Below are 61,761 nucleotides of genomic sequence, written 5' to 3' on the forward strand. Positions count from 1 at the left end.
CAGATGCACACTGACACTCACAGATACACACACATACACACTGACACTCACAGATACAGATACACACTGACACTCACAGATACACACTGACACACACATACACTCACAGATACAGATACACACTAACACTCACAGATACACACACATACACACTGACACTCACAGATACACACACATACACTGACACTCACAGATACACACTGCCACTCACAGATACAGATACACACTGACACTCACAGATACAGATACACACTGACACTCACAGATACAGATACACACTGACACTCACAGATACAGATACACACTGACACTCACAGATACACACACATACACACTGACACACTAACACTCACAGATACAGATACACACATACACTCACAGATACACACATACACACTGACACTCACAGATACAGATACACACATACACACTGACACTCACAGATACAGATACACACATACACACTGACACTCACAGATACAGATACACACATACACGCACAGATACACACAGATGTACACATACCTAAACATACACACTGGCACACACACACAATTAGCAGCTTCCATAATGTTAACCACCCACCCTGCCCCTTCCATACCTTTTGGTTGCAGGAAGGTGACTTTCTGGGGCTGGCTGACCCTGGTGGGAGTCTGAAGTTGCAGAGCTCTCTCTCCTCCCTCCTCCTTCTCTCCCAGCTCCCTCCTCCTTCTCTCTCAGCTGCCTGCATCCTGTGTCTTCTCAGCCCGTGCGGTCTGTAAGCTGGGAGGAAGTAACAGTCACTTCCTCCCAGCACTCCCTGCAACTTTAAAGGGGCCCGGTCTGCCAAAGAGCTGCAGCACCCGACCGAGCCCCTAGTGAGGTAGGTCCACAGATGGCAGATGCACTATTTTCAGGGGGGGTGGGGAGGGCAAGTTGCCGGCATTTGGGGGGGCCCAAGGGGGGGCCCAGCATGATGTAGGTGGGCCATGGCCCCCCCCCAGCGACGCCACTGGTCCTTTAAGGCAAGTTTTAACATAGAAAACTAAATTTAAAAAAAACATTACTTTCCAGGACCCCCAAAATACTCGGATTCAGAGGGTGTTTTTTTTTTTTTTTTTTTTGGAAAGCGCTTCGTAGTGAAAGGGTTAAAAATCGAATCCGTGTTCCCTGAGACCTGGAGTTGGGAACATTTGCTTTTATGAATATAAGACATTAAATTTAAGTTCTACAGATAAATACAGTCTAGCAGGGGTAAACAGTGATATATACACACTTTTGTAATTGCACAAAGTCACAAGAAAGCATGATGGTAGAAAGCATTTGCAACACTCATGGAAACACGAATCCGCTGATTGAATGCAATGAAAACAGCTACTATGGAGAACAAGTATTAAAAACACTGTTCCTTCATTGTAATAGTGACACATTGTAAAGCTTCACTTTGGTGCTTTAGACTACTTCCAGAGTAAAATAGAATTAGATTAGCATGCATCCTGCAAGACTGGTAGATGAGTCTGCCCCACTAAATCGGTTAGTTTAGGACTGAAACAGAATAGTTGACATGTTGGAAGGACAGTCTGTCACAATGGCAGGATAGGGAATCTGTCACATTCAATGTGAAGGAAGTTGTCAAATTCTTAGGTGATTTTTCCTAATCTGTTGTCAATCAACCAGGTTTTTAGAAGGAACTTCCATGTCAAAATAGAGGCAAACTGGCTAGAAAACCAAAAGGAAAAGAAACGTGTTACCAATATACAACTGTAAATAGCCCTTAGCCTACATACCACTGAAGGATTAGGAAAACAACTAAAAACCACTGGACTCCTGTGCACAAATTGCCTTCCCCCCCCCCCCCTCTCATGTGTCTCATCCTCCCAACCCGCTCCTCCATGTGTCTCATTCTCCCACCCCCAACTCCTCCATGAGTCTCATTTACCCCCCAACACCTCCATGAGTCTCATTTACCCCCCAACACCCCCATGAGTCTCATTTACTCCCCAACCCCTCCATGAATCTCATTCACCCCCAGCCCCTCCATGAATCTCATTAAACCCCAGCCCCTCCATGAGTCTCATTCACCCCCCCCCCCCCCCCCCCCGGCCCCGCCATGAGTATCATTCACCCCCCGGCCCCACCATGAGTCTCATTCACCCCCCGGCTCCACCATGAGTCTCATTCACCCCCAACCCCTCCATGAGTCTCATTCACCCCCCGGCCCCTCCATGAGTCTCATTCACCCCCCGGCCCCTCCATGAGTCTCACTCACCCCCCGGCCCCTCCATGAGTTTCATTCACCCCCCCCCCAGCCCCTCCATGAGTTTCATTCACCCCCCCCAGCCCCTCCATGTGTCTCATTCAGCCCCCCCGGCCCCTCCATGTGTCTCATTCACCCCCCCCCCCGGCCCCTCCATGTGTCTCATTCACCCCGGCCCCTCCATGTGTCTCATTCACCCCGGCCCCTCCATGTGTCTCATTCACCCCGGCCCCTCCATGTGTCTCATTCTCCCCGGCCCCTCCATGTGTCTCATTCTCCCCCCCCCCCGGCCCCTCCATGAGTCTAATTTATCCCCCAACTCCTCCATGAGTCTCACTTACCCCCCAACCCCTCCATGAGTCTCATTCAGCCCTAAAGTTATGCACACTGGTCGCAGGGGTCACGGGGCAGCCGGGCCGCTATAGTTACGCCACTGAATACAACCCATTATTTCTTACCTTGTGATCCCCCATACAGACATCTGTTCCAATTCTGTCATACCACACACATCTTTTTCCTTCTTTTTCCTTTAGAGGACAGAATACGAGAAATAGTTAGGTGTGAACAGATATAGCATGCAAAACAGACAGGGAAACATGTAATATTTATTGGATAAAGGGTGTTTAAGCATGGAGAGTAATGGAAACTGCACTTAAGAGAATCGGTTATGCAAGAAGGGCAAGAGATATGGCGATATCTGAGAAGAAAGTGCTATAGCTGAAAAGAGAAAGCAGAACAGAACAAGAAAGATCATATTAGCCCACCACAAGGATTTCATTAAGGATACCCGTGGGGTCACTGACAAACGGGAAATCTGCCATTTGAGGTAGCCTTGCTTGGGAGAAGAAGTACTCAGGACCAAGTAGAACCCAAACCCTGACAAGGAACAGGAGAAATTACTGTTTCTTTTTAAGCCAGCCATGCAGTCTAGAAAGGCCTGCCTCTTAATAGAGGGCTGTGAGAAAGGCAAGGCAGCAGAAATCAGTATGAAGGTGGGCACTGCTGACAGACAAGTTTTTAAATTTGAAGAAACTACACCCAAGATCCACTAGTCCAAGATGCACTATTGTCCATAAAGAACTGCAGACATATCTCCGTCAACTCAACGAGTTTGTGGATACTTTGTAGGTACAGCAACTTTATTGGTCTGCTTTGCTTTCTTCCAAAAGAAATGTTGGTTGACCAAGACTTGACCCAGAAGTCTGTCGACTTGGTTAAGGGGAACAACCTCAGCAAACTTTAGTAATCAACTATGATCCAAGGTATCTTCTGACTGACTATCTTCAGCCTCCATGCGGACTGAATCACACAACAAGAACATAGCCACTGAAAGGCTGGCAAGTCATGAGCTCCAAGGAAGAAAACAAAATAAGCTGAATGAGAGAAGACTAACACAGGTTGAAGCCAGATGGTCAAAAGCCAAGAAGGAAAATAGAAAAAAAAAAATCCAGATTTTAAAATGTTAAAAGGCAGATAAAAGCTGGGAGACAAGAAGACGTATGATGGAAATGGAGGATGAGATAAGCGAGTATGGAGTGCCCTTACCTTGTTAAGAAGATCTCTGGCAGAATGTGACATGAAGACACGATCACACCAGGCAGGGCAACGGGTCCCCATAAACTCAGAGGGTCTAGTAACCACCTCACTAAATGGGTAACTAAGACAAATAACATAGGTACAAAGTTTGAATTAATCAATTGAAATTGTTTTTCATAGTAGCAATCAGGGTGTGTAAGGTAAACAGGACACTAGCCTTCCATTGGTGTGTACGTACCTGGGAGGGAATGAGATTGGCATCTCAGTGAGGCCACTAAGGAAATGGAGAGGCTCAAAGTCATACATTAGCAACTAGAAGCAAAACAGACTAATTAAACTCTGCTAAATTATATTTACATTTTCTCTTTCTTGTTCAAAAAACACACTTTCTACATAGCGACGATTACCGCAGCACATGTAAATAGAATACTCACCGCCCGACCACTGTCCTCCTGTAAGATCTTCACATTGTGATACTCAAAACGCTTACTCTTCATGATTAACCGCACCTGGTACAAGATAATGTGAGAAAAGTGAGGACAGTAAGACAGAAACAGTCCAAGAAATGTAAGATGGAGAAAGAGTATATGAGCAAGAGAGAATGATGAGAGACACTGACATTGGGAGATTTGAGGAAGACAGAAAAAAAAGATAGATGGATAAGGTTTAAGATGGCAAAGTCAAAAGGTAAATTAGAAAAAAATAATAATAATTAGATAATGAGAGTAAAAGCAACATTAATAAACACCACAAACAAGGAAGAAGATGTTGAGAAAGATAAAGCATCAATGTATCTAGTACTTGGTTGGACAACCTATAGTCCATGGCTCCAATTTACTGGCCAATTAAACATAGCAGGATTTGTAGATGAAGAACCAGGAAACTAGAGTACAACATTGTCATTCCTAATCTCATGTGTGCAAGATAGATACAAGGGAAGCAGAAAGCAAAGGGAATGAACCTGGCTCTGAATATCACCTCTCCATCTTGTTCATACTCAATGGTCTTTCCATCTGAATCATTCCTGGTCTTCAGATCCCAACCCTGTTCCTATAAGCAGGGACAAAAGCTTCATCATCTAATGGTTGTGACGATCAATGGCATACAAATATATACACACACATAAAGACCACACAAATACATAAATCATACATAAGCACCCAAAGAAATCTCACCAAGATCATTTTATTCAAATCCAAACGAAAATTAAAATCCCCAAACAGGAAAAATGGGACATCTGAGTTTTCTTGTAATCTGGGGGGGAGAGATAGAAGGGAAGGGCAATGATGAGAAATAAGGAGAATGCAGCAATGAGTGGCCTAATGTTGTATAGCATGTAAAAAGCAAACAGGAGTTGGATCAAGGTGTAATCAGATCCTATGGAGAGAAAGTAATTATGCTTGAATCCTTTAACTGAACATCAATTAAAAGAAGTCTATGTTTACAGATAGTGAGAGATCAGGGTGCTTTCCTGGGTATCAAACTACTAGATTGTAACTGCAGGACAGAACCATAAAAATAGCAATCATTTTCAGGACAGCTTTAAACATATCTAAAGAGGTTTTTAATTAATTCTGAATGTTGACTGGCATTAATTTATTAGCAGACTACCTTGTACCTGGTTAAGACGTGATCCAAGGCTTTTTTCCGATTAGCACTATACACAGAAGGGGAGCAATGATATGACACAAGATTTGAGGCATCATGGAAGAGATGAAGGTTCACCAGGTCAAAGGTCCTGAATACCAAAAAATGTTTTATGACAAAACCTTTACTACATTTTGAAACATACAATGTGAAATACATGTAACATATTATAGCAGTAATCAATAGTTACAAATATTATGTATTTGTCCCTGTATCTGACACTCAAATAACTATTTATTTTTAGGTAAATTACATATTTCCAAAATATACAGTATTCCTAAATGTCAACATAGTTAATTGCTTCTCGTTACTTAACTGTTAATTTTCTGACACATTCGGTTGCTGTGTGGGCTATAGGTTTCATGTAGCTATTATATCTGAGAGTCAGGCGATTATTGAAATTGTACGCAGGTGATATAAGCTATATTACTGTAATGTAGATATGGTGTATGCTATATGAATTTGTATAAGCCTTGAATGTATTATGGATCTAATATGGGGAGTGATAGGTTAAAGGACCACACCACACCCATAAAGCACTTTGGCTTGCTTGAATGCTTTATGGGTATCAGTGTGTATTTGTCAGTGAATGCGTGTGTCTGCCAGTTTACATCTGTGAGTGTGTGTGTGTGTGTGTGTATGTGTGTCAGTTTATGTCTGGAGTGTGTGTTTGTGTGTGTCAGTGAGTGAGTATGTGTGTCTTTCAGTGAATCTGTGTTTGTATATCTGTTAGTGTGTGTCAGTATGTCTGTAAGTGTGTCTGTTAGTGAGTGTATGTCAGTGAGTGCATGTGTCTGAGTGATTGTGTACTTGTCAGTGTGTCAAAGTGTGCAGTTATGCCAGTGTACGTATATCTGAGAGTGTGTGCCTGTCACTGAGTAGTTGTGTCAATTTGTGTCTATCAGTGTGTGTTGGTCCTAAACAGGACGGGGTGGGTAAAATTTAGATTAGGGGGCTGCCCGAGTTTCCTCATGCCTAGGTCAGCACAAATCCAAAATACACCACTGGCTATGGAGTATCCAATTTTAATTCCAATTTCAAGTAAATTATGAAACACCTCCCTTGCTAACAACCAGATAGCCATGGAGGTTTACTTCCTCCTTCCATTAGCTCCCTTGAGTTAACGGAAGTGGCAGGCACGCTCTCCTTGATCTCCTGCCTTTGCCCCATTCCTTCTCACATGAGACTCGCGTTCTTCCTGAACGCTGGTGCAGTGTGTGCATGAATAGACACGTGTGCACAGAGGCTTCTTTTTAGATACACCCCCAATGACAACATGCAGGGGGAAAAAATGCATGCGTGTTTTCATTGGGGGCATATTTACTAAATGGTTATATATATTATTATTATTTTCCACACTTCCTATTTTTGGAATGGAGTGTTCCTTAAATCTGTGCTCCAAGCTGTTTGGCTGTTTGGCCAGCTCTAATTATCAGAGTTTATCCAGGTGTGAACAAAATGTTATATTCTACAAGCCACACTTTCTGGTTCCTGTCATTCCTAGTGCTTTGATTCACATAGGGTTTATTTATAAAGATCACTTCTGGGGCAAAGTTCTGAAAAAGAACAATCAATATGGAAACCAAAGGAAATTTCATATTAATTACTCCAATTGTAAGACCTTTGCAACAGAAGTGTTCTTTTTACATAACCGGTTTAAAAAAAAAATAATAATAATATAATATATATATATATATATATATATATATATAACTGCATATTAGTCAACGTAGTAAAGATATCAGGGACAGCAACAGGTGTCTGAGTCTGTAAAGTAGAACAATTTGGAGACTTAAAAAGAATGACAATGGGGGCGGGTGTGGGGCTATCACAAGGCTGCATATCACAAGGGCTCCCGAGGAATCTACGAAAATTAGGGTATATACCGAGGGTGGACGGCTGCTGCCTCGCTCTCCGCCCTGGCTACAGTGAACTATAATTTACCTGGCGCCTTCCTGGTCCCGTTCCCCCCCCCCCCCCCTTTGGGCCGGGGGGCTCATCCCGGCCCCCACGGGGCGGGCTACCGCTCTTGCATCTCACCTGGGCGGCCCAAGCCGTAGGAGAAAGGCTTCCACGCGGTCTCATCAAAATGGCCGATGGCTGCACAGTAACTCCACTGACTGAGACGGTGAGCCCTCTGAGACACGCACACAACCAGAGCTGCCATCACGGGAGGTCCTTGAGAGCCCTCGAGCCCCCACGCAACGACCCTGGAACACGCATGCTGACAGGCGAAAACCACCACAGCCAGCACTACCTCCACATGCCCATGTCAAAGCGGCAATACCTAAAGCGCACTCTGGGCCACCTTAGACCGAGCAGGCTCCATTAATGATCAGTGCTGGAAAAACAAATGGAAATCAGCCTCAGCCACTGACCGCACGGTGCTACAGCCCTCGACTGCACACCAAGGCTTACAAGGCAAGGCACTCAAATTTACCCAGCAACAGGGAAGCTATGGCAGGACTATAGGATCCAGGGACTCTCCCCACGCCTAGAGGGGGGGAGGGGGGGGAGGGGGGTGGCGGCTCCTCGGGAAGCCAGTTGTCGGGGTACGCTGGGTTGGTGAAGTTCCCTTACTGGGACTTCGCTTGGGCCACCAGCTCGTGTTTGTAGGTAACTGGGGTCTTAGTACTAACCATTTTCCCCTAGTAAGTCTGGGAGTCTATCTCCAGTCATCGTCAGAATCCAGTGTGTCCATGTGTCTAGGTACCTCTGGGCTCTGTCCGTCGCCGTCAGGTGTAGGTCCTCCATCACCCTGAGGTCCTCCATTTTCGCAAACCATTCCCTGAGGGTAGGGGCCACCGTGTCCTTCCAGTGTAGGGGGATGAGAAGTTTGGCAACGTTTAATATCCGTATAGTCAATGAGCGTTTGTATCTGTTGTCGGGCACCTTGGTGTGGTGTAGGAGCATTGCTGCCGGTTCGTAGGGAGGGGGGCTGTCCGAGAATTTCTGTATTAGTTTGTATATCCCCCGCCAGAAAGGTTGTATCTTCTCGCAGGACCACCAGATGTGTAGGTGTGTCCCGGTTTCAGTCCCGCATCGCCAACATTTTGCGTCATGGTCTGGGTGCATGTTGTGTAGTATGTCTGGTGTGCGGTACCATTGTGTGAGCAGTTTGTATGCGGCCTCCTGGTGTCTGCTGAAGATCGCACAGTGGTGTGTCAGTGTGCATATTTTGTCCCATTCCCCTTCGCTTAATTGCAGGTTCAGGGCCGTTTCCCATTTACCCTTAAATCTAGGGGCTTCAACGGGGATCTGGGTTTGTAACATGCCGTAGAGCTTTGATATCCCGTGTGAGAGTGGTTCCGGATCTAGGCACAGTCGCTCGAACTCTGTCGGAGTACGGCGTAGGGCCCTGCCCTGTGGCAGGGTCCGGAGATAGCTCGTCGTTTGTGCGTGTGTGAGTGTCTGTGAGAAGGTCGGGGGCCGGTCGCCTATGAGGTCTGAGAGGGTCTTCCGGCCTGTTGGTGCGATTAGGTGGAGAAGTCTAGGTAGTTGGGTAGGTATCATGCTCCTGAAGATTAGCGGGTCTAGTCCCGGGGGGAAATCCTTGTTGTGTGTCAGGGGTAGTAAGGGTGACGGGTACGGGGTTAAGCTCGCTCTGTCAGCTATGCTGTACCATACCTGTAAAGTGTGCCTCACATATATAGGTGCCTCCATTTTCCCCCTTCTGGGTAACCATGGGGCCAACTCTATGGGGATCCCCAGGTCTGCCTCCTCCACTGTCTTCCATTGCTTGTGGACGGCGCCTTTGGACCATTCCACTATTCTGAGGAGATGGCACGCTAGGTAGTAGAGGTGGAAGTCTGGCAATGCCATGCCCCCCCTCTCCCTCGGCTGAGTGAGTTGAGAGAATTTTAGCCTAGGTTTTTTCCCATTCCATACGTATTCCCTTAAGGTCCTGTGTAGGGTCGCGAAGTATGTCTTGGGGATACGTATAGGTATCGTCTGCATCAGGTACAGTAGGCGTGGGAGGAAATTCATTTTGACGACTTGGACCCGTCCAAACCAGGAGATGTGGGGGTATGACCATTCCCCCGTATCTCTCTTAAACAAGGCCAGCATCTGGGCGAAGTTTTCCTTAAAAAGGTCCATGGTGTTGCGGGTGAGCCATATACCCAGGTACCTGATTTTAGAGTCTGCCCATTGGAATGAGAAGCTCTGACGGAGGGGTGTTTCCCGTTGTTTGGGTATGGAGATGTTGAGGATGTATGATTTGGCGAAATTAATTTTCATGTTAGAGATCTCTCCGTACTCTTTAAAGGCTCTAACAATGTTAGGGAGTGAGATTTCGGGTTTAGAAACAAAGAAGATAAGGTCATCGGCGTACGCCGCGACCTTGTGTTGTGCCCCGCCTCTGGTTACCCCTGTGATGTCCGGGTTGGTCCGGATTGCCTGTAGGAATGGTTCTAATGCTAAAACGAAAAGGATCGGCGACAGGGGGCATCCCTGTCGAGTGCCGTTCTGTATTGTGAAGTCCTCTGTGAGAGCCCCGTTCACGAGTATCTGGGCTTTGGGCTGTTTGTAGAGCGCCTCTATCCAACCTCTCATGTGCGTTCCCATGCCCAGGTGCGAAAGGGCCTGGAACAGGAATCCGATCCTGTCGAAGGCCTTCTCCGCGTCTGTGGATAGCAGGAGAAGGCCTCCGACTCCCCCCTGCTCCCCGTGGGCTATTGATAGGGCTCTGATCGTGTTGTCCCTGGCTTCCCGTCCCCTCACGAACCCCACCTGGTCCGGGTGTACCAGGGCAGGGACGTGCGGTTGCAGGCGGGTCGCCAGGATTTTTGCTAGGAGTTTCGTATCGCTATTTATAAGGGAGATGGGTCTATAGTTGCGGCAACAGTCGCCATCTTTCCCTTCTTTTGGAATGAGTGTGATGTGTGCCCTGAGGGATTGTGGAGGTAGGTGGTGCCCGTCCCTAATCGCGTTGAAGGAGGACAGCATCGGCGCATATAGGATCTTTGCAAAGCATTTGTAGTAGCGCAGTGGGAGGCCATCCGGCCCCGGGCATTTGCCCAGTTTGGATGTTTTGACAGCCCCTGCTATCTCCTCCACCGTGATGGGCTCCTCCAGCGCCTCCGCTACCTCTGGTTCCAAGTGTGTGTGTGTGTTAGTTTGGAGGAAGTTAGTTATCCGGGTCATGAGGTTGGCTCGTGATTGTGTGTTTTGTGGGGTCGGTAGGGAGTAAAGGTCTGTGTAGTAGGAGCGTACGATTTTGTGTATTTCGGCAGGAAGGCGAAGCACTCTCCCTTGACCGTCCTTCATTCTGTCAATATACGTCAGCTGTCTGCGTTTGGTCAGCATTCTCGCTAGCAATGTTCCGCTTTTATTGCTGTTGGTCTCAAAGAACGTCTTTTGTCTGGCCGCCTCTCTATGGTGTCTAGCGTTTAATAGTGTGGATAGTTCCCTTCTTAGCTGAAGTAGCTTGGCCTGTAGTGAGGGGAGGTTGTCTCTTTTGTTCGAGTCATCTGTCGTCTGTATGTCATGTATGAGTGACGTGATGCGAGCTTCTCTTTGTCGCTTTAACCACGACCCCTTTTGTATAAGGTGTCCTCTTATTACGCATTTGTGTGCCTCCCATATGTATGTGGGTGAGGTTTGGTCTGGTGTGTTGGATGTGAAGTAGTCCGTCAGTATCTTTTCTGTTTCGGTCCGGACGTCAGGCATGGACAGCAAGTAGTCATTCAGCCTCCACTTGGTCGCCCTTGGCCTATATAGTGGTGAGGAGATAGTGAGCGTCACCGGTGCATGGTCAGACCACGTTGCTGTTCCCAGCTCCGTTGTCTTCACCAGGGTCAGGTGGTGGTGTGTCGTGAAAAGGTAGTCAAGTCGTGAGTATGTGTTGTGTGGGTGGGACAGGAACGTATAGTCCCTTTCGTCCGGGTGGTGCGCTCTCCAGCAGTCTATCAGTTGCGATCGTCGAAGTAGGGCCCTGATGTGTGTCAGGTGCTGGGTCGGGACCCGGAGGACGAATCCCATTTAGGGTCCAGCGTCAAGTTGAGATCCCCTCCCATAATTAGTATGCCCTCTGTGAAGGTTAGCAGTTTGCGCAAGGTGCGTTTGAGGAAGCTGTAGTGCCTTTGGTTAGGGGCATAGATGTTTGCAAAGGTATATGTAGTTTCGGATATGGTGCCCTTTAGGAATAGGTATTGTCCTTCCGGGTCCGATTCGGCTCCCGTTTCGTGGAATGGTACCCTCTTGTGGAGTAATATGGCGACCCCTCTTGATTTGCTTGTCTTAAAGTCGCTATAGTACCCTCTAGTGTATCTGTGGTCCGTCAGTTTGGGCCGGAGCCCTTCTTTGAAGTGTGTTTCCTGGATATAGACCACGTCTATTCCGGATTTATAGAAGTCCCTCAGTGCGCTTGAGCGTTTCTCGGGTTTGTTCAACCCTCTTGCGTTGATAGTGGTGATTGTGAGGTCCGCTTGTCGAAGCGCCATGGTAGGCCTCCTGGGGGACCTCAGGGTGACGGTCTAGGGGAGATAGTCCGTTGGCGGGGGTATGTATGGGAAAAGAAGGGGGAAAAAGAAAAAAAAAAAAAAAAAAAGAGAGAAAGGGAAAAGAAAAGGAAAGGGGGGGGGTTGGGGAGAGAAAGAGAGGGGGGGTGGGGGGAAACAGGGGTGAGTAGTCAGTCTGTGGTGAACCAGCGTCCGTCGAGGCGCTGTCTAGGATGTGGGTTGCCCGGGACGGGTTAGTCACCTTCCCACCAGGGGTGTGAGGCGACCCCCTACCCGGGGTCTATTACCCCTTCCTCAGAGGGGTCGAGGGAGGTCGCGAGTGTCGTGGCAGCACTCGTGAGTGTGCGGGTTGTTGTGTTACCGGTCCCCTAAGTCCTGGGGTTCGTTATCCATGTCGGCCCCTAACGGCTCGTAGTGTGTCTAGGTAGTCTATGTGTTCCTCGCTTTCTAATGCGTGGCCCTGGGCCATGTAGCCTACATCCGTGTCGGATCTCTCGTAAGTCATAAGGTAGCGTGTGTGGGGGAGGTCTGTGATGACCATATAACCTTCAAACATTGAAACAATGTAAACATTTTAAACATTTGGTTAGTAGCAATAAACAAAATTAGAGAAAAAGAAAACCTGCTGCGTCTTGGGCCTTGTCACAGCCCGGTAGCATGTGCCCAGTGCCCCCGCGGGGCCCACCTCCCCCCCCATCCCTATTAGCTTCACTATCCGGCAGTGTTAGCCGGTGCCAGTCGGCCGTGGAGGCCCTCGTTTCCCCTCCCGGGAGCCCGGGCCCCCCGGCCCGGCCGAGGGCGCCCCCCCCCCCCCGCGCGCTCGCCCCCTCGGGTCGTCACGCAGCGGGGCGAGGAGCCCCCAACCCAGCCCAGCCAGGGGCACAGGCCCCCGCCCTCTTTACCTAGGGCATGTCCTCTGGCCTGGTAGCCTTCGTGCCTGTCAGTACTCTCGTGGGTCAGGGGATAGTGTGTGTGGGGGTGGGGGTTCCGTAGTAACCCTTCAACATCCTAACATATATCGGTTAAGCATTTGGTCATATACATGCAACATAAATGAGGGGAAAGGGTAATCTGCAGTGTCTTGGGCCTTGTCCCAGCCCGGCATTATGTGTCCATTGCCCCCGTGGGGCCTACCCCCTCCCCCCATTCCTGTCAGCTTCAACACCTAGGCAGTATTATCTTGTGTTAGTCGGCCGCGATGGCCCGCTTTACCCTTTCCCGGGGGCCCGGGCCCCCCCCAGGCCAGCCGGGGGCGCCCCCCCCGCGCGCGCTCTCCTGCACGGGTCGTCACGCAGCGGAGTGGGGAGCCCCCGACACGGCCCAGCCGGGGGCACAGACACCCACCCCCCCCCCCCCCCGGGGCGGCCTTACGGCCCTCACCAGTCCATGCAACAGATACAATACTTTGGCTGCTGTTGTGGGGCCTCTCTGGTCTCCCGGCTGGGAGGCCCGCTTTAGTGTCCAAGGTGCTATGGAAAGTCTCTGGTAATCTACCAGCTGTATGCGTCTCAGTTGAAGGGTTGGTGGGTCAAATAGTCCTGTCCCTCCGCCCTGCACCCGGTCGGTCTCTGGGGTGCTTGATGGTTGCCTGGGTAGATTGGCACGAGGTGGCTAAGTGCCTGTGGAGAGTGTTACCTTAGCTCTGGTGAGCAGGGCGTGGGTGGGCTCTGGACCCCAGCGGGGCCCGGGCGTCGCACCGGGCTTTCTACATAGTGGCCCCGGACGGGCGTGTCGCCTGTTGTCGGCCTCTTCTTTGTCTCTGTGGTCTCTGTTGAGGCAAATGGGCCGTTGTGGCAGGTATATAGAATGCCAGCGGGTCCGGCCATGGCATCTGGATCGGGGGGAGCTGCAGTTCCCGGATCAGTTCTGGTAGGTCCTCTGCTTCTCGCACCAGGATATTGCCCGTGGGTGTGAAAATCTGTAATCCGGTTGGGAATGTCCAGCGGTAACGATATTTGTTGGTTTGTAGGGCCCTCGTAAGCGGGCGCATGGCCCTGCGATAGGCCAGTGTCGCTGGGGAGAGGTCTGGGAAGAGTTGTATCGCGGCTCCATTCAGTGGTATACGGTCCATCTCCCTGGCCCTGTGGAGGATCTCTTCTTTGAGTGGGAAGCTGGCCAGGCAGCAGATAATGTCTCTGGGGGGGTCTTCTGGGTTCCCCTTGGGGCGAAGCGCCCTGTGAGCTCTTATGAACTCTATGTGTGAAGCCTCCGGCCTGTCGAGGATGTTGTTAAAGAGGCCTGTTAAGATCTCCTTCACCGGTTCTGGGGCGGTCGAGCTTTCGGGGACACCCCTGACTCTGATATTTTGCCTTCTGCCTCTGTTATCGAGGTCTTCAATATGGTGGGCCATCTATTTGAGTTGGGCTGTTTGTTTATGTATGGCGTCCGAGTTCGCCGTTTGCACCGATTGTGCGTGGTCAGAGTCTGCCTCCAGTTGCGAGACTCTGTGAGTGAGGCCTTGCAGGTCCTCCCGCATGGCGTGTAGTTCCTCCGTGATGGAGCGTTGCAGGGCCTTGTTAGCCTCCCTCAGGTCTGCTTTGGTCGGGAGGTTGCTTAGCATCACCATCCAGTCCGGGGGCATCGATGGTGTCCCATGCGGGGCAGGGTCCCCTCCCCAGGTAGGTGTTGGAGCGGGATCCGCGGCCTCGGAGTCGTTAGAGGCCTGTGAGGTAAGGTCGGCCGGTGTGGTGAGGTATTGCCTGATCGACGGGGCCGGGGACCCTCTCGGGGTGTCGGCAGATTTGGTAGCCTGTGATGCTCTCTGAGATCTCCCCATCTTGGGGTCCGACACGTTGTTTAGCGAGGATTTAAGCGGAGCCAGCGGGGAGCTCACAGATTATGCTGCCATTTCTCTCGGCGTCCAGGCCACGCCCCCTATTTTTTTAAGCTTAATACGTATTGAGGAAGAGTGGAATGTGTGATGCTCTGCCTGGTGGCACCCTGCTTTAATGAAAATCTTAGCTAAGCCGGGAACCTTAAATAGAACTACATATTTCTCATTGGTCAGCACTGCATAATCTATCATAACCTGAAATGCAAACTTACTGTCTTATCTACTGCATGTCATGACTACTTAGACCAGCTGTTACTGAACAAAATGTATGTCCCTCACTTAAGCATAGTCAAGCATAACCATGTCAATTTCTAGATACTAAAGCGATGACACTCAACATAAATATTTACCCTAAGCTACTGTTACTAATCGACAAAATAATTCACTATGACAGACGCAGTTACCCAGCTTGTACTTAGCTTGTATTAATAACCTAAAAATTAAGCGTTTCCTCTGGATGCTGCACAGCAGTTAACGAATAAGTGTTTGTAAATTGTATGTGAATGCTGTTGTGGCATTGCTGATATGCGATTGTTAATTCATGCACAGCAAAAATAAAGAATAAAAAAAAGAATGACAATGGCTTTTTTAGAGCACTACAACATGTTATAGAGGAGAGGATTCGATTTGCGTGTGTGTATTGGGTGAAGTGAAGTGATGTACTACTAAGGAGGAGGAAGAGGTAGTAATGCCAAGTGTGTACATGGGAGGGGATTGAGGTAATGACTGGAATTAAGGGTAACTCATTACTAGAGATATGAGCTGAATACAAACACATTTATCATACTGATTGCCATATAGTGCCAAAGCAATTACCCTGACAACAGTGAAGGTTTGTGTGTTTTATTAAAGTGTGTGTTGCTTGTTTTCTTGGTTGTGACAATATTTGAAAGTAAAAGCATGTGGGTGTGTATACCGGTTGTCTATTTGCCAGGTTGTCCTCATAAATCCTTTGCGTGTCCAAGGAAACTAGAAGTAAAAAAAATTTTAAACAAATTAAAACTTGGCATTTAACGTTTTATGTCTACACACCTTCATGGTTCAGTGTAGACATAAAATGGAAAAATAAATTACTACAGTGAAGCTGGATACATCAGGAAGCTTTACTTCAATCTCTGGATATATTAAAATCTTCATCTTGTGTTGATCTATCTATGGCACTCATTCACTGTTTAGTAGTTTTGTTAAATTAAGCTTTTAATGTGAAGAGTGTTTATTAGCTTTTATTAATTTTATATTTTCAGAACTGCATTTTGACCCAAAATACTCAAAGACACAGGAAATGTGAGAAAGCAGGTAGCCAGATAGACATGACAACTGTCCCAGTTCTCCAGGTACAGCCCTTAATTTTTTTTTTTTTTTACAAACTATCAATATAATGCCAACCTATACGTAAACAATCATTTGTAAAAGGGGTTAAAAGTGCTCCTCATGGGGCAGGCCCTGGCTAGCATGGTGAATGGCTGTGTTCTTAGTGAGCTCCTCACATACAGCTTGAAATTTAAGATGGTCGTCATGTCCATCATCCATCCACAACCCTGTGGGACTGCTTGCAGAGTGCGGGTCTCGCAGGACATCAGCCTGTCCTCTGAAGATGGGGAATAAGTGGTGAAAAGGCACCGGCTCATGTGCTGGCCTGGGCATTGCAGAAGCAGAAATATGGCCATATCACCTATGGCGATCCAAGCGACCCCCAGGTGAGGCAGGGAGGTACGGAGAGAGCCATGCAGCAATCTGTAACTGGAAGCCGATCCAGACCCAAGTTGAAGCATGTTTGTGGAATTGGCTGAGATAAGGACACTGACATTCCTGAAGTCTATTATGGGCACCTTTAGCACACTAGTTTGATGTCAGCTAAAAAGTTTTGCTTTAATTTTCTTCTGGTTTACTTATTAGTCAGCTACTTATTATTTTACTTATTCATGAGATGCATTACCTAACGTTGTACTACTCCTCTGACACCTCTTAGCAAATAATGCTCTGCTGGTGGTGCAGCTTTGACAAGTACTTGGTGGTCTCTATATATCTAATTTTGTTGTCTACATGTCTAGAAAGCCTATCTGTATGCAAGCTACTACTCTAACATACACCTAGACATGCTTCTATAGCTTGTATTTAACACTTTAAAAATGTGCAGATCCAGCAATTGCCATACCCGCATTGTATCTTGTCTGTGACCATGATTGCTTACCTACGCTGTTGTGGCTTGGTCAGCTGCTTTAACTACTTTTTGTAAATGTGCTCTTATTTCTTTTGCCCTACCTATGTTTCTAAATGTTATTAATGTGCCTATTCCTGCTGTTGTGACATAGTAGGCGTTTGTTCTTCCTGCACAGCAAAAACAAATAATTTTTTAAAAAGTGTTCCTCATAACATGTTCATAGATTAAAAGGCCCTTTTCACCTCTTGTTTTTGTTATATTCTGAATGTTAATTAATTGTTACATTTCAACATTCTATAATTGTGTGAGGGGCAAATAAGGCCGTATAGAAGTAAAAGGGAAATAAGTCGGTTGAGGTGTGCCGGAACCGACGACGTGGTAGGCCTGTTATAAAAGAGGGCCCACCCATGAGGTGTAATGAAAGTATAGATGGAGGGAGTGGAGGGTGGGGACATGCGAGTCGCTAAGAAAACGTACGGAACGGAGGAGGGTGAGTAGGGGGGTTTATATAGGTACTATGCCCCTCCCACAACTGCAGGCCAAGCCCTTTACATTTGTGTGAGGGGCAAATAAGGCTGTATAGAAGTAAAAGGGAAATAAGTCGGTTGAGGTGTGCCGGAACCGACGACGTGGTAGGCCTGTTATAAAAGAGGGCAAAAAAAGGGCCAGAAATTAAGAGCAATCAACAAAACCGAATTGCGTGATAAATGCCGAGCGAGGAAATAGTTGCCCAGCACTTTAACCGGCACTCTTAATTGTGCCAGGGGAAGCAAGGTATATTAAAAACGTGTTGTCCCCCTAGGGTAGACTAAATGTGGGGGAGAGAAGGTGGTCAATAGATTGCATGAATAGGTGAGACTTCCTAAGATAATGCTGCAAGGAGGACGTGGTGGCTGGGGGAAAGTATGTGAGACCCAAGAAACTTTAGTAAGTTGGAATAGCGGCTCAACAACTAGATTACAAATTTAAAGTGACTAGTGCCCATCAAATACAGCCTACCTCACAGTTGTGTTTAAACGATTGATCCAAAAGAAGGCGAAAAACCCAATTTGAAGCGCTGCCAATTTGCAACAAGTTGGGAAAAAATTCCTTCTTGACCCCAAAATGGCAGTCAGATTTTCCTTGGATCAAGCGGTTATTGCCCTACATTAAAGGTGGATGCCCGGTTCGTAGTGACAGGCATATAAGTCTGATAGTGAAAGAGATACTTGGATGACTATGTGAAATCTGTAAATTTGAAATTCCTTGGAACCTGAAACGCCTTGAGTATGCTAAATAGTCTGGCATGAGGACATGAACCTGCGTATGAAAGGTAAACCAGTACAACATGTGGAGTTGTGTACCGGATATGTAGAGTTGATGCAAGTAGAGGTGGCAAAAAGGAACCAAAAATGCAGACAACATAGCTACAGAAACAGTATCGGCATATGCGAAGAAGGAGCCTCAAAGGGGAAGAAGGACCGAACACATGAACCGCGAGCAGTGGAAAAAGAAAGACGTGGAAGATGATGACCACGAGCTAACCCAGCTGCCCGCCCCTGGTTGGCCCCCGAAAGGTGCAGGAAGTCTGGATCTGCACCAGCCAAAGTGGCAGATGCCAGTTACCCCAAACTGCCATCCGGCACGTCCCATAGACGACAGCGGCGAAGACAGAACAGAGTAGCCGCAAACACCACAGCGTGATGGGAACCAGACCAAACCAGAGAGCCCGGATGGACAATACGCCGCCAACGCCTAGCAGTGGAGACCTGCTAGAAAAGAGACGAATAACAGCGCCCAAGCGACCCAAAGTGCGCATGAGTGTTAAAGTGTGTGAGTGTGCGTGCTGGCATACTAGCTAATGCCCAAAAGGCGAAGCAATTACATCTAGGTTAGGTGACAGGTGAGGCCCTGCTAAATGCCAAGCGGAGTGAGAGGCTCTATCTATGCGTTGGCGCGAGGGGATAACGTGGCCACTGAACGTTGTGGCGGGGTGTTGGCCTCTCGGTGACAGTTAATCATAAGATAGAATGGGAGTGACAGGTGAGGCCCTCTCTATGCCACATGCGAGGCGACTAACTATGATTTGGCCCAAGGGGCGTAGTACCTCCGAGTATGAGGATGGGTGTTGGCCTCGCGGGACCACTAACCTAAGGCGAAGAAGCCAGGGGGGAATTACCACTAATGGACACCTAGGACCCTGACAGCCAGCCACAGCTAACTAAGAGGGGAGAGTAGGGAGTGAGAGAAGGAAAACGTACTGAGGAAATGTGTATCGAAAGGTGGGGGAGTACAAGGAAGTACCGTAGGGCCGACCATAACTGGAGTGCAGAGTAAGCACGTCAGAGTCCAGGCGGGCGTCCGTTAGGTGGAAAAAGGAAATGAGTGTCCAGTGTATAGGAGCCCCAATGTGTGCGTGTGTGTGTGTGTGCTGGCTCACTAGCTAATGCCAATAAGGCGAAACAATTAAAAACTAGGTTTGGTGACAGGTGAGGCCCTGCTAGATGCCAAGTGGCGTGAGAGGCTCTATCTATGCGTTGGCGCGAGGGGATAACGTGGCCACTGAACGTTGTGGCGGGGTGTCGGCCTCTCGGTGACAGTTAATCATAAGATAGAATGGGAGTGACAGGTGAGGCCCTCTCTATGCCACATGCGAGGCGACTAACTATGATTTGGCCCGAGGGGCATAGTACCTCCGAGTATGAGGATGGGTGTTGGCCTCGCGGGACCACTAACCTAAGGCAAAGAAGCCAGGGGGAAATTATCACTATTGGACACCTAGGACCCTGACAGCCAGCAACATCTAACTAAGAGGGGAGGGGAATGAGAGAGAGAGAGGGGACGTACTGTGTGAAATTAAAAAAGAAAAAAATAAATAAAAAGGGGGCTGGGTACGAGGGAGAATCGTAGGGGCCGACCGTAACTGGAGGGCAGAGTGAGCCCGTCGGAGTCCAGGCGGTCAGGCTGTAGGAGTACACAGGGGAAAATAGGATCAGAAAGCGCATGCGCGTGCATAGCCCACAGGTCTCGCAAGGGCCAGAACAACACATAACGCCCCTTCTGGAAAATAACTCGGCATGGTTATGGCAGGCAGACGCGGCCCTGCCAAGCAAAGAAACTAAAACCTGAAGTGAAACCCCGTGACCGAAAACAGCTTGTTAGTAGCTTAAGACCGCATATTGAAACGGTAGGGAAGGAGATTCGAATGACAAGTTTTTTTGACAAGTCTAGAAAAATTTATCAACAAGTTTGTAATGTCGTATACATTACACGTCAATATAATTATATCAATAGCACCGAGACACCTGGAACCGGTTGAGATATGAGATTTGATGCAAGTGAGACAAGTTCAGGAGACAAGTACTGCAATTTTAATATTTGGATGCATTACTCATTGAAATAATACAACCAGGTGTTAACTGAGAAATAATTAGAGGTACCAATGTTAATTTAATCTCAGCAATAATAGAATCTAGTACATACTAAAAATACTAAAAACATACTGCCAAAATATGGAAATTGAAACATGTATACACATGTAGGGTATCATGAAAATGCTGGCATGTGATTGGTCATGAAAGCGTTAAAAAGTGACACGGCAAAAAAAAAAAGGTTGTGGGAAGCTTGCCACTATTCCCAGTAGATTAATATTTAAATATGAGTGATAGTAGGTTTATGTGTAATCACCGCACAAAGATTGACAGATATACAAGCGGTACTGTCACTAAAATTGTCTTGACACAAAACAGTTTCAAATGAGCTAACATTTGGAAGTAATGGTACATTCAGAAAGCTTACTGAAAGCTCTTGGTTTTGACCCGGAACGAGAATGCGCAGCAAGCTGAGAAAAAACGCGGAGCCCCTCCCCCCCCCCTCCTCCTTCACAGAGTCACGGCGAGACATCCCTACCAGCCCACCAGAAACACCGCAAGCAGGATGCCTGCGGAGGCCCTTACAACCGCGCCGTACGGCAAGAGAGGGAGCAGAGCCTCAGGAGGACAGCGGGCGAAATGAGCAGCCGGAAAAACCGCAGGCCAGGCGAGGAGCCACGAGGACCAGGTAAGAGGGAGTAAGGAGCCGGAAACAGCGACATGCGAGTCGCTAAGAAAACGTACGGAACGGAGGAGGGTGAGTAGGGGGGTTTATATAGGTACTATGCCCCTCCCACAACTGCAGGCCAAGCCCTTTACATTTATAAAGTGCTGGAGAGTGTGTTGCTGCATATAGTATATACCTCTGACCAGAAATCCTGTGGGAAACGCTCCTTGTGCACAATGGGACAGTCTTCAAGAGATCCTGATGTTACACTATGGCCAGCAGGGACAGAGACAAATGTCCCCTCTGAAAAATACATAAATAGAAGCACACGTTGATGGATGCACATATTGTCTGAGACTAAAACTACAAACAAGCATTTACAAAGTGCTGAAAGCAGTAATGCCAGCGTCCGGCAATAAACAGTGCAAACAGCAGCCATCTTAGACAGAGCTTGCAAAGCCAATGTTAATCACCCTTTAACAACAAGTGGAAATGGCAACAATACAAAATCCCATCTAACATCCAATATAAACCGAAATGCTATACTTACTCTAGGACACACAGCTTACAGGAAGAATGTGAGCCTCTACCATACACACAGCAAAAAAAATCACGCCAGCCTTGATATAATAAAGAATACAGGACTGCCAGCACCATCGTCCACATAACAAGGAGTATAACTCTCAGCACCATCGTCCACATAACAAGGAGTATAACTCTCAGCACCATCGTCCACATAACAAGGAGTATAACTCTCAGCACCATCGCACATAAAACAAAGAGTAGAACTGTCAGCACCATCTCACACAAAAAGAGTAGGACAGTCAGCACCATCTCCCACAAAACAGAGTAGGACTGTCAGCACCATCTCCCACAAAACAAAGAGTAGGACTGTCAGCACCATCTCACACAAAACAAAGAGTAGGACTGTCAGCACCATCTCACATAAAACAAAGACTAGGACTGTCAGCACCATCTCACACAAAAAGAGTAGGACAGTCAGCACCATCTCCCACAAAACAAAGAGTAGGACTGTCAGCACCATCTCCCACAAAACAAAGAGTAGGACTGTCAGCACCATCTCACACAAAACAAAGAGTAGGACTGTCAGCACCATCTCACACAAAACAAAGAGTAGGACTGTCAGCACCATCTCACACAAAACAAAGAGTAGGACTGTCAGCACCATCTCACACAAAACAAAGAGTAGAACTGTCAGCACCGTCTCACACAAAACAAAGAGTAGGACTGTCAGCACCATCTCACACAAAACAAAGAGTAGGACTGTCAGCACCATCTCACACAAAATAAAGAGTAGAACTGTCAGCACCATCTAACATAAAACAAAGAGTAGGACTGTCAGCACCATCTCACACAAAACAAAGAGTAGGACTGTCAGCACCATCTCACACAAAACAAAGACTAGGACTGTCAGCACCATCTCACACAAAACAAAGAGTAGGACTGTCAGCACCATCTCACACAAAACAAAGAGTAGGACTGTCAGCACCATCTCACATAAAACAAAGAGTAGGACTGTCAGCACCATCTCACACAAAACAAAGAGTAGAACTGTCAGCACCATCTCACATAAAACTGAGAGTAGGACTGTCAGCACCATCTCACACAAAACAGAGTAGGACTGTCAGCACCATCTCACATAAAACAAAGAGTAGGACTGTCAGCACCATCTCACATAAAACAAAGAGTAGGACTGTCAGCACCATCTCACATAAAACAAAGACTAGGACTGTCAGCACCATCTCACACAAAACAAAGAGTAGGACTGTCAGCACCATCTCACACAAAACAAAGAGTAGGACTGTCAGCACCATCTCACACAAAACAAAGAGTAGGACTGTCAGCACCATCTCACACAAAACAAAGAGTAGGACTGTCAGCACCATCTCACACAAAACAAAGAGTAGGACTGTCAGCACCATCTCACACAAAACGTTTGGTCCTCAAACAGTGAGTAACAGCATGACAACCTTTACCCCTCACACACAGTGTGTAACAGCATAATCTTTTCCCTTCACACAATATGTAACAGCATGACAAACTGTATCCTCACACACAGTGTGTAACAGCATGACAACCTTTACCCCTCACACACAGTGTGTAACAGCATGACAAACTATCTTTACACACAGTGTGTACAGCGTAACAAACTTCATACCTCACACAGTGTGATTTTCATCTTCCATCGATTTGACTCAAGCAAACACTGGCTGGGACGACAAACACATAATGCGATCTTTTCAGTAATGATACCATGATGTCCAGCAGACTAAAGACGATACTCAACAGCCTTTCCCTCATCTAAATGCATAATTGTGTCTCTCCCTCTCAGACAATGAGATAAACAACAATTTTCACACACACTGCTGGCTCTGTCAGACACAATTGCACATACACTGGCAACCACACTCTCACACACTTAGAGTCAATGTCAGTATTGCTAACACACACAGGGGCACTATCATGCTCAAAGTCACACACAGTGACCACCCCTCTCATGCAATAGCGCTTCAGGCCTTTTTCTGTAGTAAAACCACGACACTGCCGCCCACACTCACTATGGCAGTGCCAGCCTCACTCATATTTAAACAGAGGAAGTGTCAGTCTAATGCTCAGGCAAACAGCTGCACTCTAAGTCTTAATCTGCTCAAAAGCTATGTCACTGCCAGCATCTTACCTTGAAAATCATAGATATGGATCTTGCAAACAGAGTGATGTATAAAATAAACAGAGCCAAGAGCCTGCAGAGAAAAATGAAAGAATGGGTTAAAAGTCAAACATTTAGCAATTTTCTAGAACTGCAGGGGAGAGGAGAGGGTGAGGGGTAATACCTATAAACAATTCTGTGAAAAGGGGGTTAATAAGACATGCACCAGTGGATGCTATCAGTCTTTTTGGTAGATGAGTGCAGAGATGGTAGTCTCTCCCCCCCCCCCCCTTCCCAAGTTGGTCCTAGGGGCATGTTGGGCCCTCCCCCCTAACAGCTCCACTCGGGCTGATTAATTGGGAGACGGCGATCAATAAGAGGCAGAAAATTAAAACTATTTTTAAGAGATTAAGTCGTTTAACAGCTGTCTGGAGCTATGTCAGAGAGTGATACCACAGAGACAGGAAGGGAGGGAATGAGGGAAAGAAACAAAATGAGAATTTAAGGAAAGAACTGCTTGTCCCAAAGAGTCAAATCTTTTCAGGGCAAAAATATAAATTTTACTTGATCCAGTACTTTTTGTTTTATACACAATATGGCACAGATTGAATTATTTTCATTAAGAACCAATGAGCATTCCTGAGAGGCTAGCCTAAAATTCTACAACGTTTCATATGTTTATTGTAATTTTATTAATATATTATTAATATTATAAGCACTTAGAAAAAGGATCGACATAGACACAAAAAAAATCTGTTCCATAAAAAAAAAAAAAAAAACACCTTTGGGATAAAGAGCCAACTTAACCTCATACTGATAAGATGAGACTAAATAATGTATAACAGAACTGTCAAAAAGGTAGATGAAGGAAGAGAAACATTTGGAAAAGATTGTAGGCGAAATAGAAATCTGATATGGATAAGAATTAAACATCAGTAAACTAGTATTACATATAGTTACATAGATGAAAAGAGACTTGCGTCCATCAAGTTCAGCCTTCCTCACATATGCTTTTGCTGTTGATCCAAAAGAAGGCAAATAACCTAGTCTGAAGCGTTTCCAATTTTGTAACAAACTAGGAAAAAATTCCTTCTTGACCCCAAAATAGCAGTCAGATATCTCCTTGGATCAAGCAGCTATTACCCCACTAAAATTCCTTCTTGACCCCAAAATAGCAGTCAGATATCTCCTTGGATCAAGCAGCTATTACCCCACTAATTAGAAATTATATCCCTGTATGTTATGTTTTTGCAAGTATTTATCCAATTGCAGTTTAAACATCTGTATAGACTCTGACAAAACCACCTCTTCAGGCAAAGAATTCCATATCCTTATTGCCCTTACTGTAAAAAAACCTTTTCGTGTTCCTTTGCCTTAGATGAAATCTCCTTTCTTCAAGCCTAAATGTGTGACCTCGTGTCCTATGTATAGCCCTGTTTATGAATAGATTTCCAGATAAAGGTTTGTACTGGCCCCGAGTATATTTGTATGATGTTATCATATCCCCTCTCAGGCGCCGTTTTCCCAAACTAAACAGATTAAAATTTTGTAACCTTTCTTCATAACTAAAATGCTCCATTCCTTTTATCAATTTTGTAGCTCGTCTCTGCACTTTTTCTACTGCCATGATATCTTTCTTAAGAACAGGTGCCCAAAATTGCACAGCATATTCAAGGTGTGGTCTTACCATCGTTTTATAAAGAGGCAAAATTATATTTTCATCCCGAGAATTTATGCCCCTATTTATACATGACAAAACCTTACTGGCCTTAGCAACTTCAGATTGACATTGCACATTGCTGTTTAATTTGTTGTCTATAACAATTCCCAAATCCTTTTCGTGTGTGGTTATCCCTAATTCACTACCATTTAGGGTGTAAATTGCTTGTGCATTCTTAACCCCGACTTTGCATTTCTCTACATTAAATTTAATTTGCCATTTTAGTGCCCAGTCCCCTAGTCTATCCAAACCCCTCGGCAGCAAAGCAATATCCTGCTCACATTTTATTACTTTACAAAGTTTTGTGTCATCTGCAAACACTGATACATGGCTTTCAATGCCTATTTCAAGATCATTTATAAATATGTTAAATAAAAGCGATCCCAAAACAGAACCCTGAGGGACACCACATACCACTTTTGTCCAGCCTGAAAATGTACCATTAATGACAACTCATTGTACTCTATCCTTAAGCCAATGTTCTACCCAACAACAAGAATATTCATCTAGACCAATTTATTTTAGTTTGAAGACTAACCTATTGTGAGGAACCATATCAAATGCCTTGGCAAAGTCCAAGTAGATCAAATCCACTGCAACGCCCTGATCTATACTTCTAATTACTTCTTCGTAGAATGCAATTACCGGTAGGTTAGTTTGACATGACCTATGTTTAATAAAACCATGCTGATTATTGCTAATAAAGTTCTTCCCAATGAATTCCTGAATAGTATCCCTTAATAGCCGTTCAAATATATTCCCAGTCACAGAAGTTAAGCTCACAGGTCTATAATTTCCAGGCAAGGATTTTGAACCATTTTTAAATATAGGAACAACATCTGCCTTCCTCCAATCCTCCGGTATAATACCTGAAACAAAAGAATCTTGAAAAATTAAATACAGAGGTTTACTTATTTCCCCACTTAGCTCCTTAAGTACTCGTGGGTGAATACCATCAGGCCCCAGAGCTTCATTTACATTCATTTTCTTTAATAGCTGTAGCACCTTGTCTCGAGTTATCCAATCACAAGTTATCTGCAGGGTTTTTGCAGCAATCATTTGCATATATCTTGCCATAGGATCCTTATTAATATATACTGAAGAAAATAGTTATTTAAAATTTCTGCTTTTTGGTGGTCTTTATTAACGAACAGACCTATCTCTGTTTCCGCTGTACCTGCACTTTCATTTTTTTTTTTTTTTAGAATTGATGTACTTTAAAAAAAGAAATTGGGGTTGGTTTTGCTTTCTTTGGTTATCAATTTCTCATTTTCTAGTTTAGCAACTTTAATTGCCTTTTTGCAAGCATTATTGGCTTCCTTATATCTTATATAGGATGCCTTTGATTTGTCCGATTTAAATGCTTTAAATGCCCTTTTCTTATTTTTAATCTCTTGTTTTACTTCTCTACTAAGCCACATAGGTTTTAATTTGTTTCTTTTATATTTATTACCCTGTGGTACATACTGAGAAATGTACCTTTCTAATATTTGTTTGAATAGTTTCCATTTAGCCTCGGTGTTTTTATCACTAAGGAGTTTATGCCAGTCGATATGTTGTAGAGCTTCCCTATTAATAAAGATATTTCCATAAAATGGCCTTAAAAGCGTTTAAAAGAAGATATCATATGCTCTGGAAGAACTGACGGTTTTAATAAAGTGAAAAATTGTTAGTTAATAATAAAACAAAAAAGTAAACAAAACTATAATTCCCTTTGAGTGTGGTGCAATATAAACCTAGTAATACTCAAAGTTCGGTCAAACTGTACGGGAATATTGATGTTCTGGCATACAATGGGTAAATAAACACTGCGGGTCTATAAGCACTGGACAGGTTAAAGGAGTGATGTGCTACAGAAGGGAGATTTCAGACACACAGACATGTTAATAAATCAGAGTCGCGCACGAGAGCATCGCAGAAATATAGAGTACCAAATAATTACCTATCAAAATAGCGTTAATAACCAGGCGTTCGTGAGAGAAAGACAGAGGAGCCTGGGGAGAGCGCAGCCTGGTGAAGGAAAGAGGAAAAAACAGTTGCATGGTAAGAGAGAGAGCAGACTGGACAAAGAGACAGAATATAGGGTGGGGGGGGGGGGAGGGGGGGAGATAGAGACAGCTGACGTACCTGAACAAACTTGGGAAAGTAAAATAGAGCTAATACAAGAGAGCAAAGACACAGAGACACACAAATGGAGATGCAGAAAGCATGCTAGGAAAAGAGGTTCGGTGTGAGTAGGAACAGCCAAAGCAGAGATCTAAAAAAAAAAAGCATGGGATACGAGAGTGACCAGTGTAGTAAGAGATTGCGAGATTCAAAGGATTTCAAGAGAAAGAGAGCTGAATGCTGATAGATGGGAAAAAAGTGTAAATCACTGAAATATATACAGACTAAGCTCTAAAAGAAGAAAGGTGGCTAGATTAAGAATGAATGCTGAAAGATATATAGAAGTGCTGAATTATGAACTATTGCAAGAGGGTGGCCTCAACAGTTAAAGAAGTCAAGAGTGAAAGTATAACAATGGAAAGAATGAAGCACAGCAAGATGGGTGACAAACAATCACAAAATTATAAAGGGTAAGAGTGCTGGATGGCTTATTAATATTAGCATTTTTATAATGTCAACATCTCCTGCAGCACTTTAGAATTATACAATGGGATTATTTAACACGTAACTGACAGACAAGAGGCAAAAAAGGTCCTGCTTAACCCCTTAAGGACCAAACTTCTGGAATAAAAGGGAATCATGACATGTCACACATGTCATGTGTCCTTAAGGGGTTAAGTGAGCTTACAATCGAAGACAAATAGGAGGGTAACAGCACAGAAAAAGAGGGAGAGTAACATGTCAAGTTAGAGAGCAGAAGAAAAACTACCACAACAAGAGGACATAGTCCTAAATTAGAGGGGCAAAGGTTTAAAAATAATATCAGGAAGTATTATTTTACTGAGAGGGTAGTGGATGCATGGAATAGCCTTCCCGCTGAAGTGGTAGAGGTTAACACAGTGAAGGAGTTTAAGCATGCATGGGTAGGCATCAGGCTATCCTAGACTTAAGATAAGGCCAGGGACTAATGAAAGTATTTAGAAAATTATGCAGACTAGATGGGCCGAATGGTTCTTATCTGCCGTCACATTCTATGTTACTGTGTATGTAGGACAGTGCAGAGCATGAACAGAAATAGGGAGGGAATAGAATGGTTAAAGTTTACCAAAGGCATAGATGGGCAAATGATGGTTAAAGAAAACAGCAGAGTGGAAAACGACAGAATGGTAAAAATGTCAAGAGATCAATGTGCCAAAATATGGCAAAATGGAGATTGTAGGATGGTGAAAGATGGTCAGATAAATAACACTGTATTGCAAATATTGTCAAGTGGTGGGGTGCAGCATGGGGAAAATTATAAGAATTAAAAAAAAGTAGAGTGCAGCATTGTGATAGATTGCAAAAGGTGAAATTCAATGTGAATGGTGGTACATGGCACGAGTGACAGGATTATTCACCAAAGTGAAAATTCTAAATTAGGTTTAAGGCCAAAATAGACATCCTGGAAACATTCTCAGTCAGCTATGCTTTCAGTTCAGCTACTTGGCCATTAAATTTGAAATTTACTTTGATCTATCACTATAGTAAATACCGGTAACTATGTGAGAGTGCATCACAATGAAAGATGCCGAGGTGAACACCTAAATAAATGTTGTATTATTTAGAAGACCAACATTTTTCGCAACAAATAAAAATATTACAAAACATATCCGTTACTATAAATGTTGAAATACAATCCTTTAAGCTTTAAAATAGCAAGTAAAGCATTAAAAAAATATTTGAAATTATCATTAAACGCCTAGGTATATTGTTCTTAACTCCTGCAATTGATGCAAACAAAAATATCCACACAAACCACTGCATCATACACCGACATTTCTGATAATGTACCTACGACGGGTTAACACTGTGCATACATCATTGGCATAACATACATAAAATATCCATACATTTCCCTCGCACACCTCATCTCCCTGATAGACACACACAATATACATTTTACACACACCCTCCATGCTCACTCACAACCCCTCTGTTCCCCTCCCTCCCTGTATTTATCACCTCACTGACAGAATCAATACTTTTAATCTAGAGCTAAATTTATTAACTTTCCTGAGAGAGGAGGGAGAGATAAATGTGACCCCCGCTTTTTTCACACACTGCATAGCTTTTCTAACTTAAGGGCCTCACAAAGTTTCAATGCGCAATGCTACTGTTGGTGAATGTCAGTGTGTGCAGTACCAGTGTGTGTATTTGAATGAACATATACAGCAGCATCAACTGTACCAGTGTGTGCATTTCAGCATGTCCATTTCTTTTGTGTCTACTATACAAAACAGGGCCTGGTGAGTGTATACGTGTTCTTGTCGATATGTTAAAGAGTGTACAAACTTAGTGCGTCAGTGTGTGTACACCCTGGATTGTATTGTACTGTGTACAGTCTGGGAAGTTTGTAAGTAAATGTGCATAAGGCCACTGAGTGTTAATGTCTGTGTACGTAGGACTGGTTGGTTTTGTCTATCAGTGTGCATGTGGCCCAGTCTGTGTCCCGAACTGCTTTCACAGTTTTGTGTCTGTTGGTTTGTAGAACCCTGTCAGTGTGTATGTGTGCATGTGAACCAGCGCGTGTGTCTGTCAGAGTTCATGTATCACTAATGTTGTGTTTTTCTTTGTAGTTATGCCTTATCTGTATCTGCCAGTTTATATACAACCCTACAACGGTATATAACCCTATATTATAATGCTCTATGGGCATCTCTACGTGTGGACATTGCATTGTGGGTGAGACTGTCAGTACCTAGTCTAGCAGGTGTAACTAGCTATTTAAGATTTAATCCTGTAGCTAAGGCTATGTATGGGCACAGGTCACTGTTCTTGGGTCTTTGTGTGCATTTCCATTCATGTATATGCACTTACAAAGGTCAACCAATATAGTAATAGCACTTTCCAGTAAGCCGGGCTGTGTGGCTTCTATTGGTTTATGAGATAAGAATGAACCCTATACACCAGAATGAGCTGGTTGAAAATTCTCTTCCTGGAAAGGCAGTAGTGAGTATTTATTAAAATTTTTATTTATTTTCACATTATTTTTAAAGCATTATCTACAATCCAGTAAAATAAAGCCTTGTTTTTACCCCATAGTATACGTTTCAATTCAGTAATTCAGTTATCTGAAGAATACATTTTTGTTGTATTTTTTTTTACTTCTTACCTGATTGTTTAAATATTTCCAGTGTTTCCCTGCTTATTCAAGTGTTCCTTTCTTCTGTCCTATCCTTCCTGTATTTCTTACCTCTGTCCTCTAGACTTTGTATTCTGAGTCTCCCTTGCTGTATTTCTTATTTTAGTTTAATAATGCAATCTGTTACTTCACACTCAAACAAGGTTATCCACTAACGAAAAAATTCAAAGTGAATTTTAAATTTAAATTCAAGGCAAAAACAGCCCAACTGGAAACATTCTCTATGACAGCTATGTTTCCAGGTGGGAGTCTTTGACCTTAAATTTGAAATTCTCACTTTAGTAAAGAACCTTGAAAGAGTAGAAGACGTGGGAATTACATAGTAAACCCTGCAAAATCACATGCCCTCTGTGAGCATCAAAATCATGATTTTAACGTAAAGTCACGCTATTAACTGTTTAATGAAACAATATCTATGAGGTGTAGTGACTGCCTGCCATAGAACGACATGTCAAGTCTTCAATGCAATCTTAGTTAGTTCACGTATAGAACAGAAAATACAACTGCAAATTAAAACTGCATTTTCCGAACTAAGGAATTTGTTCAAAAAAGTTTTCCAAAAATTGGGATTGAAGGGTGGGATATATGAGGAGCCAATCAAGATATGGTTACTGGTTAGAGGTCGAGAGTACTTTAAATAGCCAAAAATGGTCCATCCCACAACTCCAGGCTCCCACCTTAATATTTGTGGTCGGGACACAAAAGGTTGTAAGCTGTAAGAGATAAACGGAACATAGGGAATATACGCAAGTCAGTTGAGGCGTGCCAAAACAGAAATACTGGTAGGCCTGTAAAATAAAGAGGGTGAAAATTGAATACAAAATACGTCATTTATTAAAATCAGCCAGATACAACAAAGGACCGTGTCTGAATATAGGTACAGTATGCTGAAGATTTCCAAAACCACAATTTCTTAATAACATGGACTGTTATGTTTTTACTAAGAGCAGTGGATGCTGTCCCTATCAGGAATGAGTGTCTTGAATACAGCATAGGATTCAGGCCTAATCTAATCAGCAATATTCTTTATATACCGCGTTAATTTTCCCATCATTAGATTAGAGTGGTGAAGTGAAAACAATGGTTAGTTAGGGGAAGAGTAAATTGCAGACAAAAGGTCTCAAAACCTATTAAGTGTAGGGTAAACTGGTATTTCAGTAATTTGACCCATTTGGCTGGTTTTCTTATGGAGCAGTCAAATTTTATAATGGTCTGAATGTTTTATTAAATGGCCAACTTTTAAATACTGCTCTGTTTTAGTTGAGCTTTCTCTAGTAAATTCTCTGGGTCTCATAAATCCATAGAATGCCAAGTATATGTCACTCTTAATTACTAGGTTAGTATAGTATAAGACTCAAACAGAGAGGAGTCAAGTAAATCAGATAACGATCTTAATATATCACTGTTTATAGGAAGTCACTTACGTGTTTGAAGTTAACTAGTTTTCTGAATACCTTTTAATATGTTTTTAATTAGATATGATGACATGAAAGCATGTTTATTAGGGAGTCAACGTGTGATGTTGTATCCCAGTAAGGTATATTTTTATTATGTTGTGTGAAAGTTTTAACCTAAGGTTACCAAAAATTCCATTGAGCATATGGCATGGATATATAAAACGTAACTGAAAAATGTTTAAAAAATGTTCTGCCCTGTTATATGACCGAATAGTATTTGCTGTAAGTGCTGCTTGTGCTAGATATTTGCTATGATTAAATAGGCTATTTAATCCATGATTAATTGGTGAAAGTTCGGGGTTTCTGTTGCATGTCGTGAGGCTGGTTGGTGTGCTTGAATAAAGGCCTGAAAGAGACGATGCACACAAATTAAAAAATGGTACTTTGCTGCTAATTTCCTATTAAATTTCATAATGGTCAAGAATTGTGACCGCCTTTTATTTACAATAAAACATATAGCTTGATTGTCAGACAAGTATTTAACAGTCTGACCAGACCCCACGTTCACGCTGTGGCTACTATAGGGTATATCTCGAAAAGAGCTAATGTGTCTGTAAAGGCATCGAGATCTTTAGCCTCTGTTGGCCAAGTGCTGCATAACCAGTCAATATTGTAGATTGCTGCAAAGCCAGTGAGTACGTAGCTGAATTATCTGCATGCACTTCCCATTCACTCGCATAGAAACTCCTGCAACATAGTAAGGTCTGCCGTAGGTTATCTATGACAACTAGACTATCTTTGTTGGGTAGCTCAATTAATAAACAGAGCAGCCAGGAAATAAAGGCCCGGCCTTGAGTGATTATCCTCATGGCAAAGTTAAGTAAACCTATCAGAGATTGGAGTTTTTTACGATTACCGGAACCTCATTGGATACAAATGTACGATGTAATCAAGGGTGCGACAAATGCTCTCTTTAGGGAGGCTGGCTTTCATGGCTACTGAGTTCAGGTGAATCCCTAGAAAAATTACTTTAGAGCCAGGACCTTCCGTTTTATCGTTGGAGATTGGAACACCTAGGTTTTTGAATAATTAAATGGCGTCTTTTAAACTACTTGGGGGTTTAGAATTGTTCCCTACTGTAAGAAAGTCATTCAAATAACGAATGACTGTAGAACATCTACATGAATTAAGTAGCAACCAGCAAAGTGTCTCAGCGAACATATAAAAAAAACCTGGGACTACTGATCCGGAAGTGACCCTGGTAATGAAATAGCAGTGGTTTTCCCACTTGACACCATGTAGATGCCTTAGTGTTGGGTAAATAGGGAGGAGTTTGAATGTATGTGCAATATTGTCTGGCTTAACCATGCACCATTTTCTGCTGAAATTATAGCGTGTATGGCATTGTCTATTGCAGTGTACTGTAGTAATAATTTTTCAAACGGGATTAATGAATTTAGGCTACGCATGGCTGTAGAGTGGGGGGCTGATAAGTCAATTACTAATCGTATTTTATTTGAGGTTTTTTCCATAGCCATCCATATTGGGTTAGTACACCACAGAGAATGGGGGAACTATAAATCGTCCTATTAACAATCTTTGTGCTTATTCTATTTTTATGAGGGAGTTGCCTGCAACAGGATCTCTCAAAGCAGACTGCCAATTATTACATTCCAATATGCCTGTGGATAAGGAAAGTACACCTGTGCGAAAAACAAATGAAAAACCCTGAGATTAGGAACTCTTAAGTGTGAGGATGGGCTGTTAGACAGTAGTTGCGTCAAAGCATCAATTTTAACCGAAGATAAATACTGTGAGGGTACATTTTATTGGGGCAGATGGTCTTGTCAGGTGCTCTGAAACACACAGAACAAACACGTAACAGTCTGCAAGAACTAAAACCACAAGAACCAGCATTGAAATTATTCCAAACGAAAACAATAGGCCAATTGTCCTTCGTTTCTCTTTGTTCTACTTGTGTTGCATTATAGCCTATAACAAAGTAAAGATCGTAACCTTGACTAATTATAACGTAGGGAGTCGGGATGAATTGATCTCCGTCTTAATAGAATAAATAATATATATAACTAAAGTTATTTTATTGGACATAGGGAAATGTTTATATAGTAGGAGAATTCACATACCTTAATATGCCAGACTTAGAGAATAAATCAGCTGGCCACCATTGGCTATATACACTACCTGAATAGCAAAGCTTGTTAATTTGCATATTCAGGTAGATTTGCATATTGCTAATTGTGCAGACAGGAGTGTTATTTTGTGTTAAAAACAGTCTTCACCAACCATTTATAAATAAGTAATTATACTATTATAAGTTCCTGTATGTGGTCTAATGTATTTAATTGTTTGTAATTTGTATTAAGTTGTCACCATAAGTTACATGTAATGAGCATATGAGCTAGTGCCAAGTAAAAAATAAAGCGGTGTATGTTAGTTCTTTTTGGAAGTATATGTTCTGTGTGGATTTTTAGGGATCCCAGTAATGGAGTTGTTGTACGTATTGGCTGGCTGCATAATCCCCCTAGCCTGCAACAAATCAAAGACAGCTAGGCCTGAGAAACACAAGTGTCTTTATAAACACAAGAGCTATCACATTGCAGGGCAGAGGTGAATACCTGCCTGAAAGGAAAGCTGCAGATGAATAGAAAGAGGGAACAATACCTGCCTGGAAGAAGGGCTGCAGAGGAATAGGCAGAGGGTACAATACCTGCCTGGAAGAAGGGCTGCAGAGGAATAGGCAGAGAAGACGATATATGTCTGGAATGAGAGCTGCAGCCTGGTTGGGTCGAAAAGCTCAAGAGAGGCCCAAGTAAAGCCTTGGCGACTAAGGTTGAAGTGCTCCAGGTCCTGGCAAGTGACTAGGAAGCAAACTGGACAGAGGTACTCGGTCAGAGTACAGGAGCTCCGTCACACTGTGCTGCTAGGGGTAATGCCTCAGTGCTGTCTTTCAGTCCTGCCTTTTCCAACCACTGGTAGGATTTTGTCATGTGGGCCACATCCATTACCTGCTGGTAGTACACACCATGGAGAAGTTTGTCTCTCAGATACTGTACACCAGCTGGAAGGAAGAAGGTTGGAGACTGATGAGTGCCAAGGACACAGTCCTGGATGAAACACAGAGCATCCACAAGTACATCACGAATGTGGCAACCAAAGATGAATGGCTAAGGGAATGCCTGAGACTTCACCAGATAGAGAATGCAGAAAAGGCAGAGGTTCTATGGCAAGACTGGATATTTATCAGAACAAATAATAGATAACTACAATATATATCAGCATAGATCAACACATAAGCCAACAAATACAGATAGAATGACATATGGAAGTACCTAAGACCAAAGCTGTTCTGCTAGATTCACAGATATTCGTCTTGCATTACCTGCAACCAGAGCAGGATGCAAATATCAGTAATGACAGTAAAGAATATATCTTGTTCTTAACATGTGCAAAAACAAGATCCAAGCCATCAACACATATGTTCCTACCACTCATCAGGTACCTAGCTGGAAAAATATAACCTGGCCAAGAGAAAAGCTGGTCACTATGAATGTCAGGATCCGTAAACTTAAATAGCCTTGTTTTACTGACCAAAGATACTATAAATAATGCAATAGCACTACTGTCTAAGTGTACAGCCACAACATTAAAACCACCTGCCTAAATTTGTATAGATCCTTTTAGTTCTGCAAGTTGCGAGGTGGGGCCACTATGGATCAGAATTGTTGTTCCACACATCCCACAGATGCAAAAGCAGGTTGACGCAGCCCCATGCACAGCAAACTGGGATGCACTGTCTGCATGGCCAGCATTAGGTTTTTCAGCAATGTGTGCTACAGTAGCTCTTCTGTGTGATCGGACAAGACAGGCTAGCCTTTGCTCTCTGTGTGCATCAGTAAGAACTGGGCGTCCATGACCCTGATGACGATTCACCGGTTGTCCTTCCTTGCACCACTTTTGTTAAGTAATAACCACTGCATACCGGGAACACTTCACACGACTTGCTGTTTTGGAGATGTTCTAACCCAGTCATCTAGCCATCAGATCTATTTGGCCCTTGTCAACGTATCTCGATGTTTTGGCTTGCCCATTTCTCCTGCTTTCAACACATGAAATTCAAGAGCTGACTGTTTAGTTGCTGTACAATATATCCCACCCCTGGACAGGTGCAATTGTAATAATATAATCACTGTTATTCACTTCACCTGTCAGCGGTTTTAATGTTGTGGCCGATCAGATGTGGAACGCACTGCTCTAGTCTAGTATTCATAGTTCTTGAGACCAGCAGCATGATTAAGGCAAATCATTACATAAGTTGCACTATTACCACTGCAGGGAAAAAAAGGTCAGCATTTTATTTTTATTTAATCTTTCCTAGATTACATATCTCAATTTATAGCTTACTGGACTACTCATGATTTACATGGACTTGCTCTATTAGTTTTTGTTCTTCTGAAAGCACTGAAAGAAAATACAGAAAAAAACAAAACTGTGTTAAAATAGTTCACTATTCCAAGAATCTAAAGAAATTATTTTATACGAAAAGAGAGTTGCTCAAAAAAAATAAAAAAAAATAATATACAGCCCTGCATGTAAGTATAAGGTATAAAAATTAAAAAGGAAAGTCTGCCCTCTTCTGGTCAAACAGAGTTGTTACTAGATTACTCCAGTCACTGCAGTCTAACCACTGTGACTATACCTGTGGCATCGTGATATGTATAGAACATGCAGTTTGGTACTAGGGAGATAAAGAGATGGTATGATCCTATAAAAAGCCCACAGTCATCTGATGGTCCATGGTCCTATAATACAAAGTACCACTACAAGCAACAGCAGCACACTAACAGGGATAGACAAGGGAAAATATTTTCCATACATAAGGTTCTGCTGAGGGGTAGCAATAACTCGAAGGTGATAGATGGCTATGCATTCATGGGGGATATAAACTGAAAAAATAGCTATAATCTCCCACATGAAAGTGGAATATCATTTAGTAATAGAGCTTTTCTTGAACTGCAGCTTGCATTATGCTCCGGAAGCTGGCTTTCCAGTTTAGCTATCCTGAAATTTGTATAAACATATCAAGGCTCAACACGGTTTAGTTTCTGTAATATATGCAAACAGTATTCAATACTGGGAAATGCAGCATTTTAGAAGTATATTTATTTGCATACCGATTACTACAAATATGCTTATCACTATGATACAATAATATTAAACAAACCCAAATGAGCTGTGAGATACAAGAAGCACTGAATATCTGCAGGGGGAGAGACCTCAGGAGAGGGATGGAAGTAAATGTTATATTACTATAACACCAATGAAGGTGGCATGCTGGCTATATAGCATTGGAGTGGATCGATTAGTTGTTTAATAATTCAGAAAAAATGTATATACATAATCTATCACTATAGTAAATAATAAATTAATTGCGTATGGGTCATTAGCAGTTTAAGAGAACCAGTCACGATAGATTCACTTTAACCAAATACATGGTCAAACAGTAAACTTACACACAGATCACAAACCTTATTGCTAAATGAGGCTCCATTATCTGTTGCTAAGACTTCAGGATGTTCAAGTGATGCCCTCAGTGAGGCTTACTGACAAACATCTGTCTTATTAAATGAGTTGATAAAATCAATACAGACATTCACAGATATAGACAATGCAATACAAATAATGAAAGAAGGTATATTACAGTGATGGTTTCGAACTGACAAGGGATAACAAAAAAGGGCTCACATCTTCATTTATAATTACAGAAAAATGTATGGTGTGAGCACCAAGAGTGTGTCTACTGGCCTGGATTAAGTAAGATGTGAAGAACTTTTTATAGAAAAATGTCAGTCTAGTAAAGGCAATCAAGCCGCTCCCCAGGCTGACCTGGACATGGAAACCTCGAAAGGGTCACCTCCTACACCCCCCCCCCCCCACCTCCCCCCTCTGGACCGATGGGGGTCATCTCGGTCCACACTAAGCAACTAGAATGGCAATCATAAGCCAACCATACAAATCGAAGAACCGCAACATCAGGGCAGCCGAGCACATGGCGTACCCAAAATGTCGGCGGCGAGTACACCTTACGAGCTGAAACACCTACAAGAGATGGAGGATCACAGCGACATACAGCAGCGTTTAGATGCAGATTTTGCCCGATTCTGGCACAAGCTGGTAACAAGGCTGCAAGCACCAACGGCAAATTAGCCACCCCACCCAGATAAGAACGGACCGAACCGAGCCCACGGAGTACAGAGGAAGGTACCACCGAAAGGGCAGCCAGACCGCAAAAAAGCAGCGGGAACAGGGGGAAGAGGCGCCCCACTCCGGGCACAGCGACTATCCCCAAGCTAACCACGCAAGCACGCAGCCCGCCCAGGCTGGGGGCCAGGAGGAAACTGCCTCCGCAGCATCGACTACCCTGCAGAAGGAATGCCCGCCGCTGGCGGCGACAGGTCACCGGCTCCATCTGCACCCGATATGGGAATGCCTCGAACTCATGGAGTCATCGAGTCAGTGGTCAGACGATGCCACCCTATATCTGGGGCTGGAGGGGGTCCTCGCTCCGCATCTGCCGCTCTAACACCTTTTGCCCTCTCACTCCTGATGACAACAAACTGCGAACTGGCAAGGGCTGAGCGGGACTGTTTTGCGGACACGCCGCACTGTTTAACTTTCTCCTCTCACCTTCCTTATCTCTTTAGGTCCCCTCTATACAGGACGCAACGCTAAGTTTAAATGGTTACCTTTGTCGCAGCCCACCATCTATGCAACCAGTTGTGTTTTTTTTTTTTTTAATCACTGACCCAGTTAAACCCAATTGCATAGCTTAAGCACTGTGTATCTCCCATTTCGGTTTTGTTATACAGTTAGTTCTGCATTGAACCAATGATACCCATTCAGCAAAGCAACTGTTTTAGTATATCTAGACACGAGTTTGTACGCCTCTCATTTCCTATGTATGTAGGATACTGTTTAAGTCCAGCATGTTAATATACTGTGCCCTCTGGTATAGTATATGGTTTAATTCTATTAACACACTCAGAAGGCATGCATCTAATCAACCAGCCTGCACAACTCTGGGTAATGTTACCTCTGCTAGATTAAAAATCAGTTTATCCACTTATTGTGCCTTTAATCAACAGGACCTTATGATCCAAAGCTTGTATCTTCAACATATAGTTTAACGACAAAAATGTAAAAAAATGAGGCATCGCTAATCTGGAAATGTAACTCAAAATTGTTAAATGATGTACCTAAGCTGTAAAATCACTCGTACAATTTCCCTGCTTTTCTTTTGTACCCCATCTTATATGCCTTCAATAAAAGAAAGATTTACAAAAAAAAAATGAAACATGAAATTTTTAACTGCAAAAGTGAGAATGTAAAAAAAGAAATAAAAATAAATAAATAAAAATGTATTTATAATCCGGAAAGCTCCCATCGCCCCGGCAGATGCACCAAGGGATGTCTTGGCGGTCACATGAAATATCTCCGTTAAGACAGCTATCCTGGTGCGCTCCAGAAAGCACCCCAATGTCATAGTGGAGGATAGCCACGTTAAAATCTTCCATGACCTGCCTTTTGCGGTGTTGATGGAGCAGCGCAGATTCATGCCAACCACCAGGATGCTCAGACAGAATGGTGTTTGATACCGGTGGGAAGCATCAGGGACCTTGGTGGTACCTTAAGCAGAATTGGTGCTGAAGTTATCTGCCGACAAAGATCCAGCTGAATTTCTGAGCCTCCTAAAGCTGCCTTTACTGGAGTGACGGGAAACAACAGCCGACCTGACCGCTAAAGTCTCCGGCCCGAGATTAACTGCCCAGGAGAGAACCCAAGACCCCCCATAAATGGTCCTGCCCTGCAAAGAGATCCTTAAGCCACACTGTGAACTGCACTTGGGTTGTTCCATACCAGTGACTTGAAACAGGCTGTCTTTTTGTGCTTTACTCTTCCTCCCCTTTTATTTTATTTTCTTCTCTGATTAACATGGTGTTTATTTTATTTTCTTCTCTGTCTATTATGTGGTCATACTGTGTGCCTCCCTTAAAGTAAACTGCCTGCCAATTTTCTTGCCTCCCTAAGGAATGCGTGGAGGGGCAGGGGCATATATGGAGCCAGGGAGAAGCGGGAGCATGGGAACCTAGAGAGCATAACACAAAGATGGCCTAATTCGGCACCATGATAAGTCTCCAAGCCCAGGTTGAATCCGTGCCCGAGGGGACGCCCAAAGGTGGGATGACTGGGTTGGGAGTGGGAGACCCGGATGGCAACGGGGTAAGCAGCGGTCTCAATTTACCCTTTTAGCAAAAATTGGCTGTATCCACTTCAGAGAGGGAGTCCACATGTTGGGACCCTGTAGTATGATACGGTGAGGAGGGCTGGAGGAACTAGGAGCAAGTGAGAAAGTTATACATTCTAGTTCGCCCTGCATTTCCCTTGTTAGTTTACTTTTCTGTTTGTTTGTTTTCCCCTCATATCTACAATATGTCTGATTTATATGATTACCTACTAAACAGAAATGTGTGGTGTATCTGACATTGCATGTCTGCTTTGTATGATATCACCATGAAAAATAAAGTTGTTGGTTTTTTGTTTTTTTTAAATACTGAGTGATTTATATAAAGAACTGAAAAAATAAACAACAGGCTGGAAAAACCAGACTAGTTGAATATGTTACTGGAAATAATGATAATCGCTATACAAACTGAAACAGTAGTAACGTAGAAAACAAATAGAGTAGATAGAATCACATCTAATTCAAAGTGCAGTCTTGCCTTAGTGGCTCACCTCCAAATGTGTCTCTCTAATGGATACCGCTATCCCACTAGACCCAACGCTAGCTACTGTCTAATGACTTTATTGAAAGCTAAGTGCAGTGTCAAGACTAGTGGCTTGTGGGTCTATTAGTAGGTCAAACGTCATGCAACTGACGTGGGTATTTAGCATAAGGTTACACTCGGTCCTATAAAACTTACTCCGAGCTATAGCTGGTTAGAGTATTGAATAATCTGTAAAAATTGCAGATTGAACCGTCCTAAGTTCAAGCTAGCGACTAAGTGGAACGGCATATACAGGATAGCTAGGATAAATGCATATATCCCTCTCAATTTGTCGCTGTGGAGGTTAATGATATGCTTATCAGAGCTAAAGCCAGACAGTTATAACTTAAGGCATAGAAATTGTGCCCATTTAGCGAGGGCAAAAAAGATATGCAAGTACGCTGGGTATCTTTATATACCCCCTAACAGATAAGTTGGGGATAATATATAGGTAATATCCAGAGTGAGGTATTTAGCCACTATAGAGGGCAAACAGGTACCTCTGGAAATATACCTCTCTCTATACTTGGACTTCCACAAAATATAGGGAATAAACTGCGAGTTAGCAGCTAATTTACATATATACAAAGTTATTCAAATAGGCATATCAAGTGTAACCAACAAGAGAGAAGGTGGAGGTGAAAAAATAAATAAATAAAGTTTAGAGTGCCTCTATGTGCAGAACCATACTTAGAATGTTGGTTGCCTGCACATAGTGATAGATAACCTAGTGAGGAAAGCACACAGTGAAAAGAAAAATGAGCCCAAAAGAGCCCGACGCGCGTTTCGGTGCTGGGATGCACCTTCGTCAGGGGCTAACTGGAGACTGCGTCTCGATCTCCTTTTAAGAGGGTTTAGGTCCCAGTGTCTCAAATTCTGTCCAATCAGAGGGTTGCTGTCATGCGCACTACGGGTCCCGGCCATCACGTGGTTATTATGCAAATAATGGTATTGAATGGGCTTGTATGAGCCGTTTTAACCGGCTCGGCGCTGGCAAACTTCGAGCACGTCCTTAAACCTCCGTAAACTAAGGGGGTAAGGACTGTTTGCGTACCGCCAGGGTACAAAGTATCGTGAGGATACGCCGTGGTAACGGCTTTAGTTAACTCATTACGTGCTGGGAAGAAGACTGAGCGGCTAATGTACACATTTTGGGGCTTAGCGTAGGTAGCGATCATGCCCTGTATTTGGCTCATGTCTATCCACAAATTGGGATATCCCTAGTTTGGTAGTAAGTTTAGGTATCCTGACCACGGAGAATTGGTAATTTAGGATAGTAGTAGGTTTGGGTATCCTGACCACGGAGAATTAATATTAGGGATGGAATCGAACATGGATGTTGGATAATAGGACAGAGGATCCATATACCCATAGAGACTTAATGTAGGAAAAAGGATCAATAAATAAATCGAAAAGGGAAAAAGAGAACTAAAAAAAGATACAGATTCTATATATACATATTAACATATTTACAAAAATGTACAGTTTGCATATAATGCTTAATGCAAAAATGAGGTAACGCTTGCTCGAATGTGTATGGCATTAATCAATTGTATTCTTGAGGGGAAAACCATCCCCAAATCATAATAATTGTGACTAGAGGGATGTGGTACACGCTATAAATCATAGAGACAGGTTATAGCTCTTTAATGAATAAAGAAACTAATGTTGTTTAGGTTGGTTTATATGAACGAAGTATAGGAGAATCCTTCATTAAGGCCAGAAGGGGAAAGGGTTTTTAATGTAAAAATCCAATAACTCTCTCTTTGGAGTAGTTTAGTATCTATATCACCCTTCCTCGGGCCTAATTTCATTTTTTCGATCCCATTAAACCTTATACCCTGGGCTGTGCCTCCATGTTTAAGTTTAAGATGTCTCGAAATGACAGTGTCTAAGTGTCTAGAGGGATTTACCGAATTTACGTGTTCAAGAATTCTTTTCTTGAACGGCCTAAAGGTCTTACCCACATACATGAGGCCACAGCTGCAGGTTAGGAGATAAATAAGACCTGTTGTTTGGCAATTAAAGAAGGTATTGACTTCATGTGTCTGTGTATTGGTGGAATTTGAAAATATTTTGGATTTCCTCCGAATATACCTGCATGCCTTACAGCGGCCACATTGAAATGTGCCTACTGCTGGTGTTCTTAGCCACGTGTTGTCTACTTTGGGTGATGAAAGATGACTAGGTACCAGTAGATCTTTTAGATTACGGCCTCTCCTGGCTGTGAGTGATACGCTTGGTGACAGGACTTCCCTAAGGTGCTGATCTTGGTAGATCAGTGGCCAGTATCTATTCAGAATGCCCTTGACTGGGTCCCAGCCTGCATCGAACGTGCCAATGCATCTAATCAGGTTTGGGGTCTTGTCCCTGAGAGGGTTGTCTTCTAGTAGGTCTTTACGCTCGGTCGTAAGTGCTCTTGAGTATGCCGCTTTAAGACATCTATTTGAGTATCCCTTGACCTTGAACTGCGATCTTAATAGCTTGGCTTTAATTTTAAATTCCTCAATGGTGGAACAATTTCTTCTAACGCGGAGATATTGTCCCACCGGGATTCCATATTTTAATGGTGTTGGATGGTGGCTTTGCCAGTTTAATAAATTGTTGGTCGCTGTGGGCTTCCTGAAAAGAGTGGTGGAGATATGTTTATTGTCACTTTCCATGATTTGTAAAGTCAAATCCAAAAAGTTAATTTTGTTATCTCCCACCTCATGAGTCAATTTCAGGTTTTGGTCATTCAAATTAAGAGCCTTGACGAAATCTTCAAACACCTCAGTTGGTCCTGTCCACACAATCAGTACGTCATCTATATAACGTTTCCAGAGACTGATATAGTCCTGATAGGCGGCAAATTTGGAACTAAATACTACATTCTGTTCCCACCACCCCAGGTGGAGGTTGGCGTATGATGGGGCACAAGTCGTCCCCATCGCAGTCCCTCTCACCTGGTGGTAGTGGGTGCCCTCAAAGAGGAAATAGTTATGTGTTAAAACGAATTGTAGTAATTGCAGCACAAACTGATTATGGTCATGGAGGGATATGTCCCGTGTTTGAAGGAACCATCTAATATTGTTGAGACCTATCTCGTGGGGTATAGAGCTGTATAAACCCTCTACGTCGAGACTACATAGTTTAGCCCCAATGGGTATTGTCAGGTCGTCCAGTATTTTCAAAATTTGCTTTGTATCCCTGACGTACGAGGGAAGTGCCCTAACCAGGCCATTCAAGATTTGTTCCACATACATACTGCAATTTTGGGTAAGATTGTTGTTCCCTGATACTATAGGCCTCCCTGTTAGTATTTTCTGTTGCTTATGTATCTTGGGCAGCGAGTAGAAGGTAGCGATGGTGGGTCTCTTGTTGAACATATACTTATATTCATCAATGCTAATCAGGTTGGTTTGGAATGCCTGATCCAGAATCTTTTTGAGCTCAAGTAGGAATCTGTTAGTGGGATCTGAGGGGAGTGCCACATAGGTGTCCTTATCTTCAAGTGTGATGTTCACCATTTGGACATACTTGTCCCTATCTAGTATTACTAGGTTCCCCCCTTTGTCCGAAGGCTTTATGATAATTGTCTCATTGGCCCTCAATTTAGCCAGTGCTCTGTTCTCTTGTGCCTTCAAGTTATTTGGATGGAACCCAGGCTCTGAGTTAATATCCATTGCTTCAATTTCTTTGCACGATAATTCGACAAATAGGTCAATGTATTTGTATTCAGGTATGTGTGGAGTGAACTTGCTTTTAGGTTTTAACTTGGTGAATGGAGCTACTTGAGTGTTAGATGGATCATTACAGCCAAGTAGTTCCACCAAATTGTCAAGTAGATTCATGTCCCTGGCTTCTAGACCCAATCTAAGTGCTTGCTTAGTTTTTTGAATGCAATGGTATTTGTGCAGAGCCAGCTTCCTGGCGAATAGGTGAATGTCCTTTGTCCACCCAAACTTGTCAAATTTGGGTGTAGGGACAAAGGACAAGCCCCTCCTGAGAAGCTGAGTTTCTGAAGTGGTGAGTTGATAGGAGGAAAGATTAATAATTTGATTCTCTGTAGTTAGTATGCTTTCCTCCGTTGGAAACCTCTTGTGGATTTGCTCCTCGTATTTCTCTGGGGTCTTGCTTCTTGGTTCGCCTTGGCTAAAAAATTGATTCCCTTTTTTAAGATACTTCTGGGATTCGGTTCAGGTAGGGTGGAGGCGTTATCTGAACCAAGTTCTGGGTCAGAGCCACTCGTATCGTATTCCGATGTGGAGAACTGATCGAATTCTACCCTCCTGCTCTGTTTGGACCTCTGGTATATATTGCCTGTTTGGAAGTCCTTTGTGTCTCGTAGAAATTTAGAGTGTTTCCTAGATTTAATTGAGGATTGAAATCTCTCTAATTGACTTTTTAATTTTATTTCAAGTTGTGCGAAATTACTCTCTGTCTTGAAAACCTCAATTTTCTCTATTTCGTCATCGACTTCTTTATTAATTTTGTCGAGTCTCTGTTTCTCGGATCTAGTTAAGATGTTCATAAACTTCCGGGAACAAGTGCTTGCTGCCTCTTCCCACTCCTTTATGAATTCTGTTCCTTCAATGTGGGGACCCGGGATATTCTGAACTCTAAGGCCCCTTGGTATTAGTTCTTTGCTCAAATATTTTTCGAGTGAAGCAACTTCCCAACCTGCTTTAATCTGTTGTTTGAACAGGTATGTAAGGTGGTTAAATGCAGCGTTAATGTTAGTGTATGTTACGCTCTCATTGAGGTGACCCTCTGAGAACACTGAGTCAATGTCCGTATACCAAGCATCCCTAGTAGCTTTATCGGATAGAAAACCGGCCATATCCGAGCAATGTTTAAAGGTGATGGGTACTAAAACCCGGATTAGACAGACAAAACGGAAGAATTGCCACTTATGAAAATAGGCCCAAAAAGATGGGACTATCTCACTGGTGGAAATACACCTTAATGGACACTCCAGACGATGTCCTGGGGCTTAACCCCTAAATATTGAAAGAACTGAAAAAATAAACAACAGGCTGGAAAAACCAGACTAGTTGAATATGTTACCTGATTAGATGCATTGGCACGTTCGATGCAGGCTGGGACCCAGTCAAGGGCATTCTGAATAGATACTGGCCACTGATCTACCAAGATCAGCACCTTAGGGAAGTCCTGTCACCAAGCGTATCACTCACAGCCAGGAGAGGCCGTAATCTAAAAGATCTACTGGTACCTAGTCATCTTTCATCACCCAAAGTAGACAACACGTGGCTAAGAACACCAGCAGTAGGCACATTTCAATGTGGCCGCTGTAAGGCATGCAGGTATATTCGGAGGAAATCCAAAATATTTTCAAATTCCACCAATACACAGACACATGAAGTCAATACCTTCTTTAATTGCCAAACAACAGGTCTTATTTATCTCCTAACCTGCAGCTGTGGCCTCATGTATGTGGGTAAGACCTTTAGGCCGTTCAAGAAAAGAATTCTTGAACACGTAAATTCGGTAAATCCCTCTAGACACTTAGACACTGTCATTTCGAGACATCTTAAACTTAAACATGGAGGCACAGCCCAGGGTATAAGGTTTAATGGGATCGAAAAAATGAAATTAGGCCCGAGGAAGGGTGATATAGATACTAAACTACTCCAAAGAGAGAGTTATTGGATTTTTACATTAAAAACCCTTTCCCCTTCTGGCCTTAATGAAGGATTCTCCTATACTTCGTTCATATAAACCAACCTAAACAACATTAGTTTCTTTATTCATTAAAGAGCTATAACCTGTCTCTATGATTTATAGCGTGTACCACATCCCTCTAGTCACAATTATTATGATTTGGGGATGGTTTTCCCCTCAAGAATACAATTGATTAATGCCATACACATTCGAGCAAGCGTTACCTCATTTTTGCATTAAGCATTATATGCAAACTGTACATTTTTGTAAATATGTTAATATGTATATATAGAATCTGTATCTTTTTTTAGTTCTCTTTTTCCCTTTTCGATTTATTTATTGATCCTTTTTCCTACATTAAGTCTCTATGGGTATATGGATCCTCTGTCCTATTATCCAACATCCATGTTCGATTCCATCCCTAATATTAATTCTCCGTGGTCAGGATACCCAAACCTACTACTATCCTAAATTACCAATTCTCCGTGGTCAGGATACCTAAACTTACTACCAAACTAGGGATATCCCAATTTGTGGATAGACATGAGCCAAATACAGGGCATGATCGCTACCTACGCTAAGCCCCAAAATGTGTACATTAGCCGCTCAGTCTTCTTCCCAGCACGTAATGAGTTAACTAAAGCCGTTACCACGGCGTATCCTCACGATACTTTGTACCCTGGCGGTACGCAAACAGTCCTTACCCCCTTAGTTTACGGAGGTTTAAGGACGTGCTCGAAGTTTGCCAGCGCCGAGCCGGTTAAAACGGCTCATACAAGCCCATTCAATACCATTATTTGCATAATAACCACGTGATGGCCGGGACCCGTAGTGCGCATGACAGCAACCCTCTGATTGGACAGAATTTGAGACACTGGGACCTAAACCCTCTTAAAAGGAGATCGAGACGCAGTCTCCAGTTAGCCCCTGACGAAGGTGCATCCCAGCACCGAAACGCGCGTCGGGCTCTTTTGGGCTCATTTTTCTTTTCACTGTGTGCTTTCCTCACTAGGTTATCTATCACTATGTGCAGGCAACCAACATTCTAAGTATGGTTCTGCACATAGAGGCACTCTAAACTTTATTTATTTATTTTTTCACCTCCACCTTCTCTCTTGTTGGTTACACTTGATATGCCTATTTGAATAACTTTGTATATATGTAAATTAGCTGCTAACTCGCAGTTTATTCCCTATATTTTGTGGAAGTCCAAGTATAGAGAGAGGTATATTTCCAGAGGTACCTGTTTGCCCTCTATAGTGGCTAAATACCTCACTCTGGATATTACCTATATATTATCCCCAACTTATCTGTTAGGGGGTATATAAAGATACCCAGCGTACTTGCATATCTTTTTTGCCCTCGCTAAATGGGCACAATTTCTATGCCTTAAGTTATAACTGTCTGGCTTTAGCTCTGATAAGCATATCATTAACCTCCACAGCGACAAATTGAGAGGGATATATGCATTTATCCTAGCTATCCTGTATATGCCGTTCCACTTAGTCGCTAGCTTGAACTTAGGACGGTTCAATCTGCAATTTTTACAGATTATTCAATACTCTAACCAGCTATAGCTCGGAGTAAGTTTTATAGGACCGAGTGTAACCTTATGCTAAATACCCACGTCAGTTGCATGACGTTTGACCTACTAATAGACCCACAAGCCACTAGTCTTGACACTGCACTTAGCTTTCAATAAAGTCATTAGACAGTAGCTAGCGTTGGGTCTAGTGGGATAGCGGTATCCATTAGAGAGACACATTTGGAGGTGAGCCACTAAGGCAAGACTGCACTTTGAATTAGATGTGATTCTATCTACTCTATTTGTTTTCTACGTTACTACTGTTTCAGTTTGTATAGCGATTATCATTATTTCCAGTAACATATTCAACTAGTCTGGTTTTTCCAGCCTGTTGTTTATTTTTTCAGTTCTTTCAATATTTAGGGGTTAAGCCCCAGGACATCGTCTGGAGTGTCCATTAAGGTGTATTTCCACCAGTGAGATAGTCCCATCTTTTTGGGCCTATTTTCATAAGTGGCAATTCTTCCGTTTTGTGTGATTTATATAAAACCTTAAAATAACAGTATTAATTCATTCATGCATTTTGGAAAATATTTTCAATGCAAAATTATAGTATGACTATATTACATTCATAGAAATAATTGTTAAGAAATTGACAGGGTTATGTGTCGTGACATAATTCCAACTAATTCAGATTTGTCATGGCATTTTGCATAACATTTTTTATAATCAAATCTGTCAATGCTATGCTTCCAACTTTGTGGGAACAGTTTGGGAAAGGCCTTTGTTGTATTCCAACATGACTGTGTCACAGTTCTCAAAGCAAGGTCCAAAAAGACATGGTTGGATTAGTTTGGTGTGGCAGACGTTTATTGGCCTGCACAGAGCACTGAACTCAACCTCATCCAACACTTTTGGGATGAACTGGAACAGAGATATCAGTAGCTGCTCTTACAAACACTCCACTGAATGAATGGGCAGAAATTCCCACAGAAACACTCCAAAATCTTGTGTAAAGCCTTCAAAGAAGAGTGGAGGCTGTTAGAGCTGCAAAGGGCAGACCAACTACATATTAAGGTCTATGTATTTAGAATTAGATGTCATAAAAGTCTCTGTTGGTGTAATGGTCAGGTGTCCCAATACATTTGTCCATACAGTGTTTTGTTTCTAATACATTATTTTAAAGTGCTCCTCTTTATTCTCATAGTTATGGTTTTATTATAATGGGGCCTTAGGAGCTGAAGACCTGAATGTAGACTCAGATCCATTAAAGGGACACTGTAGGCACCCATAAAACTTCAGCGCATTGAAGTGGTCTGAGTGCAAACTCCCATTACCCTTAACATGTAATTATTGCAGTTTTTATAAACTGCAATAATTACCTGCTAAGGTTAGCTCCTCCTCTGGTGGCTTTGTACCAGACAGCCACTAGAGGGATTTCCGTGTGGATAGGCGACTTTTGGTCGCCTAAACGATGCTGGACATCCTCACGCTATGCATGAGGACTTTCAGCGTCACCGGAACCCCCATTGGAAAGCATTGAATAATGCTTTCCTATGGGGAAATCCTAATGCAAGCGCGGCCACTGTCGCGCATGCCCATTAGGTCTCCCCGCCAACATCAGCCGGCAGGGAGGAGCATGGGCGGAGCTGAGCCAGCGCCAAGGTAAATCGGCACTGGACCAAGGTAAGTGATAGAAGGGGTTATTAACCCCTTCCGCACCCTGGGGAGAGGAAAGGGGTAGCTATTGTGTCAGGAAAAAAAAAAAAAGTTTGTTTTCCTGGCACTACAGTTTTCCTTTAACCCCTTAAGGACACATGACATGTCATGATTCCCTTTTATTCCAGACGTTTGGTCCTTAAGGGGTTAAGGAAAGCTGCCTATTCTATAAATTTTGATATTGTGTCCACGGCCATAAAATTTGGAAGCCGGGGAATTCATGGCTCAGAATAACCCAGATTTGTAGTGATTTTCTCTATACAAGAAAAAAATGTAATCATATGATAATTTCACATTCTCTGGATTAAATCCATTTCCTTATGCATTTAATAGGTTCTCCATAATGCCCATTGTTCACTATGACAAAACATTGTTTATTTTATTGCATACTACATAGTATAGCAGAGCTACTTATAAAGAAGGCTATTCTGGGCCAAGTTCTCAAAATACAGCAATCACAATGGAATCCAAAGCAACTATTTATAGAGACTGCTCCATATTTAAATGTTGCTTATTTCTTCTTTAAACCTAGCCCTTTATGCCTCAGGGAACGTCTGTGCTAAACCAGTCTATCATATGCATCCCATTTGAAGTACCTAGAGCAAGGGTGCCCAAAAGAAAGATCCCCAGATGTTGTAGAACTACAACTCACATGATGCTCTGGATGCCTTTGGTATACCTTTAGAATTGCAAAGAATCATAAAAACTGTAGTTTAAAAACATCTGGGGGGGGGGGGGGGGCGGAGCCAGCAGCCGCACTGACAAGACGTGTCTCTCAGGAGCTCCGTCCAAGCCGGGAGAAAAACGGCCTGTAAAAGCGGTTTATGCCCAATTTCCCCTTCCACATCAGCCCTACCGACCTCCTCAAACGATGGGGCGCAAAAGTAAAAAATACCGGCCGGAAAAACCACTAAACACCGCCGATATCGGCGAACTCTTGTGGAGGCCGCAATCGTCCCTGAGACCTGTCATGGCGCCGCTCTCCGACGCACCGTCCAGATCATCCAGTGAAGACTCACTATCCAACCTGGACATGATGGCGGAGACGCGGAATACAAGCAAGCCCAAGACACTAAGCAATCCGCCTGTCACGGAGGACCGGCTAAAAGCCCTCCTGGAAGACCTACGCCGACATATTGCGGCAGACATCAACTCCTTCAAAGAGGAAATACATGGGGTGTCGGTGAGATTACAAGACACTGAAATCAGCACAGCGGCACACGATACCCGCATTACCAGCCTAGAAGGTGAGCTGACTAAGATCAGGAACGAATTAGTCCACACCCAGCATCAAGTAGCAGCGATGGAGGATCGCAGGCGCTGGAATAATGTTAAAGTAAGGGGCCTGGCCGACAGTGTTACAACTGCAGAAATCCCCCATCTATTCAGAAGGCTAATATCCAGCCTATTCGCGCCAAAACAAGCTAAAGCCATGTTACTGGAGGGATGCTACAGATTACCGCAACCGCAAGTGAACTCCCAACAACACAGCAGGGATGTAATTGTGCGTTTTCAACATGGCCCAGACAAACAGGCCTTCCTATAAGCGGTCCGCAACACCACTCCTTACCAATTTGAGGGACACTCTTTATTGTTCTACTCGGACATATCCAGGGCCACGATGACGTGGCGAAGATCTCTGAGACCACTTACCACAGTGCTGGTACAGCACAAAAGACCCTACAGATGGGGAGCACAACGGAGCCTTATGATACCTCACGAGACTGGGACTCTTAAAGTTGCCGACATATCCGATATGGGCTCCGTCCTTCAACAACTGGGACTACCCCCTTGCGGAGACAGGGTCGCATCCACCACCCTCTAAGCCACAGCCACCAACATGGGACCCGGCTACTATCCGCCCCTTCATACCGGCTACCCGACGGAACGAAGCAGCCGCCATGGAGAAGACCTGACTGTAAAAGTTTTTTACCCAAGTTAATGTTTTATATATTGCACTGTCTCATTGTGCTGCACTGTTTCCCTGTTAATCTAATAATTAAGCTTGCAGCAAGCGCACGCAGATAGCTGGAGACACGTCTCACCAAACCCCTACCCGCTGGCTCCGGGGTATATGTACCCCTCTGTTTACCCCCCCACCCCTAACTTCGTCCTCAGCTCTTAGTATTAAGTTTACAGGGGTGCTCTGCCTCCTATGCCTTAACTGCACACGCTGCTGTCACGCACTAACCGAACGCAGGAGGCCCATAGCATTCACTGCCCCGAGATAACATTAAAACTCGCTGATAATCCTCCCAGACGGGCAGTCGTTATAGTTATAGTTACAAGTTAGATAATTTAGCTAAGTTGAATGGCTACTTTTCAAATAGCGGTCTCAGGGAAACCCTATATACCTTCCGTGCCTAATGCGCCTACACTCAAGATATTAGGCAGGTTGGCTATATACTGCTACTGAGTAAGCTCCTGAAACCGCTCCACATAATACCCTAGAGACGCACAACCTTTGGTATACAAGCTGGTCCGTGCGCTACTCTCAGCCTAGATTGAGCTAACCGGTTTTATTCTAATGCTAACTAATATATAACTATGTTTTGTTTTTTTTTTCAAAGTTTCTTCACATCAATACAAAAAAGGTGCATGTAACGTATTTGCCATGTTAATGTTATATTATGTATGCTGAAACACTTGCATTCGCTGTCGTGGCAATGCAGGATGCCTGTACACAAAAAGCACAACAAAAATAAAGAATTACAAAAAAAAAAAAAACATCTGGGGATCTACCTTTTGGGCACCCCTGGCCTAGAGTTTTAATGTTTAAACTTGCAGTACATATGGAAAAGCTCTACTATACTCTATTAATATTCTATTCTGCAGACTCCGAATGAAAGAGAGAGAGAGCAATACCACAGACAGTGAGTGACAGTGAAACTTGCCAAGGACAAAGATTCTGCAGTGAAAGATCAGCCAAAGAGGAAGACAGCAGAGCAGAATAGTGAAATAAAACAAGAATGGCAAACTTGCACCAATCATATAAATAGCCACATGATAAGCGCAATGACTGAGTAAAAGGTGAAAACTATAAAATCAGCCAATTAAAACAGCAGAGGTATATAACCGATACTCACTGTGAAAAGGTGAGGCTGGCTGAAGTCACTGTCTATGAAAGCTATTGTCCGGTCATATGCTGACAGCTCTTCACCCTGCATCAATTCCCTGCAAAAATAGCACATTGCAAGCTGTCAATGTAAAATCCCAACATATTAGAGCCGGTTATTGCAGTGTATTGGCAGACAGGGACAATTAGCTAGAGATTGATATTAATGTCACTCAGACATTGACAGGATGCAGCATATCAGTTTGTATAGCACAGATGACGCTTACAGTCAATCAGGATCCAGCTACAGTTGAACTGACGTCAATGACCAAAAGCTGCACAAAAACAAGATAAATGCAACAACTGACTGCTTAAAAATACAAATGCAATAGGACACAGCACTGTTCACATTAAGTCCAAATGCACTTGTTATTCCATTAAAGAAAACCAACTCTTCAAAGATTATGAAAGTCCCAGTTTAGAGTTACAATGTGAGTTGTACACACTATGCGGAGTGATGACACAATCTTGTATTACTTCTTTTTGCAAATTGCTTGCGGAACTATTGCTACCTGCACCCTCTATGAAGGTATACACTGCATAACTTAAAACAAAATATCCCAAAATACAGAAGATATATAGATATGGTTCTAAAGTGAATTTATGTCCAGGCTTTGTTGTATCATTGAATATGTGGCTTACCTGATGAATTGTAAAGCTAAATCCATATTTTTTTTGTAATTTTTTCCTCCAACTTCCTGCAGGTGAAGAGCAATAAAGGCTGGACGGTGATGCTGTATGGTCTCAAAAAAAAAAAAAGTAAAATACAATGGGGCGAGTTTAATTAAAGTATTTGAATTTTTGGCCATTAATCCATTTGTGATGATTAAATGGTTTTAAAAATAGTCTAAAGTTTTCTTTAGCTATATTCTGCCATTTTTAACAGAAATATTTATTTAAAAAAGCAAAAAAAAAAAAAAAAAGAATTGAGGAAAAAAAGAGAATTGAAGCAATAGAAATTCTGGAGAAGATTAATTGAGGCAAAGATGAATAAATTTGGATTATTGCATGAATCCACAAATTATGGTTAGCAAGTAAAATTAGTAATGAATAAAAATACACTCAACAGCCTGAAGAAACTGTGCAAAACTGCAACTTTGATAGATCTCCCCTAATAATTTGCTGTGACTGCTTTTAAATCTTATATTCTCTCTCTCTTTGTAGATAACATAACATAGAAAAACTACATGCATGCTGCCCCTGAACACTGATAGTTTTCATTTCAATACCTTATACAGTTCCTGGATCCAGCCCTGCTGAAGTTGTCCGGGCTGCTGGAAAAGAATAATACATTATCATGACAGAACATTTTAAAAAAAAGCTTCTAACATAAAAAAATGATTGGTGTCAATGTCCCTGTTTTCTGGTCTCCTTACACCCATTGACTATGTAACAGAAGTCGCTGGCTGTCGATATCCTATTCGAAATGGAAATAAAATACCTGCACCAATATATAGTGGTTGAATAAAATGAAGTTACCGTATATACTCGAGTATAAGCCGACCCGAATATAAGCCGAGGCCCCTAATTTTATCCCAAAAAACTGGAAAAACTTATTGTCTCGAGTATAAGACTAGGGTGGGAAATGCAGCAGCTACTGGTAAATTTCTAAATAAAATTAGATCCCAAAAAAATTCTATTGGAATGGAAAATGATTAGGTAAACTAGAAAAATGGTCAGAGTTGTGGCAACTGACATTTAACGTGGATAAGTGCAAGATAATGCATCTTGGACATAAAAACCCAAGGGCAGAGTACATAATATTTGATAGAGTCCTAACCTCAACATCTGAGGAAAGGGATTTAGGGGTGATTATTTCAGATGACTTAAAGGTTGGAAGACAATGTAATAGAGCAGCAGGAAATGCTAGCAGAATGCTTGGTTGTATAGGGAGAGGTATTAGCAGTAGAAAGAGGGAAGTGCTCATGCCATTGTACAGAACACTGGTGAGACCTCACTTGGAGTACTGTACACAGTACTGGAGACCCTATCTTCAGAAGGATATTGATATCTTAGAGAGAGTTCAAAGAAGGGCTACTAAACTGGTTCATGGATTGCAGGATAAAACTTACCAGGAAAGGTTAAAGGATCTTAACATGTATAGCATGGAGGAAAGACGAGACAGGGGGGATATGATAGAAACATTTAAATACATAAAGGGAATCAACACAGTAAAGGAGGAGACTATATTTAAAAGAAGAAAAACTACCACAACAAGAGGACATAGTCTTAAATTAGAGGGACAAAGGTTTAAAAATAATATCAGGAAGTATTACTTTACTGAGAGGGTAGTGGATGCATGGAATAGCCTTCCAGCTGAAGTGGTAGAGGTTAACACAGTAAAGGAGTTTAAGCATGCGTGGGATAGGCATAAGGCTATCCTAACTATAAGATAAGGCCAGGGACTAATGAAAGTATTTAGAAAACTGGGCAGACTAGATGGGCCGAATGGTACTTATCTGCCGTCACATTCTATGTTTCTATGTTTCTATTAATTGAATATTTATTTACAGTGTGTGTATATAATGAATGCAGTGTGTGTGTATGAGTGCAGTGTGTGTGTGTGTTTGAGTGCAGTGTGTGTAAGAGTGCAGTGAGTGTGTGTGTGTGTGTGTGTATATGAGTGCAGAATGTGTGTGTGTGGGTGATGCAGAGTGTGTTTGTGTATGTGATGCAGAGCGTTGGTGGGGGGTGGGCATTTTTTTTTTGTCCATAACATTATTATTTTAATTTTTTTAAATTATTTTATTATTATTATTTTTATTTTTTTTATATTATTATTTTAACATGAATGTATATATATTATATTACAAGCTGACTGAGGAAGCCGTTTTACCGGCGAAACGCGTTTTAGCTTTTAAAGTGGACTCAACATTTTTATTGGAAACCACTAATACTTATAATATATTTGTTCTTATCTGTTTTTTATTTTCTAGAAAGTATTTCATATTGATTATTTATACATTGTAATAAATTCATCCATTTTTTACTACCAACTGTATCCAGCACCAGTGATTCCAGGGAAGGGGTAGTGTCACCCCACAAATTGACACTAGGTCTGCATACTTAGAGCCAGTTACCAAAAGGCTCTAAACAAGGTGAGCATTTTAATCTCATTTTTTAAACTCACAAAAACTACAAAGGATGCTACACTTAGCTCGATGATTCTGTGTCTTTTATATACCGTGTGGAGAGGAGAATACACCATCCAACTTGGAGAGAGGGGTCGTGTGATCTACATTTAAAGACACAGACGTGCACAAGTTTAGAGCCTAATTCACTTGAAAAGGCTCTAAAAAATGTGAGTGTAGACATAATTGTGAACTCACTCAATTTTTAACCACAGTGTTTAATATACTGCACAATTATTTGTATATATTCTTGTTTTCTTTTGTATATTCACTACATTGGAGAACATAAAGGGTACCTGTCTTTGAACCACAGGTAATTTACTGTAATCTTACACCAAAAACAGCGCTGCACTCTTAAAGGTAGAGGACCCAAGGGGTGGCAACACCAATTGGGCCTGAAACCTTTTTTGTATCTTGGTGATTATCTTTGTATGGTGGGTTTCTGAGGAGTACCCACAGAGTGTTTTCAGCAGCTAGAACGCACTGTTTATACCTATTACTCAGCGCCATATATTCCACACCTATTGTATAAAAATCCAAATTTTTTTTTTTTTGTCCATAACATTATTATTTTAATTTTTTTAAATTATTTTATTATTATTATTTTTATTTTTTTTATATTATTATTTTAACATGAATGTATATATATATTATATTTTAATATTATTTTTATTTTATTATTTAAATTTGTATTTATATTTTTTCGTCCCCCCTCCCTGCTTGTTAACTGGCCAGGGAGGGGGGCTCTCACTCCCTGGTGGTCCAGTGACATTGGCAGTTCAGTGGAGGGGGCTGGCAGGAAGAGTTTTCTTACCTTTCCTGCAGCTCCTGTCAGCTCCCTTCTCTCACCTCCGACTGCAAGTCTCACGGTGTGAGTGCCGCGCGGAGCTCTGACCCCGCGGCTCTCGCGAGACTTGCAGTGGGAGCTGACCGGACGTGAGAGAAGGGAACTGACAGGAGCTGCAGGAAAGGTAAGAAAATGCTCTCTGAATGAGCATCGGTAGCACTCATGTCTTGCTATGTGAGTAAAGTTGCTGTTTATATTACATGCAACCTCTAAATAGCTATGTTTAGACTCTAAACATAGCTATTTAGAGGTTGCATGTAATATAAACTTTAGAGTATTTGTATGGTATGGCATTTGTATGGCTGGAATGTAAAAGATTAGCCATCACTGATCTAAATTTTGTAACTTCCTATATATACTATTGCATACATTTGTTCCTCATTTACCAATATGCAGAGTCACAAACAGCAAGAACAACACAATACACAGATCTCCATCCATGATTATGCAGGGGGTGGGGGAGAGAATAACATGTGAAGGAGATGCTACTAACAGTCGAGGTTTTTAATGGTAGATCTAATTTGTCATAAGAGTTCTTATTAACAGAGGAATATTTAGCTTTTAAGTTAACTAGATGCGCCTGGGGCAGGATAGATAAATATATACAGATGATTTCATTCATTCATTCATTCAAGGAAAGGATGGACTGCAAGTGGGAAGGATGTGGTTAATGGAGCAAAGCCCAACTGATGTGTGACTGGGAGGGATCACACTGGGTAGATGTTGCATTTGTTTAGAATAAAAAAAAAAATCTGCAAATGTTTGCTATTTGACTATGTCCCTGGTAGCTGGTGAATGCAAAACAGTTTAGGGAAAGGAGAAGGGTAATTTGTGTTAAAGGTGGAAATTCCAGAGTAAATCAGTAAAGAGGTATGGGTGAGAGGCTACAGGGTATAGAAAGAGGGGACTACCTGAAGAATGGATGGTGTTAAAAAATATACAGACATTTTCTAAATTTAACTCACATGGTCTGAGAGAGATCCAATGTTTGCAGTAACCAGCAGCACTCCTAAATCCTCCATTGCTTAGTAATAGAGACACAGTCAGTCAATATATGGCACATAAACCTAGTAAAAGAGAACAACGTGTATTATATTTGGCAATGTCACTAAAAGACAGAAATAAAATAGGCATGCACAAATGCATATAGTATGAACATAGCAATCTGAAGACACATGACGGCACACACACACACACACACACACACACACAATGTGGGACACAGGATCTAAAGCCACAAGCAGAAATATACAAATCAAAGTCAACGATGGACACAGAGAATGAGCTACACACAAAACTATACTCACTGGAAAACCAAGTTACATAAAAGGCAAAGTTACAGGAAGAAGGAAATACACAAGAGAATACTGGGCAAAAACCTAATGACAGCATGAATTAGACACAGTCGAAAAGTAACAGAAATAGCAAATTCAGCCAAACCGTCCAAACAGAAAGAGATACAATGACAATGGGACATGGAACTCATGCAGATACAAAGAATGAGAAAGAAGTCTGGCTACATAGCACACACACACACACATAAACAGACTGTGGGCACACATGTCGGGCAGAGAGTATTAGTAACCAGGGCAGTGCAGACAGAAAGGGAGCACAAGGAGTGAAACAGGAACAGACACAAGGACTACAAGAAGGACAGAGACATACAAATCCCTCACCAAAAAATGATAACGTACAGGACAACACACAGGTACTGAAGGAATGGTCACTATGTGGGCATTTCCACTCATCTGTCTGAGTTAGTCTATTCCAGTTACTGGGAAACCCCGTGAGCATTTACCTCTGTCCTCCTCCTGTCAGTCCATTGATCTCCCTTCTTCTTGTCCCAGGTATCGTTTAGTCTCTGCTCCTCCCTCTCTCTCACCTGTTGTCGGCCTTTTGCCTGCCTCTAAGGCCTCAGACACATCCCTTTCATTCACAGCAAGGGCCTGCCCCTCCCTACTTCACAATGCATTCTCTCTGCATTGCCTTGTAATCTTTAGGATGAGCCCTATCACCAAGGAATGTGAATAACTTAATGTTCTGTACATTTAACAAAATAAACAATCTGTGTCATGACTGCAACTCTCAGACCTAATGCTGTGGGTTTTCTTGTGTAATTTCCACAGCAGCTCATATCTGACAGAAAAGTTATAGATTAGTGGTCAGCAACGTTTTTATGCATGACGGCCAGATGAAATGTCTGCAAATGGATGGAGGGCCACCTTCATCTATATAGATAAAAAAGAAGATACTGATGAATGGCTTCCTAATTTGGTATCATTGTGTTGGATTGCCATATATAAAGATACAAATTTAGGGAGTCATATACTAAACAGCTGAAACAACACAATGAAGATGTTCACCCAGCCTTCCTACCTGTGCCTAGGAGAGTGAACCCTGGCATCCAGTGATTGCTGCTGTGATCACTGAGCTCTACCTGCACACCTTACATTGTAGTAATGCCAACAGCAGCGTGAAGTCACATCACTTTTGTTGTCAAAACAGACATGTGAGATAGAGCAGTGCAGGGAAAGCACAGCTCCCTCAATGCCAATCCTTCCCAGACTGGCATATTTGAGCGCAGTAGACACATGCCATGCGGAATGTTTTTTTATCTGTTTCAGTAAGTGTGTTGATATGTGAGGGCGATGTATAGGCAAGTATCTGAATGTGTCAGGCTGGGGGTATTTCAGTTTTGTTATTCCAATGAACATTCTAAATTTGTATTTATAAAATTGGTATTTATTAATGGGCAAACTTACTGGTGGGCATATGGCTTGTCATGTTTTTAAGAGTGTGTGTGTGTGTCTATATCTATATATTTAAAATTTTATTTATATCTTGCTCCAAATCAAAACACATCAAATATACAGGTAATACAGCTGCACTGCGCCAAAACAACTAGGTCAGACATATTTATAAATGTAGTACACCTGGCAAAGCATGAGCTGGAACAAGGGTTTTTGTTTAAAGCAAAGCTCTCTCAGTGCCCATTCACCAAGACCACTGTGGTATATTTTGAATGTGAAAACTAATTGTGGCATGTTCTGTGGGGCAAAGGGGCCCTGTTCAGTGTATACACTTTATCACTCCTATTTTTTGGTGTGCATTGGGGAGAAAAGGATGAGGAACACTGCTCTAAAGGCCAGATACCCATGATTTTATCCTGGGCATTAGCAAGCCTGCAAAAGGTGGCCTTTATATTGCCCATGGCTGCTAACCCAGCTATAGATGAACGTTAACATCTTACGTATATAAAATATGTCAAGACAGTGCTAGATTTTGTGGAATAGGTGACACAGGTGACATTTATGTGTAATCCAGAAAGGTGCTATTAATCTCAAATAACCCACTACAAAGCAAACAACTAAAATTATCTATATGGTAATGAGCAGTAGTCATCGGATACATCCAAATTCTAGTAAGTACAGTTACAATTACAGCCCGTTTCAGAATCGTACGGTAAAAAGCAAGCCCAACTCCCTGTCACAGCATACAATCCATCTCTTTCTTTAATGAACCTTATCCCATTTAAGCAAAGACTCATGATATAGTAGTAAGTAAATATGTAGAAAAATTACCAAATTAGTTCATAAATTTTAAAGGGAAATGCATCACTTGACAATTGTGTTTTAAACCAGCAAGCAAACGCTTTTAAACAAATATACAAATCAAAATAGAGAAAGAAAAACTTAAAAAAACAAAACAAAAGCATGTAATCAATGTTTATAAACAAACTATAAACTTGATCAAACTCCATTGCTGGGCATGCCTCTCAGCTAAGGGAGTTTCTTCAGCTGCCCCTACATGCTATCTACCAATCTCAGTTGACCAGTCCAATAATGACAGAAATAGGACATCAGTGTGCAGCAGCAGGAGAGGAAACCCAACACTGGAGCCAGTTCTGCATGAATTACTTATGAAATCCGACTCCCTCTCTTCTCCCCCTGTCAGGATGTTGCAAGGTGAGGAGATCTTCCAACTGCACATGTGTAAATCTGTCAGGAATGCCCAATGCACATTTCCAGCATTCCTAGGAATAGGTCACTGATTGGTTAGATCAGTATCCCCCCCAAAGTGGGTGCGGAAAGCATAAGAAAAAAACAAGCAGGTAAATGTAAAAAAATAAAATTATAATTACCTGTTTTTTTCAGCTTGCAGAGTGAGGCAACTGTATCATTCATAGCTTTTGAATAAGATAGTTTTCAGAAAGATGTGTGTGTGCCGTTAACATCAGCAATTATGCTGTAATCACTCTTGTAGATAATGTAAGGCTGTACTTAAAAGCATATGTCAGAAAATTTAGATTAGAGAGAATTAACCTTCTGCTTGCTGCTTAACCAAACCATATCCATAAATTGTACTTACTGGGAGTGATTTAACAAGATGGTGAAAGACTGCAGCCCCCTGAGACCCAATGAGGTTTTAGCAGGGAAACCGGCGGAGAGCAAAGCACTATAAAAATGGCATGGAATTTAAACACTAATAGTAAAGCTGTGATACCATGGATGCGTGTGTAAAATGTTTTTCTAAGTTTTAAGTAAAAAGCAGAAAAAGGACAGCAGATAAATCTTATCTAAAACCATCTTTTCTTCTGCCATAGATAGAAGCAATTGTTTATAAATTGACCTACTCAGTCAAAAAAAAAAAAAAAAAGTTACTGACTATCCAGGCAGAGGAACACAGTTTTGAAAGATTGTAAGTGGGCGCCTTCAAGAACATTTACAGTTTACACTGGAAACATTTGGTGGCTGCATGCCAAAATGAATACAGCTGCTTTCCCTCTGTGTTTAAGGGGGAGGGGTGCACACTTAAAAATAAACATTGTTTAAACAGAAGCAAACAAGTCTATTGGTACCTTATGACTTTATAAGACTGACTCGACATGCATGAGATGGGTAATATTGCTTTGTATCCCTTAGCATAATGCAATCTTCAAGTAGTCATCTCAAAT

At 42.7% G+C, this 61,761-nt stretch overlaps 1 protein-coding gene across 2 annotated transcripts; it reads right to left on the bottom strand.

Moving 5' to 3' along the window:
* Positions 1-1,061: 1,061 nt before the first annotated feature.
* Positions 1,062-58,758, bottom strand: LOC134602951 (inositol polyphosphate-5-phosphatase A-like). 2 transcript variants are annotated; one of them, XM_063448457.1, is made up of 16 exons: positions 58,606-58,758; positions 57,773-57,874; positions 54,059-54,100; positions 53,472-53,572; positions 52,801-52,888; positions 23,590-23,653; positions 21,088-21,194; positions 15,630-15,682; positions 5,391-5,510; positions 4,948-5,026; positions 4,751-4,822; positions 4,207-4,281; positions 4,011-4,084; positions 3,782-3,893; positions 2,695-2,763; positions 1,062-1,698 (listed from the first exon to the last, which is right to left on the bottom strand). In XM_063448457.1, exons 2-16 carry the CDS (start codon positions 57,827-57,829, stop codon positions 1,645-1,647), a joined length of 1,167 nt encoding a protein of 388 aa, XP_063304527.1. In that variant the 5' UTR covers positions 57,830-57,874; positions 58,606-58,758; the 3' UTR covers positions 1,062-1,644. The 2 variants fall into 2 exon arrangements, with proteins under 2 accessions (XP_063304527.1, XP_063304526.1); XM_063448456.1 differs by having other exon boundaries at positions 54,059-54,103.
* Between the last annotated feature and the right edge of the window lie 3,003 nt (positions 58,759-61,761).

This window comes from Pelobates fuscus, chromosome 3 (genome assembly GCF_036172605.1).
Source record: "Pelobates fuscus isolate aPelFus1 chromosome 3, aPelFus1.pri, whole genome shotgun sequence".
Classification (NCBI taxonomy): Eukaryota; Metazoa; Chordata; class Amphibia; order Anura; family Pelobatidae; genus Pelobates; species Pelobates fuscus.

Excerpts from the sequence above, each read along its gene's own strand:
- LOC134602951 (XM_063448456.1), bottom strand. The coding sequence starts at position 57,829 with ATGGAGGATTTAGGAGTGCTGCTGGTTACTGCAAACATTGGATCTCTC. Across the intron at positions 21,195-23,589 it reads CCATATCTATGATTTTCAAG|AGGGGACATTTGTCTCTGTC; the intron begins GTAAGATGCTGG and ends TGTATTTTTCAG. Across the intron at positions 4,282-4,750 it reads AGTATGAACAAGATGGAGAG|GTGCGGTTAATCATGAAGAG; the intron begins GTGATATTCAGA and ends ATCTTGTACCAG.